This window comes from Triplophysa dalaica, chromosome 13 (genome assembly GCF_015846415.1).
Source record: "Triplophysa dalaica isolate WHDGS20190420 chromosome 13, ASM1584641v1, whole genome shotgun sequence".
NCBI lineage: Eukaryota > Metazoa > Chordata > Actinopteri > Cypriniformes > Nemacheilidae > Triplophysa > Triplophysa dalaica.
The window spans coordinates 6,204,272-6,276,360 of NC_079554.1; the positions used below are offsets into that span (position 1 = coordinate 6,204,272).

Consider the following 72,089-nt stretch of genomic DNA (forward strand, 5'->3'; position numbering starts at 1 on the left):
TTTATCTGGAGTAAAATAAAGTATTTTGACTTCTAATTCATACAATATTCATACAACACTACACGTATATCCTGCCTAATGAACCATTTCTTTCACAATTCACAAAGGCCAAATACACAAATCCTTGCACATCCTTAATGAAATGTTCTGCCTTAATATAAAGACAATATAAACAAAGTCAATCTGTGTGGGGTTTAAATTAGTAAAAAAAGTAAGTTATGTCATCCAGAAGACATCCTTTTTATCAGATGAATCCTGTGAGGTTTTTATTAACTGAGATTAAAAAGTAGAATTTCAGTGTCTTGTTGCCAGAGGTTGACACTTTACACTTTACAATAATTCTTTTATTACCTCTCAGAAGTCTAATTTTAAATTAGTGGTGGGCATAGATTAATTTTTTTAATCTAGATTAATTCCAAAATTAATCTAGATTAATCTAGATTAAAATGGCTCATTTGAATTCTGCCGAAGGCATTCAGAATATGTGTGCTACCCAAATAATGACTAAAAGTAAGTCTTTGAGAACGGGTTTCTCAAGCCAGGTGGCGCATTAGACCAGGGGCTCATCTCCTGTTTCCAAAATGCATCACAAACTGCTTGAGAAAGCTGTTCTACTATGATAATTGGTGATGAAAATTAAATTATGTTCAATAAGATGAACTTGTGTTTACTTCCGCATTAGCTAAGGGATGATTTGCGTTTAGGTGGTACTTGAGACTGGAAGAGCTCCTACAGAACATTTACATTTAGTCATTTAGCAGACGCTTTTATCCAAAGCGACTTACAAAGAGTTAGGGAGCAACAAGCGATATGTCATACAGGAGCCATAATACATTAGATCTCAATACAAAGTTACTGGTTTCAACTAAAGCTAGATCACTACCTGTTGAGAGAAAGTGTTTTTTTTTAAACCAATTCCGCATTGCACAAGGTGCAAACAACCTTAGTCTTGTCGATGTTTCTATTGGGAAGCTTCTTAAAAATTAATATTCCCTGAAGCAAACCCGGCGGCTTCATAGCTGCATCCATGTTAGCACGTCACGTTTGATGCGGTAATTTCACAGTAACGTTATGTTGTGTTCAGACCAAACGCGAATGGCGTGTCAAGCGCGAGTGATTTATATGTTAATGCAAAGAGCCAATAGACCTACTTGCTGCGCGAATCGCGCGAATGAAGCCCTGGTTATGAGATGATGAGGCGGCGCTAAGGACGCGAATGAAGCCCTGGTTATGAGATGATGAGGCTGCGCGAATCGCGCGAATGAAGCCCTGGTTATGAGATGATGAGGCGGCTTCTGCTTCCGCGAATCACGCGAGTTGAAAAATCTCGTTCTCGCCCCGTACAGTGCAGTTAAGCTGGTATACATCCGCGCTAAAATATCAAGGTGAAAGTCATCATAGCTTGCGTAGTATAGACCCAGCTCCCAACCCAACTTTGAGAATAGATTAACGGCGACATTTTTTTTATCGCGCGATAAGAGTCTCACTGCGTTATCGTCGGTGACTTTAATATCCATGTAGACAATGATACAGATGCCTTGGGACTGGCTTTCAAAGACACTCTTAACTCCATGGGCGTTAGTCGACATGTGTCAGGACCCACTCACCTTCGTAATCATACTTTAGATTTAATACTTTCTTATGGTATAAATGTGGACGATGTTAAAATCGTTCAGCCGAGTGAAGACATTTCGGATCATTATCTGATATTATGTTTGCTTCAATGGCCTACGGCTGCAAATCAAACTCCTTGTTACAAATATGGTAGAACGATTACTTCAACTACCAAAGATGCGTTTCTCGATAATCTGCCTGAATTGTCTAAAATATCTAGCATGAGTAAAAACGTTGACGATTTTGACACTACTATTGAAAATTTTAACACTACTTTCTCGGAAATATTAGACACAGTTGCTCCTCTGCGTTTAAAGAAAATTAAAAATAGCAGCCCAACACCGTGGTATAATGAACACACTCAGACTCTAAAAAAAGCGTCCCGGAAAATGGAGCGCAACTTTAAGAAAACTAATTTAGAGGTATTTCGTATAGCATGGAAGGATAGTACTCGAAACTACAGGAATGCCATAAAAACGTCTAGATCCGCCTACTTTTCAACACTAATAGAGGAAAACCATCACAACCCTAGGTTTTTATTTAACTCCGTGGCTAAATTAACAAAAAATAAGTCGTCATCGACGTCAGATTCTGATTATCAGCATAACAGTGATGAATTTATGAACTACTTCACGAGTAAAATCCAAGATATAAGAGAAAAAATTATAACAATGCAACCTGTAGGGAAATTCGCTGAACAAACTAACTACAGCACCCCTAAGGAGAAATTGCAATTATTTTCTACAGTAGATCACGATGAACTGTCTAAAATCATTAGATCATCCAAATGAACAACATGCATGCTAGACCCTATACCTACAAAACTACTGAAAGAAATGCTCCCAGAAATTATAGATCCTCTTCTCAGTATTATTAACTCATCTCTGACATTAGGACATGTGCCTAAAGCATTCAAGGTGGCTGTTATAAGGCCTCTTTTAAAAAAAAAAAAAGTCGACCCTAAAGAACTAGGGAATTACCGGCCTATATCGAATTTACCTTTTATATCTAAAGTTCTGGAAAAAGTAGTTTCAACTCAATTATGCTCCTTCCTCCAAAGGAATGACATTAATGATGAATTCCAGTCTGGATTTCGAGCATGTCACAGTACAGAGACTGCTTTGATAAGAGTTACAAATGATCTGCTTTTAGCATCTGACCGTGGCTGTATTTCGTTATTGGTGCTGCTAGACCTCAGTGCTGCATTTGACACCATTGACCACAGCATACTTCTACATAGACTCGAAAATTACGTCGGCATTAACGGAATAGCATTGAAATGGTTTTAGTCTTATTTATCCAACCGTTTTCAATTTGTAGCAATAAACAATGAGGCGTCCCGCAAATCACAAGTCCAGTACGGTGTACCACAGGGCTCAGTCTTGGGGCCTCTGCTCTTCGCATTATACATGCTATATAGATATAATAAAGCGACACGGAATTAGCTTTCACTGTTATGCTGATGATACTCAACTTTATATTTCCTCGAAGCCTCACGAAACCCAGCAGTTTCATCGAATAAAGGATTGCATAGTTTACTTAAAAATGTGGATGAGTAACAATTTTTTACTACTAAACTCGGACAAAACAGAAGTGTTACATACTGGACCGAAAACTGCTATGCGTAACAACCAAGAATACTGCTTAACGATTGACGGATGCTCCATAAAATCCTCGTCATCAGCTAAGAATCTTGGCGTTGTATTCGATAGTACTCTGTCATTTGAAAGCCATGTCGCCAACACATGTAAAATTGCATTTTTCCATTTTAAGAATATATCTAAATTACGTCATATGCTGTCACTGTCAGATGCAGAGAAATTAATTCATGCATTCATGACATCAAGACTAGATTATTGTAATGCACTTCTAGGTGGTTGCCCTGCGGGCCTATTACAAAAACTGCAACTGGTTCAAAACGCGGCAGCTCGAGTTCTTACACATACAAAAAAGTATGAGCATATAACCCCGGTTCTGTCAACCTTGCACTGGTTACCTATAAAGCATCGCATTAACTTTAAGATCTTGCTTATTACCTATAAAGCCCTACATGGTCTAGCGCCGCAGTATTTGAATAAACTTCTATTGTATTACAGACCTCCGCGTACATTACACTCTCAGGCGTCCTGTCAGTTGGTAATACCTAGAATTTCAAAATCAAGTGCAGGTGGTAGATCCTTTTCTTATCTAGCGCCTAAACTTTGGAATATTCTTCCCTGCACGGTCCGGGAGGCAGACACACTCTGTCAGTTTAAATCTAGACTAAAGACTCATCTTTTTAATCTTGCATACACTACACCTCCATAATATTAATCCTCAGAGGATTTAGGCTGCATTATTTAGATCAACCGGAACCAGGAACACATCCAACAACAAATGATGTACCTGTTGCATCAAAGAGTGCAGAACAGTACTCTACTCTCAGCCAGTCTTGTCTCTTTGTTCCAAGGTTACCGCAGGATGCAGTTCATGCCCAGACCTGATGGCAGAGCTGAGAATGGAAAGCGGTGACCTGACAAGAGCTAAGAGGATAAAGCTGGATAAAGGACGCGACAACTTTGTTTTTCCTACAACATTTCAAATGCTATTAGATTGTTAATGATAATCTTAAATCCTTAATTTTTATATTTTTATTAAGCCTTGTTATGCAAGCACTGTTGAGCTTGTGCAGAGGCAGCAGCTTTTGCCAGAGGGGAACTGGAATCCCCTGGTTGGGCCTGGGTTCCCCTGAGGTTTTTTTTCTCGATGGGAGTTTTGGGTTCCTCACCACCGTTTGCATATTGTTTTGCACTATCTGCCTGGCCGGGGGGGCTGCTTTAGAATTCATACTTGTATTAAATGTGTCTCATGTACAGCTGCTTTGTAACAATGAAAATTGTAAAAAGCGCTATATAAATAAAATTGAGTTGAGTTGAGACAATGAAAACATTCTGATATAAAGTTGATTTTTGCATGGGAATATATTATTCTCGAACCTTAAGTGCAGTTCCTAACAATGACCATGTGGAGGCAGTAGAAACTTACCAAAGAAACATTCTAGGTTTCTACATGTTCTTGTTGCCTTTGATTGTACATAATGTCAAGTTGTCCCTGTGTGGACATCTTACTACTACATCACAGCAGTTTTAGTTAAGTGTAATATTCCAAAAGATATCTCTTCTGTAAAGCAAGTTATTGTTTTTATTATATTTTTTTGTAAACTTTGTAACACTAGAGTTTGATGGTCGATCTTTATAGGTCCAAAACATTCTCTTCTCTCAGCAGGTGACCAGTGGTGGTACTCACAATGAATTCAGAAAAACCTGACACTCTATTACAGGGGCCTGAGCTAATAAGCTGGAGCTAAAGACAAACTGCCTGTTTGAACCAAGCATTCTTTTGCCCGCAAATGACAGTGAAGTGCAGAGAAACATTTTCTTCCTCAGACGTTCATCCTTCATAGCCCACATAAATGGTTTTCAGTTCACATTTCATTTAGATCAGCTCGGTCTAAATGTATTTCTTTTTTGTAAAATAGAATACTGAGAATATTGCCGAGTAAAAGTAAGAGAAAATTTACAGAAGTCTTAAATTTATCTCCATTTAATATAATTTTTCTCTGCCACAAATAATTAAGATATTGGTAACCCAGAGATCTCAAACCCTGGTCATGGAGTGCTAACTTCCTGCAGGTTTAGTGCTGCTTTCACGTGCTCATTGAAATTCTGTAATTCCCACTTCGACCCAGAAGTAACGTCTTGATTTTTTCAACATTAAGTGTTATTAATGATTTGGTTTTGCATTAGAACATTACAAGTATCTGCTAACAAGAGCACCGTTCCATAAATTATTTCCGGGTTGAAGTAGAAATGAACGAATTACCGAGAGCAAGTGGAGGCAGCATAGCTCCAACACAGCTGTCCGTCATTTTCAAGGAGCCCTGAACAACTTGAATAGATTCCTGAGGTCTGGTCACTAGCTTTCCAGGAACAGGGTTGGAGTTTTTTGTTGGTTTTACAAAGATAACTTATCACTACTAAATAGAATCTGTAAAATATGTTAAAAATCAAAAAAAATTACATGGAGTAAAGGCTCCTCATGGAGGCAGACATCACATGACCAGCCAAATTCTTCTCGGTTCACCTTCCTGAAGGTAAGACTTACCTACCTCAAACCTGTACAGTGGCATGACAAAATTCATTTGAACACACATTTAAATAATATAACTACAATTATTTAACCTTATAACGAAAATACTTAAAAAGCTTTTAGGTTATTTATAGTGTAGTTTTATGGCAATTATCCAATCCAGTATGACTCAAATTTTGTTTGCTTCCTGAGTCGAGCGTCTCACACAAATGAGCCAGGCGTTTTCTCAGTGAGTTCACTGAGGTATGTAAAGTAACACCTGTCCAAGCACTTGATATCCACGACTCAAAACTGCCCATGCAGGCATGTGGAGGTAGTGACGATGTTATGCTACGTGGAAATTAATATGGAAATTATATTGAAATCATCAACGGGCGCTGCCAACCTTTGAAAGTTTTGGGACTGGACTGGAGCTCATAGATGTCCCTTAATTGTCTTCCTTCCAGAATCTTTTCTCACATTCATGTTTTTTTAGGCAACCAAAGTTCAAATTCATAGTTCTTTCATTTTGTTTCCTTCAAGCTTGATAAAAATGTTACTTAATGAGACATCTTGTGTACACAAGTTTGATTTACATATACGCATTTGACAGATGCTTTTTAAGCGACTTGCACTGAATTATATTATACTTATATATACTTATATTATATTATACTAATATTATATCTGTTTCTGAGTATGTGCAATACCTGGGAATAAGCAGTGTTACAGTTTGATGATTCAGGTTATGGTTGGATCATTTTTTTGCTATAAAAATGCCATTGGTCATTTTGTCGTTTTTGCTAACGTTTTTGAAATTCACGTTGCTAATTCTGCATTCGTATTATTAACTAGGAATGTGTTGGTGTCCAAACTTGTCTCACAACTTCAAGGGCAAATGCAAAGCTAGCAAGGGAAAATGTAAGGGAAATGTAAAACTATTATCCCTTTTTCTAACCTCCTGGATTGTCCACAGAAAAAAGGTAACAGACAAAGAAAAGCTTACCTTCATGTTGCTGGAACCCTTTATTTTTTACTGTAAAATGTTGAAGATGTTAAGGAAAATGTCCAAGCTTGTGTTTTTTATATAATGGAAAAGTCCAGACTAGACTAGTTTATGAAAGATAAGATCTGAAGGGTCTTGCTCTATACGCATTTTTTAAGTTAAATAGCAATAGAAACAAACTTTAATTGAACTGAATTAAACTTTAAAATATTGCTACTACATACAGATTTTAAAACTCAGTGGTTTGCCATGTAGTAAGAAAGTGTTGTAAATTGTGTAATTTTTTTACATTTATTTTACTTGTGAACCTTAAGTGTGACTTCATATCCAGTTGCTCATTTTGCTGGGTTCTAATTTGCAAGTTCAGAACCTATGTAAACCAAACACACAAAATAATAAAGGTCTTCATATTACATTCACTCAGAAATATCGAAGGGTTTTCTAGAACTAAATATAGAAAACGTTCACAAGGTTTTCATATGCCAAAACCCGTTTATTATATTTGAAAGGGTAATATTAAACTTATATTATTGTTTGTTTTAGATGTAATGCAATTTGTATACACTATTTAAGGTTAAAAATGCTTTATCTTCCACATACCGTGCATGTTTGTATCTTCTGTTTGCCCTGCCTCTCTGAAACGCGCTGATATAGCTCATCGCTCTGAAAAGCGAGGTGTGGTATGATTGGCAAGTGTCCAGTGTCAAGGTATTGGTCAAATATTGAAAGCGTGTGATCGAAATGTAACGCCTATTACCATATTCGGAACATCATGTTCCCAAGCAATTGTACTAACAGGTGATAAAATGTCAATTCGAGCCCAAATATAATCCGGAAAATGAAGATGATCAAGAAGATACATCAACTTTGCCAGCACGACTTGAGCAGAATGTAAAAGGATTGGTAAGGTTTTAAAAAATATACTATGTTAAATAGTTAAAAACTATAGCTAACTATTTTACCTTTATATACAACGTTATAAAGATTTGCAGTTTGTGATCAACCAGTGCTATGCCATGTCTCGTCGCGACTCAACAAAGACACGTTATAAACACGACATTTACTGCCTCTTGGAACATAATTACTGATTATTAGGACTTATTGTCAGATAGTATGACTTCGACCGTAAAAGTGTAATGGAGAATGGAGACAACCACAAACAAACTGAGAGGTATAGGTATTTATTTGCTTCCGGTTTTCAGAAAGTACGGTTTAAACAAATAATAAAATAACAAAGCAAATGTTCAACAAACAAATCTTAATTGAACAATGAAAGGAAAAAAAAACTGCTAAAACTTTAACGTTACCTTTGAGTGCAGATGATGAATCTTTCTTCGCACTTCAGTCAGAACTGGAAGCATTGGAGAAGCAGATCCACGATCTACTCGAGAGACAAACACGTCTGCGAGAACGAAAAATGGCGCTGGAAACATCCCGGGCTGACGCTCGCAAAGCTGCGATAAGTGTTCGACGTGATTGTAATACTCCTATCACTTCTACTCCGTGTGTTTCTATGCACAGATCCCAGGCTTCAAGAGCATGACGAGCCGAAATGAACTTCACTCCTGCACCTGCACACGCACGGCGAGAGGCGAAATCCAGGATGACCTCTCCCCCACCGCCGCCACCGGTCTTCGAGATTTCGAGAAATCGCTATGCCGCCCTCTGCGAGACGAAATCCAACGCTGTGGTCATCGGAGACTCAATCATCTGGAACGTACGCGCCTCCTTCAATGAAGGTAAGGGCGCACTCACTGTTTTCCTGGCGCCCGTGTTCTCGATGTCTCTGCGCAGGTAACTGCGATTCTGAAGGAGGATGCAAGAGTGGGAGCCGTAGTTCTGCATGCGGGGGTGAATGATGTGAGAATGCGGCAGTCGGAGATCCTGAAGAGGGATTTCAGGAGTCTGGTCGATACTGTTCGCAACGCATCGCCCACGGCGAGGATCATCGTATCAGGGCCGCTTCCTACTTACCGACGAGGGAATGAAAAGTTCAGTAGACTATTTACGCTTAATAATTGGTTAAAGTCATGGTGTATTGAACAGAAGCTGCTCTTTGTAAATAATTTTGATCTGTTCTGGGAGCGACCAAGGCTCTTCCGCCCCGACGGGCTGCACCCCAGCAGCATTGGAGCGGAAATTCTGTCTGACAACATCTCAAAGACGCTACGCACCATTTGACTAGTACTCAACTCAACTTTATTTATATAGCGCTTTTTACAATTTTCATTGTTACAAAGCAGCTGTACATGAGACACATTTAATACAAGTATGAATTCTAAAGCAGCCCCCCCGGCCAGGCAGATAGTGCAAAACAATATGCAAACGGTGGTGAGGAACCCAAAACTCCCATCGAGAAAAAAAACCTCAGGGGAACCCAGGCCCAACCAGGGGATTCCAGTTCCCCTCTGGCAAAAGCTGCTGCCTCTGCACAAGCTCAACAGTGCTTGCACAACAAGGCTTAATAAAAATATAAAAATTAAGGATTTAAGATTATCATTAACAATCTAATAGCATTTGAAATGTTGTAGGAAAAACAAAGTTGTCGCGTCCTTTATCCAGTTCTATCCTCTTAGCTCTTGTCAGGTCACCGCTTCCCATTCTCAGCTCTGCCATCAGGTCTGGGCATGAACTGCATCCTGCGGTAACCTTGGAACAAAGAGACAAGACTGGCTGAGAGTAGAGTACTGTTCTGCACTCTTTGATGCAACAAGTACATCATTTGTTGTTGGATGTGTTCCTGGTTCCGGTTGATCTAAATAATGCAGCCTAAATCCTCTGAGGATTAATATTATGGAGGTGTAGTGTATGCAAGATTAAAAAGATGAGTCTTTAGTCTAGATTTAAACTGACCGAGTGTGTCTGCCTCCCGGACCGTGCAGGGAAGAATATTCCAAAGTTTAAGTGCTAGATAAGAAAAGGATCTACCACCTGCACTTGATTTTGAAATTCTAGGTATTACCAACTGACAGGACCCCTTAGAGTGTAATGTACGCGGAGGTCTGTAATACAATAGAAGTTCATTCAAATACTGCGGCGCTAGACCATGTAGGGCTTTATAGGTAATAAGCAAGATCTTAAAGTTAATGCGATGCTTTATAGGTAACCAGTGCAAGGTTGACAGAACCGGGGTTATATGCTCATACTTTTTTGTACGTGTAAGAACTCGAGCTGCCGCGTTTTGAACCAGTTGCAGTTTTTGTAATAGGCCCGCAGTGTCTTGATGTCATGAATGCATGAATTAATTTCTCTGCATCTGACAGTGACAGCATATGACGTAATTTAGATATATTCTTAAAATGGAAAAATGCAATTTTACAGGTGTTGGCGACATGGCTTTCAAATGACAGAGTACTGTCGAATACAACGCCAAGATTCTTAGCTGATGACGAGGATTTTATGGAGCATCCGTCAATCGTTAAGCAGTATTCTTGGTTGTTACGCATAGCAGTTTTCGGTCCAGTAAGTAACACTTCTGTTTTGTCCGAGTTTAGTAGTAAAAAATTGTTACTCATCCACATTTTTAAGTCAACTATGCAATCCTTTATTCGATGAAACTGCTGGGTTTCATGAGGCATCGAGGAAATATAAAGTTGAGTATCATCAGCATAACAGTGAAAGCTAATTCCGTGTCGCTTTATTATATCTCTTTATAGGTAGCATGTATAATGCGAAGAGCAGGGGTCCCAAGACTGAGCCCTGTGGTACACCGTACTGGACTTGTGATTTGCGGGACACCTCATTGTTTATTGCTACAAATTGAAAACGGTCGGATAAATAAGACTTAAACCATTTCAATGCTATTCCGTTAATGCCGACGTAATTTTCGAGTCTATGTAGAAGTATGCTGTGGTCAATGGTGTCAAATGCAGCACTGAGGTCTAGCAGCACCAATAACGAAATACAGCCACGGTCAGACGCTAAAAGCAGATCATTTGTAACTCTGATCAAAGCAGTCTCTGTACTGTGACATGCTCGAAATCCAGACTGGAATTCATCATTAATGTCATTCCTTTGGAGGAAGGAGCATAATTGAGTTGAAACTACTTTTTCCAGAACTTTAGATATAAAAGGTAAATTCGATATAGGCCTGTAATTCCCTAGTTCTTTAGGGTCAAGTTTTTTTTTTTTTAAAAGAGGCCTTATAACAGCCACCTTAAATGCTTTAGGCACATGTCCTAATGTCAGAGATGAGTTAATAATACTGAGAAGAGGATCTATAATTTCTGGGAGCATTTCTTTCAGTAGTTTTGTAGGTATAGGGTCTAGCATGCATGTTGTTGATTTAGATGATCTAATGATTTTAGACAGTTCATCGTGATCTACTGTAGAAAATAATTGCAATTTCTCCTTAGGGGTGCTGTAGTTAGTTTGTTCAGCGGATTTCACTACAGGTTGCATTGTTATAATTTTTTCTCTTATATCATGGATTTTACTCGTGAAGTAGTTCATAAATTCATCACTGTTATGCTGATAATCAGAATCTTAAATCGATGACGACTTATTTTTTGTTAATTTAGCCACGGTGTTAAATAAGAACCTAGGGTTGTGATGGTTTTCCTCTATTAGTGTTGAAAAGTAGGCGGATCTAGACGTTTTTATGGCATTCCTGTACTTTCGATTACTACCCTTCCATGCTATACGAAATACCTCTAAATTCGTTTTCTTAAAGTTGCGCTCCATTTTACGGGATGCTTTTTTAGAGTCTGAGTGTGTTCATTATACCACGGTGTTGGGCTGCTATTTTTAATTTTCTTTAAACGCAGAGGAGCAACTGTGTCTAATATTTCCGAGAAAGTAGAGTTAAAATTTTCAATAGTAGTGTCAAAATCGTCAACGTTATTACTCATGCTAGATATTTTAGACAATTCAGGCAGATTATCGAGAAACGCATCTTTGGTAGTTGAAGTAATCGTTCTACCATATTTGTAACAAGGAGTTTGATTTGCAGCCGTAGGCCATTGAAGCAAACATAATATCAGATAATGATCCGAAATATCTTCACTCTGCTGAACGATTTTAACATCGTCCACATTTATACCATAAGAAAGTATTAAATCTAAAGTATGATTACGAAGGTGAGTGGGTCCTGACTAGTGGTGGGCCGTTAACGGCGTTAACGCAGTGAGACTCTTATCGCGCGATAAAAAAAATGTCGCCGTTAATCTATTCTCAAAGTTGGGTTGGGAGCTGGGTTTGTACTACGCAAACCATGATGACTTTTACCTTAATATTTTAGCGCGGCTGTATACCAGCTTAACTGCACTGTACGGGGCGAGAACGAGATTTTTCAACTCGCGGGATTCGCGTCATTCGCGGAAGCAGAAGCCGCCTCATCATCTCATAACCCGGGCTTCATTCGCGTCCTTAGCGCCGGCTCATCATCTCATAAACAGGGCTTCATTCGCGCGATTCGCGCAGCAAGTAGGTCTATTGGCTCTTTGCATTAACATATAAATCACTCGCGCTTGACGCGCCATTCGCGTTTGGTCTGAACACAACATAACGTTACTGTGAAATTACCGCATCAAACGTGACGTGCTAACATGGATGCAGCTATGAAGCCGCCGGGTTTGCTTCAGGGAATGTTAATTTTTAAGAAGCTTCCCAATAGAAACATCGACAAGACTAAGGTTGTTTGCACCTTGTGCAATGCGGAATTGATTTAAAAAAAACACTTTCTCTCAACAGGTAGTGGTCTAGCTTTAGTTGAAACCAGTAACTTTGTATTGAGATCTAATGTATTATGGCTCCTGTATGACATATCGCTTGTTGCTCCCTCACTCTTTGTAAGTCGCTTTGGATAAAAGCGTCTGCTAAATGTCTAAATGTAAATGTACTGTAGGAGCTCTTCCAGTCTCAAGTACCACCTAAACGCAAAGCATCCCTTAGCTAATGCAGAAGTAAACACAAATTCATCTTATTGAACATAATTTAATATTCATCACCAATTATCATAGTAGAACAGCTTTCTCAAGGTGTTTGTGATGCATTTTGGAAACAGGAGATGAGCCCCTGGTCTAATGCGCCACCTGGCTTGAGAAACCCGTTCTCAAAGACTTACTTTTAGTCATTATTTGGGTAGCACACATATTCTGAATGCCTTCGGCAGAATTCAAATGAGCCATTTTAATCTAGATTAATCTAGATTAATCTTGGAATTAATCTAGATTAATCTAGATTAAAAAAATTAATCTATGCCCACCACTAGTCCTGACACATGTTGACTAACGCCCATGGAGTTAAGAGTGTCTTTGAAAGCCAGTCCCAAGGCATCTGTATCATTGTCTACATGGATATTAAAGTCACCGACGACAAGGACTCTATCTGCGGCCAGTACTAGTTCTGATAAGAACCCACCAAAATCTTTAATAAAATCTGTGTGGTGCCCTGGTGGCCTATATACAATAGCTAGAATAAATTTTAAAAATGTTTTGTCCTTAGTATTAGGTGTCGATACGTGAAGTACCATGACTTCAAAGAATTGTATTTAAAATTAGACTTCTGAGAGGTAATAAAAGAATTCTTGTAAAGTGCAGCGACACCTCCCCCTCTACCTTTTAGATGAGGCTCGTGTTTATAGTAATAATCATGGAGAACGGATTCATTTAGAGTAATATAATCATCTGGCTTTAGCCATGTTTCTGTCAAACAAAGCATGTCTATTTTATGATCGGTTATCAAATCGTTAACAAAAAGTGCTTTATTTGAGAGAGATCTAATATTAAGCAATCCGAGTCGTAACAGCTGATTATCTGTATTTTGTTCATGTTTGATTTGTTTAACGTTTATTAAATTACTTTCAAGAGGTTTACGCAATATCTTATGTTTGCTAATCCGGGGGACAGACACAGTCTCTATTTTATGTTGTTTGTAAGAAGGGATTATTACATGTTGTATATTTTGTGTATTCTGTAACGCGAGACGGCAAGCAGACAGTTGGTTAAGCCATTCTGTCTCCTTCCTGACCTGGGCCCTAGGTAGTCAGACTTTAGCATTATTAAGACTGTGTGCCAAATTTCTAGAGAGGTGGGAAACCCCATCCCTTACAATGTTTACATTACAAATGACCTCCTTATTGCTTCAGATAAAGGTAACATCTCACTCTTAGTCCTGCTTGACCTTAGTGCTGCTTTCGATACTGTAGACCATAAAATACTACTAGATCACTTACACTGTTATATTGGTATTCAGGGACAGGCACTGCAATGGTTCAGATCTTACTTAACAGACCGATATCAATACGTCCATTTAAATGGGAAATCATCAAATTTTATGCAAGTAAATTACGGATTACCTCAGGGATCGGTTTTAGGACCCTTGCTTTTCTCCATATACATGCTGCCCCTCGGCAACATTATTAGAAAACATGGAATTAGCTTCCACTGTTATGCAGATGATATTCAGCTATATATCTCATCAAGACCAGATGATTCCTTTAAGCTATCCAAACTGGCAGAGTGCATCGAGGACATAAAACATTGGATGACTAGTAATTTCCTCCTTTTAAACTCTAGCAAAACAGAAATATTACTTATAGCACCAAAATCTAGTAAACAGAATATCTCCGACTACAGCCTGCAAATTGAAAGCTGCACTGTTTCTCCAACAAATACAGTTAAAGACCTAGGCGTTATATTAGACGGCAACCTGTCATTTAAAAATCACATTTTTCTTTTTTTTATTTCTTTGCAATTCCTCATTAAAAAAAGTCACTTTTAAACAAAGCAACATGCAGCATAACTTCAGTACTTCCTTGTCTGACCTTGACTTAAACACAGAGTTCACTCTTCAGCATAGTGGTGAGGTGACCCATAAAACATTTAATGTCACAAAATAAAAATTCTGAAGTTTTTACTGAAATATTCTGGCAGCTGTGGTTGCCAGTAAACTATCGTAAAAATACGAGAACATCCTGTTTTTATTCGTCCAATCAGTTCACAGCGGAAAATATGAGCCACACCATCACAACATTCATCTTGAAAATATTTCAAAATACTGAAGACGATCACCACTTCTGCTTCACAGGGTCTGCACCATAACATCCATGACTTGATGTTTTATTGTTGTTTAAAATCACCATTATTTTAATCAGTGTCTGCTTTAGTTGGGCTCTTTTATCCTTTTTTGCTAAAAAGCAATTGTCTTTTGGCAGTTATGACACTGTTTTGTATGAAACATAGTCTTTTTTAGTAAATAATATCAAAAGAAAATGCAGCAAGATACTTTTTCAGAATTTTTTTCAGATATTAATTTCTTATTAAGTTTTTAATAATACAGACAATTTTAATGTGTTTTTTTACGGACAATTTCTGACAACAGGTTTTTTTCGTGAAAACTACAGAAGTTCAATGTTAATTTCACGGGCATTCTTTACATTGTAATATATATTTATTCTAACCATTTACTGTTACCTTATAGCTAAAACTTACAAACTGCATGGGGTTTTGACTGCTGACCATTATTTATATACTGTGTACAGTAGCTGTTGCAGAGCGTGTCCCATACGGCCCAGTGTAGCCTCAGGCATCGGACTCTTACTTAATCCTGACAGAAAAGAGAGAAGATAAAAGAAACAGCATCCCTTGCTCTTTCCTTCTTCACCTGCTTGATTGAGTGTTGCCAGTCCTACAGGGTAAGGGGAAACCAGAAACCTATGTTGTTAGGCATACATATAAAGAAATGCTTGATCTGAGCTTTGTGGTTCCTCAACGCTGCAGCTGAATAGATCAACATCTCTATATGTGTTTTTTATGGAAAATGCTTAGAAAGAGTGAAACTGTGAATGGAGTAATGCAAATGGTTTCCATTCTAGATTATGTTAGCCTTACAAGAAGACACATTGTGATGTCAAGGCATATCACTAAATTAAATAGTGAAGTCTTTTTTTTATTTCTGGTTTGTGTATAGACATTTTCACCACCAAACTTTCTAATTGAGTCCTGTATGTTACTAGTTTCATGCTATATACTACATTTTTATTACATGCTATATATTATATACCTTTATTATATATCATATATTCTTGTCACATTAAAAGTAAACGTTTCATAGTATGAACAAATAATTCATTTATAAATATTCAAATAATATATTAATTTAATAATATAATTAATAATATAGTAAAATAATAATTATGGCATTTCAAATTAACATATATTAACAATATTTCTAATAAAAAAACATTTATCATGGTTAAAAATGTTTTATAAATGTTGTTTATTGTTAGCTGATTCCTAATGCATTAACAAATGTAATGTTAATGTATAGCCATATGTTTTTTTCCTTAACACATACCTATAAATAGTTATTTTTGAAATGGTCTCTTTATTTTTTCCGTGGCTGGATACAATGCTTAATGTTTAGTCCTCTCAAACTCAAAATTTTCTATTGATTTGTTGAATCTAAATGTCTCCGTAGGCTCAGTCAAGGTTTGTAAATTTTACAAGATGTTGAAAAGACCCTTGCCGCAAATGATAAACCTCACAGCTGAGCCAACTGAAAAAAAAACTGTCAAAATATGTTTTAAACTGTAAATTTTTGTACAATGATTTACAAAATCACTGTACACTGTAAAAAACATAATCTGATATAATTGTACTATTTTTTGTTTTATATAGAAAAATACGTATAATGTCCCAAAAATTTATATTTTTTTACAGATTTTTCAAAGATTTTTTTAATATGGTCAAAACAATCAAATGACAGAAAAGACTGCAAATTTGCGAGAATTTTTTTTTTTACAAGAAAAACTGTTATATTTCTGGAACCCCAGCTGCCTGAAAAAAAACTTTTCTTTTACAATCTACTTTTGAAATACAATAAAAAAGAGAAACTGCTCTTTTACAAGAAAAAGGGTGGAAATTGTAATTTTACAGGAATAAAAATATTTTATGGAATATTTCTTGACCCCCAGCTGCTGTTAAATTTTAGTTTTTTACAAGTTTTTTTACAGTGTAAGCTGTAACGCATTGTGATGCTGACAATGTATCTTAACTACGACTGAATCCAGAAAATTATTTTATTTGTCCTAATCTTACATTAATGAAGAGATTGCATCAACTAGTAACCTTTAAACTCTTATCGTTTCGGATCCAGTGACTCATTAGTTGATTAAACCATTCAGTTATTACCAGCAACAACAGGCTAGCACCGAAGAGTGACAACTTATCTATCTGTAGCTCGTCAATTCTGGAAGAATAATGGCTAAAGAAAATCTGACTAGCGCACTATAGCGGAAATTTTCGACTGAGTTGTACATGTCAGTCTTCTAGCTCGGGTTTTCCTTTGGATGCTTGCCCCACTGTTACGTTGAGTTCCTATTTGATCTTTTATTTATAAGCCAGAGAGCATGATTCTTCTGAGAGCAATTGCAATTCAAAGCTGCTGAAATAAGTGGCTGAGCCCAAAAGGATTTGTCTGAATGCCCATTGTTTTTTCTACAAATTATCAGGATTAGTTCATGGGAGTTTGCCCAACCAATCCACATGTGTTTTGTGGATTTGGAGAAGGCATTCGACTGTGTCCCTCGCGGCATCATGTGGAGGGTGCTCTGGGACTATGGGATTCGGAACACTTTGCTAAGGGCTATCCGGTCCCTGTACGACCGGAGCAGGAGCTTGGTTCGCATTGCCGGCAGTAAGTCAGACTTGTTCCCGGTGCATGTTGGACTCCTGCAGGGCTGCCCTTTGTCACCGGTTCCATTCACAATTTTTATGGACAGAATTTCTAGGCGCAGCCAGGGGCCCAGGATAAGCGGAAGAAAATGGATGGATGGATGGATAGTCTCAGCCTCAGACGTTACACCCACGATCCGTTGGCTGCACCTCTGATTCATATGGCACACTTTTCTGGAAACACTTCAGCACTTTCTTAATCGTCATCTGATTGGTTGAATTTCACAGGATTTCCGAGAGACGGTCCGCATGGAAACAACAAAGCCTTATGATCTAAGAAGTAAGCTGTCGTGTTTACAACGGTTGCTATAAGAATTCATCACGATCGACTAAATCCTCAATTCTAAAAATTATGGGAAGTTCATGGCATAAACTTATAATCATTGTTGTTTCTGTTAACTTTTGACACGTTCGTGAATGTACATCAGTCTGTTACTGCGGGGACATTTCCACGCCTCTAAACATGACGCGTCACAAAACGAAACATGATTGGTTGCTTTTCCTGTCAGTCATATGGACTGACATATGGACTTGGCCTTCTAAAGAAAGCGGCGATAAGTTCCAGACCTTCAGTGTGAAATAGAACCTATTTAATAGTACAATGTTGTAAATTAGTCTTTATTAAATGTTTGGATCCATCTCATATGTATTCAAATGGGCTTTCTGAGTTCTTAAGCCATGAGAGCTCTTCCCTTAGGTGGGCCTGACTATAATACCCATCATGCTTATGCTTTGTTTCATTCAGTACGAGGAATTCAGTGATCCTTACACGTATTCTTCAATAAATAGATACTATTAAAAACACACAAATTGTTCTTAACCATGCACAGTCATATATCTCAAGCACACCATTTTTAAATAGAAAATCAGTAGCTACATAAGAACTAAATATGTTTGACTGATTTGTCAACCATATAAACATAAAAGCACACAATTAAAAAAAACCCACATTATTATGTTTTGTTATACAATCTGCTCAAGCACACTGTTAAAAAATACCTAAAATGGTAACATTCGGCCAGAAAAAGTAAGATCATTTTTTATAAGGTATGATTACTTGTTATTTTGCATGCAACTTTTAAGTTTGCAGTCTGCTTTTTTTAATTTTACATTTTAAACTCTATTTTAAAATTGTAAAAGTGTTTTGCTAGCCCATTTGTAATTTCTAATTTGCAATACATTTGAAAAGAATCTCAAAAGAGTGATTTATTTGCAAATAGAGCATCACTAGTTGGGCGTGACAATGTGGTCAACAGTAATGTGGTCAACGTGATAGCTTGTCTGGAAAAATATTCACAATCTGCAGGCAACTCTGACATGAAGATATCTTTCCAGCCTTTGGCACTGCAGGTAATCCTCCAAGACTTCTTTCCATCAAAAAGCAGTGTCAGCTCTTGTCTCCAAAGCAGGCATCATCAATACTAAAGAAAATGGGTTAAAGGTACAGTTTGTAAAAATACTTTGCAGAAAAATATCCAAAAATCACTAAGCCAGTGTTACTTTTTTTCAGTTGAGTACTTACAATATCTAAAATGTTTTCAACTACTTGTAAATCATGAGAAAATCGCTATTTGAAATAGTGACAGGGGGCCTGGGAGTCGCCTCTCAATGGCGTCATATCCACATTACCCTTTGTAACTGCCTTTCCTGATATAGAAACATGATTAATGATTTCTCGTTCCCTTCTGATTGATGACCATCAGTGGTAGAGTTGATGACAACAGATCCCTTCATTTCTCAGCGTCATCAAGACGTCACCATTGTCAATGTTTTGAATGTGCGCCCTCTAGCGGCTTTACAAACTGTGGCTTTAAGCACACCCTAAAATCACACTGTATAACAGCCCTCTTTAAGATTCACGCAGCTTGAATACACTGCGAGACATTAGCAAAATGTCTTTACCTGTCTCCTTATCTTATACGTCTTTTCCATTCAGCTCACGATCACTGCTGCTGAATTGTTATGTTAACGTTTTATTACCACTGCAAAGCATCTGCCATACTGGCTGTCCTCTCCCCTCCCAACACTGACCAGGGACTCGTTCTGCAGTCCCAGCAAACCCTGCTTTAGGTGGCATAAATCCAAGATTAGAGTGAACAGTGAGGGGTGGTAGTATATCAGTGTGAGGAAATCCCTGGCAGGAGGATCCCAGCTCAGCATTTTCTCTCAAGCATGCCACCATGATGTTTATTACCATCTGCTTTGCTGACACTGCTGCAGTCCATCACTACATTGGTCAATGCAGCATGTGTGTGTGTGCGAGAGAAGTATTCTGACTTGTGAGCTGACCAAGGTCAGACATGAAGCTGAGCTTGGCCTTATGATGATGTGGTTGAATAGTTCACGATTGTGTCAGCAGGGTTTTTTTTTCGCCTTGTGTACTTTTTGGCACTCTCAGCAGTGGGCGTAGCTGTCCTCTCACACTTCAGCTTTGAGAAGTGACGGCTGTGTTATGTTCAGAGCAGGTAATTCCCTTGCAATAACAGTAAACTGAGATCTTAGGCTAACCTATGCCCTCGACCTATGAATGGGATGTCTGTGGCATCAAGTGGTATTAGAAGCAAAAAAATCGTTAAAAATGGAAACGACCTCAGAGGAACACCAGCATTAATTCAAGTTTATTTCTATAGCGTGTTTGACAATTTAGCATAGTTACACATCAACTGTACAAAAAACATTGTTTATCAAACGGTCAAAAATTATATAAAATATATTTATATACAGTCTTATTTATGGAAAGGAAAGAAGAAATCCAAATTACATTTCGGTGAGAGCTCAAACTGCTATGCGTGTCTGGCATGGACTGTGGTTGATTTACAGACAATGTTACACCACTGAAATGCTGCATTGCGAACTGTGAGATGAACCAATCAGAAGAGGCCAAGAGTCTTGACAGAGTGAATTCAGTAATGTTCTGTTGACAGCTCTGACACATTAACAGCTGCACAATAAAATAAAAATAAACTCTTATTCCCACAGTCACTATGTACAATTATGTTTGAAAAAGTGAAACAAACATACAAAGCAAAAGAATAAAAGCAAAACCTATAGGCTCTGAGGATTTCCCCTTGATGTGGAAAAGCCTGAGAACCCTCTGCAAACCGTCACAGACCCCTCCTGTCTGCAATACGCTCATTTTTTTATTCCCCCCTCTCTGTTGAGCTAGCAGTTACCCACCCACTACCCCTGTGGTTTTCCCGATGATGCTTTCCTGAACTTGTGCTCTGTCATCAATGATCGACAGGGACGTTCTCCAGAGCACACCCATATGGGTAATTATATGGTGTACTGTACTAGACACACAATAACACAAAATTATTCTAAATGAGCTGACACATTTTTAAAGGGATAGTTCGCCCAAAAATAAAAATTATTTAATTAATTTACTCACCCATGATTTCAAACCAGTAGGGTATGATTTTCTTTTTCTGCTGAACACAAAATAATTGAACAATGATCAAACAACGATATATTGGGCCCCACTGACTTCCATTGTATATCTCGGATCTTAAATTGTTGTTTACCGCTTGAGCGTTGGTTCAGTTCAGTGTCATCTGAGATTAAGGAAACTCCACCTCTGTTCACCCTTGCTGGGCTGATGCAACTCTTTCATGATGCAACACATTACAAAATCCGTCTGGATGGGTTTTGTTACATGGATTACATGGGCGTGTGTGTGCGTTTTCATGTTGCACTTTTCCATGCTGTATGCAAATATACACACAGACATGCTCACAGACACAGCAACACACCGTGCAATCAGCAGTGTTATGTAAAAAGTAACGCTTATGCGTGCTGATGTAAGTTTTAGTGGGTTTGTGGGTTTCTTTTTCAATATGTCTGTCTGATATGTTCTACATGCTGCCTGTCCAGAAACAATGTAGTGCTTCAAAATTCAGGGTAAACAGATAATGTGTACGAGGTCTTTGATGAATATTATGTATGATAAAGCACAACAGATCGCTAAGCATATGGGGCAGAAAAGGAATTACAAGAAATCAAGAAGTTTTGCAATAAAAACATTACGAAAAACAATTCTGATCTGAAATCAGACATAACAGGGAATCAATTAACACAGGAACAGATAATAAACTGTCAAATGCTAATCTTATCTGATGTTGCACATACGATGCAAAAATAAACATTTATTTTTTACTTTAATCTACTACATTAATCTACTATCTAGAGCATTTTGCAAGATGTCAACAATAAGCAATTCCTAGAACCTGATTTGGTTCAAACTTTGTTGTCTGAAAATTAAAAAAAAAACTATCACCTTTAAAGAATTTCTTGTTACCATTTAGGTACAGATATGTATGGATAATATGCAGTGAAAATTGTGTGAAATCTTATGTTTGAGAAAATATAAGGATCACTAAATATGTTAACGGTTTCACTTTTTTGAACATTTTTCCTGACAGTATAACATATAAAACGTTTAAAATGAAAACAGGAAGTGCTTCTGGACCAGTGTTTTTTATTTCTTGCATAAAGGTCTAGAGTACCCAGAACAACATTCTCTTGGTTTCATTAAGGTGGGCCAAATGATGAAGTATAGGATTCGTGTTTACCACTAATCTAACAGTGTTTAGCTTAACTTTTACAAACAGAAAACGAAAGGGACTTCATGCCAAATGGTCAAACAGGTATTAATATAGATCATTTACATCCACCATTTGCTTCCACTGTTCTCTAAAATACAGTATAGTATGAGTATGATGATTTATAGCACATCATGAACTCTATATTGTTACAATGGTTATAATGCTTTGTAAGTGTTACGGCACTCAATAATATATTCTTCATATTAACATCCAAAAGGCTTTATAATGTGGTCATAATATTTATACAGTTGAATGAAAAAGTATGTGAACCCTTTGTGCTTACTTGGATTTCTTCATAAATTGGTCATAAAATGTGTTCTGATCTTCATCTAAGTCACAACAATAGAGAAACACAGTCTGCTTAAACTAATACAGCACAAACATTATACGTTTTCATGTTTTTATTGAACACAACATGTAAACACTCATAGTGCAGGGTGGAAAAAGTATGTAAACCTTTGGGTTTAATAACTGGTTGACCCTCCTTTGGCAGCAATAACCTCAACCAAACGTTTCCTATAGTTGCAGATCAGACCTGCACAACGGTCAGGAGAAATTTTGGACCATTCCTCTTTACAAAAGTGTTTCAGTTCAGCAATATTCTTGGGATGTCTGGTGTGAATCGCTCTCTTGAGGTCATGCCACAGCATCTCAATCGGGTTGAGGTCAGGACTCTGACTGGGCCACTGCAGAAGGCGTATTTTCTTCTGTTGAAGCCATTCTGTTGTTGATTTACTTCTATGCTTTGGGTCGTTGTCCTGTTGCATCGTCCATCCTCTGTTAACCTTCAGTTGGCGGACAGATGGTCTTAAGTTTTCCTGCAAAATGTCTTGATAAACTTTGGAATTCATTTTTCCATCGATGACAGTAATCCATCCAGGGCCTAAGGCAGCAAAGCAGCCCCAAACCATGATGCCCCCTCCACCATATTTCACAGTTGGGATGAGGTTTTGATGGTGTGCTGTGCCTTTTGTTCTCCACACATAGCGTTGTGTGTTCTTTCCAAACAACTCAATTTTGGTTTCATCTGTCCACAGAATGTTTTGCCAGTAGTGCTGTGGAACATCCAGGTGCTCTTTTGCAAACTTCAAACGTGCTGCAATGTTTTTTTTGGACAGCAGTGGCTTCCTCCGTGGTCTCCTCCCATGAAGTCCATTCTTGTTTAATGTTTTCCTTATTGTAGATTTGTCAACAAAAATGTAAGCATGTGCCAGAGATTTCTGTTAGTGTTTAGCTGACACTCTAGGATTCTTCTTCACCTCATTGAGCATTCTGCGCTGTGCTCTTGCAGTCATCTTTACAGGACGACCACGCCTAGGGAGTGTAGCAACAGTGCTGAACTTTCTCCATTTGTAGACAATCTGTCTTACCGTGGACACATGGACATCAAGGCTTTTAGATATACTTTTGTAGCCCTTTCCAGCTTTATGTAAGTCAACAATTCTTGATTGTAGGTCTTCTGAGAGCTCTTTTGTGCGAGGCATGGTTCACATCAGACAACGCTTCTTCAGAACAGCAAACTCAAAACTGGTGTGTGTTTTTTATTGGACAGGCCAGCTTTAATCAACACATCCAATCTCATCACATTGATTGGATCCCAGGTTGGCTGACTCCTGGCTCCAATTAGCTCGGAGAAGTCATTAGCCTAGGGTTTCACATACTTTTTCCACCCTGCACTATGAATGTTTACATGTTGTGTTCAATAAAAACATGAAAACGTATAATGTTCGTTAATAATGTGCGGTATTAGTGGGAGTGTTTTTTGTTATATGATAAGGTTCTGGTCTCTTTTTTCAGAGTAGGAACAGGGGAGACGGGTAAATCCTCCTCTCTGCTTACTGGCACATCAATGTCCTGGTTCATTTTCACGTGAAATATTGATATGCTTAATTTAATCCCAGGGGCAGCTCACATATCAAAATGAGTGGGTCTGGCGAGTGAGACTCTCTCCTGCATTTTGGTCTGGGTGTCCAGCCCTGGGTGGGCGGCAGTTACGATTAGAAGTGTTGCATTATGCAGACATTTCTAATAAAGTGTTTGTAAAGCGACTATGGAATGGCTTTGCATAATGCATGCATAAGAGAACTGAGGTTTAAAATGACCCTTGAGAAACGAAAAACAAAACTTGGATGATGATTGGCCATTAAATGTTTGATGGCTTCTTTGTTTCAATAGGAAGCTGTAATTGAGCTGGAACACAAGTAGTCTAGTACTCTGCCATTGATCTACAGGATGGATATCACAAAGACAGTTAGGAACACAAAACAAACAGAGGAGCGGAAGTCGTTAAGTACATGGTCACTTTATTTGAAGAAAATATTAAAACAGTAGCATGTACAACTTGGAATGAATGCAAACAGAATTATGGAGTGCAGACTCCCGCAGCAGATGCAACGCAGGGGAGAATTCACCAATCAGAAGTAAAGAAACCAGAGTGGAAAGTGAAGGCTCAGCCACACTCCTCCAAACATCTAGAACATTTCTCCATCATCTCCATCATGGTGCAGCAGACCACTGAGGAGACGGCCGTCCAGTCACCAAAACAAAATAAACAATGAACAAAAATATAAATCTGAAACAATAAGTCATGTCAAACATTTTCGACTTTGGGTAATTTTTGTATTTTTTTCTTGTTTTTGATTTTTAGTTTTTATCCCCCACAATACATGAAAGCCCGTTCCACTTGAAACTTGAATATACAAGCTTTTCCTCTACTCATGTTTCCGCTTTAATTACAAAACCCCACAATACAACACTTCAGTGGACTCAGCGCGCTCCAATTGGCTGGAGAATGAGCTCCGGGCTCAAGCTGCATGCATGAAGAACAGAAAAAAACAAGAAAACAAAAGGAGAATGGCCAGCCCAAACATTTTCAAGAGCAGATGGAACTTAAAGAGTTCACCAAATGCCGTGATCCTTCAGTTTGAAGGTAGTTAAAGTTAATTTTTTCTTGAATAAATGATGCTAGACTGATCTTTGGGAACAGGATCACTAACCATTTCATGCAGATATTTGACGTTTTTCCATTATTTTCTGTCTGGACAGAAAGATACTTTATTTTAACATTCAATTATTTTTAAAAAGAAACATTATGAATAAATGAACATTTTCCCAAGAGGTAATTAAAACATTTGACAGATTTTTTTCACTTCTAAGAGGGCACAGCAGAAGGAGGAGGCTTCACTTTGCGGTCATCATCTGTACAAACTCTGAGAGGAGAGATGGAGAGGAAATGAGATTAGGTGGTTGCTTCTGGCCAATGGCTGCAAAGTGCAGCCAGCTGCTTACTTGTTAAATGGTTTATTATTATTTTTTATACAGAGGTCAAGGGAGATTTAACATGGTAATTAACATCCAATTTGATTTCAAATCAAGAGTCTCTGCTTTTAGCAAAACAAAGTGTCACTTTTTCATGTTTTTAAGATCCTGGTTCAATGGGCCATTTAAATGCAGATAATGCAAATACATAGAAAATGTAATTGTCCAGGTTTACTTAAAGATGCAATCTGTAACTTTTTTGGTGAAGAAAGAGTCGATAAATAAAATTTTCAAAATAGTCTTCACTTCACAATAGTAATAGTTACAGCTTCATGTAGCTTTAAAAATATCTGGGAATTTACCTTAACACTGTTTCTTTCTTTAAATTAACAGAAAAAAATAAGAGATATTATATCATTCCTAAATAGAAATGTGTACATAGAAATGCAAAAGGAAAAGCTGTGGGCATTAAGATCAACAGGATAACAGAACTTACCTTCATAGTTCACCTGACCATCACCATCTATGTCGGCTTCTCTGATCATCTCATCCACCTCTTCGTCTGTCAGCTTCTCACCAAGGTTTGTCATAACATGACGTAACTCTGCAGCACTGATGTAGCCATTACCATCCTGAAGATGGTATGGGAAACCAGGATGAGAAAACCTCACCCAACCTTACTGGCACTACTTTGAGATTAAGGTCAATTCTGTTTGTAGTAAACAGACAAAGGCAAAAAAACGTACCTTGTCAAATACCCGGAAGGCCTCACGAATCTCTTCCTCACTGTCGGTGTCTTTCATTTTCCTGGCCATCATCGTCAGAAACTCTGGGAAGTCTATGGTTCCATTGCCTTGAAGAAACATTAAATATACAGTTTTTACTGCCAAAACATAACTTTTACTAAGAATCAACCCTAGTTCAGTAGTTTAGGAAACTCTACATGCTTTTATAACACAAACTGCAGCAGTGCCTGGAAAACATGATGGTCACTCACAGTTAACCAAAGGTCAAGCGTGCGGTAATAAAGACCAGGGTGGATTACTGACTGAATGTGTAAAACCACCAGTCTAGGATGAGCTAGTCTAAAAGGGACAATGAGTTCGGAGTTGTGGTTTCAGGGTTGGAACAGGTGGTGATTTAATGGTCGGTTGTATAATATAGAAAGAAAGACCAGAAGACTCACAAGTTTAACAAAGATGTCAACAATAGGACATACAGTGGGTACGGAAAGTATTCAGACCCCCTTAAATTTTTCACTCTTCGTTATATTGCAGCCATTTTGCTAAATTCATTTAAGTTAATTTTTTTCCTCATTAATGTACCAACACCACCCCATATTGACAGAAAAACACCAAATTGTTGACATTTTGCAGATTTTTTCAAAACGAAAAACTGAAATATCACATGGCCCTAATTATTCAGACCCTTTGCTCAGTATTTAGTAGAAGCACCCATTTGATTTAATACAGCCATGAGTCTTTTTGTTAAAGATGCAACAAGTTTTTCACACCTGGATTTGGAGATCCTCTGCCATTCATCCTTGCAGATCCTCTCCAGTTCTGTCAGGTTGGATGGTAAACGTTGGTGGACAGCCAATTTAGGTCTCTCCAGAGATGCTCAATTGGGTTTAAGTCAGGGTTCTGGCTGGGCCATTCAAGAACAGTCATAGAGTTGTTGTGAAGCCACTCCTTCATTATTTTAGCTGTGTGCTTAGGGTCATTGTCTTATTGGAAGGTAAACCTTCGGCCCAGTCTGAGGTCCTGAGCACTCTGGAGAAGGTTTTTGTCCAGGATATCAATGCACTTGGCCGCATTCATCTTTCCCTCGATTGCAACCAGTCTTCCTGTCCCTGCAGCTGAAAAACACCCCCACAGTATGATGCTGCCACCACCATGCTTCACTGTTGGGACTGTTTTGTACAGGTGATGTGCAGTGCCTGGTCTTCTCCACACATACCACTTAGAATTAAGGCCAAAACGTTCTATCTTGGTCTCATCAGACCAGAGAATCTTATTTGAAAAACAAATAATCACATCCATTTTTCCTATTATGTTTTGATTTGGACCTTTAGTTGTTTATGTTTGGTTGAACTGATGTCATTTGAACTTGCTACTTACGTTTACATGCTGACATACATTTACACTGATCACTTGACATTTCATATTTCTTACTCAAGTTAAATAAATCTCATTATTTATGCAGTGGTTGTGTGGCGTCTTCCTTACTTTGTTGTGATCTAAGAATTAGATCGTAACAGTCACAATCTTGGAATCCTTCAGGTGTTTTTTAGCAAACTCCAAGCAGGATTTCATGTGTCTTGCACTGAGAAAAGGCTTCCAACGGGCCACTCTGCCATAAAGCCCCGACTGGTGGAGGGCTGCAGTGATGGTTGACTTTCTACAACTTTCTCCCATCTCCCGAATGCATCTCTGGACCTCAGCCACAGTGATCTTTGGGTTCTTCTTTACCTCTCTCACCAAGGCTCTTCTCCCCCAATAGCTTAGTTTGGCCGGACCGCCAGCTCTAGGAAGGGTTCTGGTCGTCCCAAACGTCTTCCATTTAAGGATTATGGAGGCCACTGTGCTCTTAAGAAACTTAAGTGCAGCAGAATTTTTTGTAACCTTGGCCAGATCTGTGCCTTGTCACAATTCTGTCTCTGAGCTCTTCAGGCAGTTCCTTTGACCTCATGATTCTCATTTGCTCTGACATGCACTGTGAGCTGTTAGGTCTTATATAGACAGGTACGTGGCTTTCCAAATCAAGTCCAATCAGTATAATCAAACACAGCTGGACTCAAATGAAGATGTAGGACCATCTCAAGGATGATCAGAAGAAATGGACACCACCTGAGTTAAATTTATAAGTGTCACAGCAAAGGGTCTGAATACTTAGGACCATGTAATATTTCAGTTTTTATTTTTTAATAAATCTGCAAACATGTCAACAATTCTGTCAATATGGGGTGCTGTGTTTACATTAATGAGGAAAAAAATTAACTTAAATGATTTTAGCAAATTGCTGCAGTATAACAAAGAGTGAAAATTTAAGGGGGTCTGAATACTTTCCGTACCCACTGTATCCTTTGAACGGTAGACATGTTTACAAGTCTTGGAGGTCCAAGTCCAAGTCAAGACTCAAGTCTCTCAGGTCGAGTCAAAGTCAAGTCTCATGTTTTAGCAATAGTTATCTCAGATAGTTATTGTAATTCACAGTGTATGAAGCTAAATCAGTTTTGAAATATAAAAGGTGTCATGACTTGGCCTTGTTTTTTGTTTTATACTGTTGTATGAGTTCTACTTATGATGTTTGCATGTTTTTTTTATTAAAAAAGGTCTAAATCAATAAGGCATAGGCTATATTCTACCCAGGCTTTGAGGCCGGCTCGACAAACGCTCAGTTTTAATGGGCATGCCGCATTGCAGACTCAGAGCCTTTGGTAAGGCTTTGCGTGTAGTTTGTTTAGCCTATTGTTGTATGGTGTTTAACGATATGATCATACCTGTCAGCATTTGAGACCCGTGATCGCGAACCGGACAGAAGACCACCACAATCGTGGGTCTCAAATGTAACCAGAGTTTCTGGTTTCATGATAAATAAACAAACACCAAACGGCCAAAACGACAGTGTTGGTAGGTATGGATATGGCAAGCACCCAAAATAATATCAAAACACTTCAAAACTGCCTTTATTATTCGCAAATGGTAGATAAAACCTTGAAAAATGATATATGAGCCCGCCAAATAACAGACATGACCGATTCGCATAGGATTAAGATCACAGCCTCTTACAGTTGTGTTCAAAATTATTCAACCCCCACTGAAATTGATTTTTTTGGTCGGTTTGACATTGATTATGATCATTCAGTCATCCTGCTTACAATTAAATCAAAGAGGCACGTGAAGGTCAGACAAATATAACATAACATTTATAATGAAATAACCACAAATGTCTTTTCTGAGCTCACATCATTATCAGTTTTATTCAACCCCCAAGTGACATTCAATCTTAGCACTTAGTACAACATCCTTTTACAGTTATAACAGCTTTTAAACATGAAGCATAGCTTGACACAAGTGTCTTGCAGCGATCTACGGGTATCTTCGCCCATTCATCATGGGCAAAAGCCTCCAGTTCAGTCACATTCTTAGGCTTGCGCACTGCAACTGCTTTCTTTAAGTCCCACCAGAGGTTCTCAATCGGATTTAACTCTGGTGACTGCGATGGCCACTTCAAAATGTTCCAGCCTTTAATCTGCAACCATGCTCTAGTGGACTTGGAGGTATGCTTGGGATCATTGTCCTGTTGAAAGGTCCAACGTCTTCCAAGCCTCAGGTTTGTGACGGACTGCATCACATTGTCATCCAATATCTCCTGGTACTGAAGAGAATTCATGGTACCTTGCACACTCTGAAGCTTCCCAGTACCTGCAGAAGCAAAACAGCCCCAAAGCATGATTGACCCCCCGCCATGCTTCACAGTAGGCAAGGTGTTCTTTTCTTCATAGGCCTTGTTCTTCCTCCTCCAAACATAGTGTTGATCCATGGGCCCAAACAGTTCTAATTTTGTTTCATCAGTCCACAGAACACTATCCCAAAACTTCTGTGGTTTGTCCACATGACTTTTGGCATAATGCAGTCGACTCTTCTTATTCTTTGGGGACAGCAAGGGGGTGCGCCTGGGAGTTCTGGCCGTCATTATGCAGGGTGCGCCGTATTGTCGGAGCAGAAACTTCAGAACCCACATCTGACAAATCTTTTCTCAGTTCCTCAGCAGTCACACGGGGACTTTTCTCCACTCTACGCTTCAGGTAGCGCACAGCAGTCGAAGTCAGCATCTTCTTTCTGCCACGACCAGGTAGCATTTCAACAGTGCCCTTTGCCTTGAATTTGCGAATGATGCTTCCTATGGTGTCTCTTGGTATGTTTAACATCTTTGCAATCTTCTTATAGCCATTGCCCTTCCTGTGAAGAGTAATCACCTGTTCTCTTGTCTTCCTGGACCATTCTCTTGACCTCACCATGTTTGTAACCACACCAGTAAATGTCTAGAAGGAGCCGAGTATAACAGTCATTTTAAAGCTGCCTAATTGGTGCTTATTAGGCTTTATTGCTGCTCCCTGATATCCACAGGTGTTTTTAATACCTGATTGAAAACACTTCATTGAACCTCTGTTCTTCAGGGTGGTAGTCTATAAGGGGTTGAATAATTATGTCAATGAAGAATTCACAAAAGAAACATTTACTACTGTATTACAAAACTAATTGATGTCATTTTAGTTTGGTTCTTTAAGAAGTCCTTGTAGGATTTCATTCTGAATACAATTACAAATGTACACTAAATTCCCTAAAACCATTTACAGCATTGGGGGTTGAATAATTTTGAACACAACTGTATTATAAATGACTAGAGGTCCACAGGAAATACTTATCCCGTGCGAATAGGGCTATCAGAGCAAGCGATCTCTGACAAAGCAAGTGACGCATAGTACATATATGTTTTTCTCGCATATGATTGCTGCACTATTCCTATCGGATCCAAAATTGACGGCACTGCAATGCTTTTTAATCTTGAAATGAAGCAAACAAACGCTAAATGTTTTACCAACGTGAGCTGGAACATCTTTAGCAATGCTTGGTTTAAGTTTATTTTAAACGTCGGAATCCGATGGAAGGTTATGCAGCGACTGTGGTTCGATCATTAACGGCATGTTTCTTGCTTGCTCGCTCTATCTCATTCCAGGACCTGGCCTTCGCTGGAACTGGTGTCAATAAATATTGTAATTTCAGTAACAAGGTCGTTATCAGTTCTCACACTTAAAGGATGTTCGCTTGAATAGATGTTGTTCGCTCTCATACAACAAAATCTCGGGTTAAAATGATGTCTTAATTCACGACTCTTCTAAAACTAAGGAACTCTACAGAATGTCTTTGATACTTTATACAGTTTCGAACCATTGCTGATGCTGTTGCGATAGCCTGTCTTTTTACGAGGTCTTTGTGTCACATTTACCGGTGGAAAATAAAAATAAATGTTATTTGCAATAATGACGTACTAATATGAACCATTTTGCTGTAATCTAGGACAAATTAAGTAATGTAATGAATTGCATTGCGAGTGTCATGAGTCACAAGTCCAAGTCAAGTCTCAAGTCAGCCGCTCACGAGTCCAAGTCAAGTAGCAAGTCTCTGTTTTTGAGATTAAAGTTTCCATCTCTGTAGCACAGCACATACAAATTTTAAACCTTTGTCAAAGCACAAAAATGATATTTTTTTGTCACAGAGAAGAGTGGATGAGATTAGATGCTTTCACAGACGAGCTGTTCTTTTCAAAGACAGCTACATGAAAAACACATCCTTAAGAAATTTTTAATAGGATGATACCCTTACACTCGGTCACATTTGCGCTTTGTTTGAGTTAGATATTGTATAATATATTTGTTTTCCTCGAAAACATGTAGTTGGAAGTAAAGTTAAATTATTTTTACTTTACAAATCCACTTACCATCAGCATCCACCTCATTGATCATGTCCTGCAGCTCCGCCTCTGTGGGGTTCTGACCCAGCGACCTCATCACTGTGCCCAGCTCTTTGGTTGTGATGGTGCCATCGCCGTCCTTGTCAAATAAGGAGAACGCCTCCTTGAACTCTTAGGGGAGTAGAGAGTGGCATATGCATTCAGCACATGCTCTAAAACACGCAAATAAGACATTTCAGTTTACATGCATTAACGCTTACCTGCAATCTGCTCCTCTGTTAACTGGTCAGCCTAAAAACAACAGAAAAAAATAGATGTTAGTAGATATAGAACACATTAGGAAGTATTTGCAACAATACAGTAACACAACAATTGTAAATATTTGTAACATTTCTAATGTACTTTATCAAAACTTGATACTACAATGCCAGGGTATTATGGTCAGTTGAGAATGCATTTCTATGCAGTCACTAGGTGCCGGTTGCACCAGCTGGACATAAAAAAGTTGGGTGTAAGATATATCCAGACTTGTGATAAATATTTACACCTGTTGCACCATCTCAAACTACGGCAAGGTGCAGCTACGCTACGCTTAGACGATGCGCATCTCCGTGGCCACATTCTACTGCATTGAAAGTGATATTCTTAATGCCTCCAATTAGTGAAATGTTAAAGAGGGAAAATAATTTAAAAGAAAAATTACTGAAAAAGCAGTGCTCTATTCCTGTCCGTTTCATGTATAACTGCGTGATAATTTGCATTTTTAACTCCACAAATTCAGAGCTGCTAAAATGAAACCTTCCTGTAAGTTATTGGCAGGGTGGACTGATTATAATGTGTTAAATAGGACAGCGAGTGTTTAAACCGAAAACATTACAAATAAATTCTAAAACATCACTTTAAGGTGTACATTATGAAATTAGATATTTTATGTAAAGAGATATTATAGTTAGTTTCTTTTACTAGAAAATAGAGTTTTAACTCGTCTGGTAGAAAAAACTTTAAATGCATCTTATTCTCCATTATTTACTCCGTTACTTATTTCCAATCTATTATATTGTACCCTAAATAACGCCCCTTAAAATGATGTCTGTCTTTATAAAATGCTGTTGACAACAGATTCGGTTCTGTTCATGTAATGTAAAGTAAAGATTTGGGTTGTCCTTGACTTGATTTACATAGTCGAATAAGAATTGTCACGTCTTGCCTATAGTCGAAATGGTCAAGTTGCACATGTGTGTGCATATACAGTTGAAAGAAAAAGTATGTGAACCCTTTGGGCTTACTTGGATTTCTTCATAAATTGGTCATAAAATGTGTTCTGATCTTCATCTAAGTCACAACAATAGAGAAACACAGTCTGCTTAAACTAATACCGCACAAACATTATACGTTTTCATGTTTTTATTGAAAACAACATGTAAACATTCATAGTGCAGGGTGGAAAAAGTATGTGAAACCCTAGGCTAATGACTTCTCCAAGAGCTAATTGGAGCCAGGAGTCAGCCAATCTGGGGTCCAATCAATGTGATGAGATTGGATGTGTTGATTAAAGCTGGCCTGTCCAATAAAAAAAACACACACCAGTTTTGAGTTTGCTGTTCTGAAGAAGCGTTGTCTGATGTGAACCATGCCTCGTACAAAAGAGCTCTCAGAAGACCTACGATCAAGAATTGTTGACTTACATAAAGCTGGAAAGGGCTACAAAAGTATATCTAAAAGCCTTGATGTCCATGTGTCAACGGTAAGACAGATTGTCTACAAAAGGAGAAAGTTCAGCACTGTTGCTACACTCCCTAGGCGTGGTCGTCCTGTAAAGATGACTGCAAGAGCACAGCGCAGAATGCTCAATGAGGTGAAGAAGAATCCTAGAGTGTCAGCTAAACACTTACAGAAATCTTTGGCACATGCTAACATTTTTGTTGACAAATCTACAATAAGGAAAACATTAAACAAGAATGGACTTCATGGGAGAACACCACGGAGGAAGCCACTGTCCAAAAAAACCATTGCAGCACGTTTGAAGTTTGCAAAAGAGCACCTGGATGTTTCACAGCACTACTGGCAAAACATTCTGTGGACAGATGAAACCAAAATTGAGTTGTTTGGAAAGAACACACAACGCTATGTGTGGAGAACAAAAGGCACAGCACACCAACATCAAAACCTCATCCCAACTGTGAAATATGGTGGAGGGGGCATCATGGTTTGGGGCTGCTTTGCTGCCTCAGGCCCTGGACGGATTACTGTCATCGATGGAAAAATGAATTCCAAAGTTTATCAAGACATTTTGCAGGAAAACTTAAGACCATCTGTCCGCCAAATGAAGCTTAACAGAAGATGGACGATGCAACAGGACAACGACCCAAAGCATAGAAGTAAATCAACAACAGAATGGCTTCAACAGAAGAAAATATGCCTTCTGGAGTGGCCCAGTCAGAGTCCTGACCTCAACCCGATTGAGATGCTGTGGCATGACCTCAAGAGAGCGATTCACACCAGACATCCCAAGAATATTGCTGAACTGAAACACTTTTGTAAAGAGGAATTTCTCCTGACCGTTGTGCAGGTCTGATCTGCAACTATAGGAAACGTTTGGTTGAGGTTATTGCTGCCAAAGGAGGGTCAACCAGTTATTAAACCCAAAGGTTCACATACTTTTTCCACCCTGTACTATGAATGTTTACATGTTGTGTTCAATAAAAACATGAAAACGTATAATGTTTGTGCGGTATTAGTTTAAGCAGACTGTGTTTCTCTTTTGTTGTGACTTAGATGAAGATCAGAACACATTTTGTCCAGTTCTCTACTAAGCTACCTGCTATAGCTCAATAAACTCCCCACTGGAAAGGCTACAGGACAAGCACGGCGGATACAACTCGAGTCACTTTATGAGCTTTTATTGTGAACACACATACACAATAATCATCCACAAATTAGGTAGCATGAATGCTACTGCTACGCTAGCCTATCAGCTAGATATAGTGACGTTAAGCACGTTAGTTAGGTTGTAAACCTGCAATGAAACCACAAACACGAACACCAGAATTAACTAATGAAATTACACAATCAAATGATATTAATTTTTGATCTGAATTACTAGCAATGCCAGTTTATAGACACTCACCGGCAAGGCGTACCAGTCCTGACCATCAGTTAAATGAAAATGAAACCTCAAGGCGAGACGCCGGCGCACTGTGACTATTTAAACATATAGACACACAGTAATAAAACAAACCTGTAACCTGATAATTATATGAAATAAAACATAAATATGGATATGGCCTGCATATGGAATAAGGCGGAAAATATACACTTATTTCCTCAAACACCCCAGAACATAATATATGTATATATACATGTATGTATATATACATACAAAACAACAGATACACCTGGTGGAAAGTTCTACACCTCCCACTTGGTCTACTGATTCTAGAAACCAAGTAGGCCACCATAACCAAACAGTTAAACATCTAGATATGAAATTCTCCCCATGAACACGCAAATAACATTGCATACTTGGATATAAAAGTACTATTTCACAACATGAATAAGTATATCTTCTGGTTGCTTTAATGTCCACTAACAAAACACACATTGTCCTTAATGACACTTTGACCTCCTTCACCGAAACACACCATGGTGGGGATCCTTTACCGTCCTTTAACCAACCGAAACACACCATGGTGGGGAAGTCTTTTACTGCTCCTCCACTGGAAGCAAAACAACCAACCTCCTAACATCCCTGTGGAGGATGGTGGAGGGATAGTTCTCCACGCCTTGGTTCTTCTTGGGCTGACTGCCGAAAACTGGACAGCCTCGACATGTTCTTACTCTCACATCCTGTACTACGCCCTTCCCATCAGGACACACCTCCAAGACTCGACCCAGCCTGAACTGGCCCCTCAGTGCATTCTGGTCAGCCAACCACACCAGGTCCCCCGCTGCAACGTTTCTAGCAGGCGCATGCCACTTCTGACAGATGTAGAGGCCCGGACCTGCCAGTTGGCTCCAACGCTTCCAAAACTTGTCAACCTCGATCTGGATTGCTCTCAGACTCACAACGGGATAAGTTGGGTACTCAAACCCTCGGGAATCCCCATTGGGTCCTGCGCGACCGAGCAGAAGAGAGTTGGGAGTGATGACTTCCACGGTCTCATCCTGTACCTGGGCTCTGGCACCGATTGGTACAGGAGGGTCTGGAACTCCAGCGCTGTCAGATTACCTTCTTTACCAACACTGCTTAACGCTCTCTTGAGCACACGGACTGCTGCCTCAGCTGCCCCATTTCGGTGGGGAGAGTCCGCCGGGTGAAACACCCACATCCAGTCGGTTCCTACAGCTACCGCCTTATTCTAGACCTGATCCTTGTTGATGCTGCTTAGGAACTCATAAAGCTCCTGTAATACTTGCCTGGCGCCCACAAAATTGGTCCCTTGATCAGACCAGAGCTTTCTTGGGTGACCCCTTAGAGCTGTGAAGCGCTGGTATGCATTCAGGAATCCTTCCGTCGACAGATCTTCCACAATATCAGCATGCACTGCTCTCGAAGCCATACAGCTGAACACCACACCCCAGATTTTCATCTTTGTTCTTCATCTTATAGTATCCTTCACAACATAGGGATCAAAAAGGTCCAATGACGTAAACTCGAAGGGTGCGGCAGGTTCAGTTCGTTCAAGGGGAAGCTCACTCTTCACCTGTTTGCACATTCTCACTTTGGTCTTTCGACAGTGCATACAGGAGTCAATGACATTTCTGGCAATCCTTGGTCCCATCACCACCCATGCTTTAGACCTCACACGGAGGAGTGTGCCAGCAACACCTTCGTGATTAGCTTTATGGGCCTCTCGTGTGAGAAGGGTGCTGATCCACGCATTGTAGGGGACCAGGGGCACACCGGTCTCTCCCTGGGTAATGGTCTGGACTCGACCATGGAATCTCAGAAGCCCTGAAGCCCCATCCCTGCTGACAACGAGTCTGTTCAGCGTCGTCACAGGAAATATAACTCCTTTCTGGGCAGCCAAGCACAGGTCTTGGAATGCAGCTTCGCGTTCCTTTACTGACAATACTTCCTCCCACTTTGCTGGCATGGAGGCCCTGCCTACACAGGCCAACCACTTCTTTACAGCTCTGTGGACATAACCGACTATTCCACAAAGCTTAGTAAGAGAACTGCACCTTGTTGGATTCACTTGGTCTATGAGCGTGGCTCCCCACAGTGTCTCTGATTCCTTGGTCTCAGTTATGGTCAATTTCATTTCATTTTCTGAGGACGCTGGAGCCCCACTAACTCCATCTGAGACTTTTAGATCTTCACCACCAGAACTATCCGGGTTCAACAACTTCTTGGTTTGCTCTCTGGTGAGGACTACTGAAAAGGCCTTTCTTTGGAGTCTACTCACCACCTCTTTAGCCTCAGCCGCCACTTCCGAAGCGGACTTTATGGGCCAACCCTCAACTGGACTAGACAGGAACTCGGGACCTTTCTGCCACACAGAGTTCTCACCCAGCAGTTCAAGAGAGCACCCCCTCGTGACTAGATCAGCAATATTGACCTCGCCTGGTATCCACCACCAGTCAGTTACGGGTCCAGCCTTCTGAATCTCTCCGACTCGATTCGCAAAGAATGTCTGGAATCCGTAACTCTCTCTCTGGATGGCTCCCAGCACCGTCTGACTGTCAATGAAGTGGTACCACTTCTCCAGGTCCAATCGTCCATGCTTCAAAACGTATCCCTTTAGGCGTGTGGCAAAGACAGCCCCGCATACCTCAGCCTTGACTGCGTCACCTTTCTGGTTGAGGGGGGTTAACTTGGCCTTTGACTCTACCAGCCGGGTGACCACACCACCTGACGTCTCCCATCGCAAATGCAGTAGAGCGCCATATGAATCACAGCTCCCGTCAGAAAACGTGATTCCCCAGGGTTTACCCTTCCAGTCAGAGGGCGTGAGGCTCCTGTTGAACTTGATGCTACTCAGATGAGCGTATTCCTTAAACAGTTCAATTGCCTTTCCCCTGAGCTCATCGGACAGAGGTTCATCCCAGGTGTCTTTAGTAAGCTTACCAGCTTCCTGGAAGGCTCTTCTCACTAGGATGACTCCTCTCTGTTTCACAGGGGTCACTAGACCGATCGGGTCATACAACCCGGCAATCTGGCTCAGTAGAACACGACGAGTCAGTGGGTTTGGTGTCTTTACTTCCACTTCTTCTTCAGTGAGGTCAATCTCAGTTCTCATCTTCTTCTTTCTCCTGGAGAAGTTGATGGAGACCATCACAAATAGTTTGTCCTCTTGCACGAGGTAACCAACCCCCAGAGCTTTGTTATCTTCCTGCCTTAGCTGGTTGGGCAATGTCAGAGTCACTGGCTTGGACTCTGTCCCTTCCCGCCTCCCACTTTGACCGGACCGGACCCAAGGTTTGAGGTGGAAGCCTCCTGCTTTCAGCATCTTCTCCACTCCCTCTTGGATCTTGTTCAGACAGTGTGGGTCATTGTGAGACGTGAGGAGGTCATCAACGTAGGAGTCTTCCTCGATGACCCTTCTTTCTTCCTTCATATCAGAGAACCGGGGCAACTTCGCGGTCTCACGCATGGCAACTTGTGCAATGCACCCTGCTGGCTTGTCCCCCATGTTCACCCTCACGACGGCATAATCCTCAATCTCACTCTTCGGTGAGTCTCTCCATAGGAACCGATGCATATGGACCTCTTGTTCCTCCAGCCAAACCGAATTGTGCATTTTAGTGATGTCTCCGATGGCTGCATGTACTCCTTCACGGAATCTGAGGAGCACCGCTCTGATGGGATTTAGGACGTCTGGGCCTTTGAGCAAAATGCTATTCATGCTCACCCCTCTGAACTCCTGGCTGCTATTCCAGACTAGGCGCACTGGCGTAGTCACTGAGTGGGGATTTGGAGCGGTTAGGTGGCTCACCCACCACACAGCAGCACTCCAGCTGTCCATCACATCCTTAGTAAGCTTAACAGCAGCTCCCCTCCCCACCATCTCGTGGACTTGCTTCATGTAAACCTCTTTCCACAGGGGGTCTTTCACGAGCCGCTTCCCAGCCCTCAGGAACGTTGCTTCCACAGCTTTTCGGTTGTTGGCAAGAGAAGCTGGGTTTTCCTTCCAGGGGTACTTCGCATCCCAGTGTGGCTGGTCGCTGTGGGCGTCCATCTCTTTGAAGGTTAGCCCTGCCCTTATTATCTCCAGCTCTTTCTCATCAGCAAGGGTCATCTCCTTTCCACCCGGTGGGCACTTTCCACAGCGACACCCTCCACAGGTAGGGTCACAGGCAGCACCGATGCTATCCCATTTTAGCCACTCAAGGACCTCTTTATTGCACGCTGCTGTCGTTCAAACTCTTATACTGCTTTCTTGCTCAAAATGGCTTCCTGGCTTTCCCACGGTATGTTCTTCAACTTTGACGGCTACCGTCGTCATTGAGTGAGGGAAGTGCGATTCCGACTGCCATGTGGTCACCTCCACTTCTTCAAAGAGGTCTGGATGCACACCACTCACTATCTTGCCCAGAGGGCCATCCCACAAAACCAGGTCGCCGACCCTTTGCAGTCTTTGCGGAGCTAATCGGCCTTCTCGAGTACTGATCAATAGATCGATCCTCTCTGGGCGGGCCAGTTCTCCAGGCTTAGCTTCAGGGAAAAACTGCTTTAGCCGCTCCGGTTTCACCACTCGATCCACTTTGGCGATGTCTTCCATCCCGTAGCAGATCATCTCGTGGAACTTTTATTGTCACAAGATACCTTCTTGTGTCAACTCTCACCTTCATCGTGCCGACACCATACACGACAAGGGAGATCGGTTCCCCGGTCAGTCCTAGCTTTTCTGCTGCCTGGTGTGTAATGTAATTCGTGTCAGAAGCGAGATCGACCAAAGCTCCAAGGCTGTCTCCTCTCTTTGTTGTGACAGGCACGAGCATCATGAGGACTGGATGTTCCTTCAAGCCACTCTGTTCTATCAGACCCTTGCCCGAACACACTGTCGACGTTGCCTTGTTAGTACAAGCTCTGCGGACAGCCTCCAACTGGTGGGGAGTCAGTCCCAACTCTGCGAACATAGCCTCTTGCTCCTCTGTTGGACCACGACGCCTCTCTTCTCCTCTTTGTTTTCCCTCTTAGCAGCTTCCTTCTTTGTTGATACCTTAGGGCAGAGGAAATAGTGGTGGTCTGCTTGAGTGTCGCCTTTCTTACACTCCTCTTTACGACAGAGGAACCTTGGAGTGCAGCCACTATCGACCCCGTGAACATCCAGGCACTTTGTACAGGCTTTTACCTTTTTCACCTGAGCTTTTTTCTCCGACAGACTGGCCTTCCTGAAAGTTTTACAACGAAACAGTTTACCTCCATGTTCTTCATCACCACACACAGCACATGGTAAGTGCTTGGAGTCTCGTTTGACTTCACTAGCTGTAGTCTTAGTGAATGACTTCTTCTCTCTCCATCTGTCACCTGGTTTCTCCCGGTAGCTTGGTCTCTCAGGAGCATTAACTGGCCATGGCTTGCTGGGCAGCAACTGCTCCAACCTCACGAGCAACGACTTTTCATCTTCCAGGAACAGCAAGAGTCTGTCGAAACGGTTTCCTGGGACGACGTTGTTGACAGGGTTTCTCAAACACATGAGCCACTCTCTTTTCATAACATCAGGGAGTTTACTCTCCAAAGACAGAATCACCAGCTGATTCTGTACAGCGTCTGAGCACCCCAGGTCTGTGAGATCCAATGCTGCCCTCTCCACTGCTAAGATCAACTCCAACGCTTCTCGTGGTGTTATCCCCACCGGCGTACAAACCAGGGTTGCTTTGTGGCAAACCACTACCTTGTCCCATGCTGAGCTCGACGGGAGGAGCGGCGCGAACACTCAACCGTTGTGGCGTGCCAGCAAGGGTTGGAGGCAGGACGAAACTGACACCAAGTCCACCATCAGACTGTCTTGACTGCAGGGTTGGCTGTAACGTCTGTTGGGGGGAACTATTTGTGTTAGCCGCTACATACTTGCCCTGAGGTTGACTAGTAACAGTAGCACCTTGAGCAGCACAGGTAGAGATGCTAGCTCTGTCTTTGGACATGAGTGAAGGAGAGCTCGTCACATATACAGTTCTATGCTCATCGATGGGCGGATTGACAACAGCAAACCGGGTGTTAACAGGTGGTGCAGCAATAGCAAGGGTTACGGGTTGGTTAAAGGTGATGTTCTGTGCTCTGTAAAGCTGTCGATGGCTGTTGTGACACACCCAACGACGGCGTCATCGCCTCCCACATCTTCATCCTCTTCCTCCTCAACTCTGTCACCATCGCCATCGTCTTTTAGTTCTGGGCTGTTCCTCTTGATGACCTCATTATCACGTTGGAATGTCCACCCATCCATCAGTTGCTCCTTGTCCTCTCTCAATGATAAAAGGAGCATCCATTTGTCTTTTCCATGTGGCCGATAGTCTCTCCAAGTATACACAGCCTCCCTGAGTTCATGGAGTTTCCTGTCCAATTTACCACCTTCGAATGTTTGCTGCGTCCATGGCACGACTTTACTTTTCCCGAGCGTCTCAGCCTGATCAAAAGCAGACTTGAACTGTGTTACAAGAGTGTCTATGTCCGGTGCTGCATACTTAGACCACATCATTTCCATGATCTTGCTCTCAGTTTTAAGAAACCTTTGCTCACTGGCATCTCTCCTTGCCAGAGCGTCCCGTGACTCACTGTCGTCACCCGTAGGGTCTATCTGGTTCTGTGCGTCAATATATTCATTACTGACATCGAGAAGTTTGTCATAATCATTCTTCAATCTCGCTAACTCCTCTGACAACTCAATTTCCCGTAAACGGCCAGCACTAACATCAAGGCGGTTTATTCCCGTTGTAAAGTTTCATTGCGCATTTGAGCGTTTCCGCTTTAAACTCTCTAGATCTGGTTTGTCATCTGCCATTTTGTCTTCTTTTTGGTGAATAAAATCATTAAAATCACCTTTTTGCAAAAGGACTCGTTCAAAAGAATAGTTCAAAGTAAACGACTCGTCCGCGAACAACACATACGTATATGCCAGCTGTTATGGTTGATAGCGGCGTTGTTCACAAAGACACTATATTGGCCACGCAGCTGTTATTATTATCCACACAATCTTACTCACTGTTGTGGAAGTTATCCAGCTAGCTCTTGGCTTCGGCTTCTCCGTCGTAGTGGTGTTGTCGACGGACACTTTCTTCACAGAATCCGGGTGCTCAATCCCGGCGTCAGTAATTAACGATGGCTCTCCTCCGGTCGGGGTCCGTGCACTCTTTAGCACTGCTCCGACCGCGGTTTACAACTGTCCAGTTCTCTACTAAGCTACCTGCTATAGCTCAATAAACTCCCCACTGGAAAGGCTACAGGACAAGCACGGCGGATACAACTCGAGTCACTTTATGAGCTTTTATTGTGCACACACATACACAATAATTATCCACAAATTAGGTAGCGTGAATGCTACTGCTACGCTAGCCTATCAGCTAGATATAGTGACGTTAAGCACGTTAGTTAGGTTGTAAACCTGCAATGAAACCACAAACACGAACACCAGAATTAACTAATGAAATTACACAATCAAATGATATTAATTTTTGATCTGAATTACTAGCAATGCCAGTTTATAGACACTCACCGGCAAGGCGTACCAGTCCTGACCATCAGTTAAATGAAAATGAAACCTCAAGGCGAGACGCCGGCGCACTGTGACTATTTAAACATACAGACACACAGTAGGGGTGTGCGATATGACGATATTAGATCGCGAACGATTAAAATGACTGCACGATCCACTTTTCGGGAAAATTGTTAAATCGTCCTATATAGTAGTGTTCTAAAGAATTCGTCAACATACTTGCGATAGATTGCGCCATGTTAACAAGCTCGTATACGTTGCTTGTGAATTCAGTAAGATTAAGTGACGCGGTCAGTGATGGAGGGAAACACAGAGGACTTGGTCCCTAAAAAAAATTCTACATCAGTAATATTGAAGTGGTTTGGGTTTTCCCCAACTGACACGGCCCAAACAACAGTTATTTGCAAATGTGGCAATGATAAGATTCGAGCGTCGTAAGGCAACACAACGAACCTTTTTAACCACCTCAAAATAAAAGGAACTGAAAAAGTATGCCGACAGTCAAACTATAAAGGGATCCCACGCGAGTAAATCAGGTACAACCAAGCATACGGAAACTAAAAGGCTTAAACAACGACTTTAGCGAAAGAACCATTTGAGAAAGGAACACCGTATCCGTATGACAGAATGAACAAGCGCTGGAAAGATGTCACTGACGCGGTCGCATTTTACCTGGACAAAGACATGATTCCCATAAAGACTGTGGAAAATGAGGGCTTTAAAAAACTGCTCAAAGTCGTAGATCCACGTTACAAAATACCCAGCCAAAATTATTTATCCTCCACGCCCATTCCACAGATTTACTCCGAGTGCCGCAACAAGATGAAAAACAAAATTCAAAATGTAAAGTTTTTTGCTAACAGCTGATTTATGGTCTTGCACTTGCATTAAATATTAACTTGATTAAAATATTCTTCAAAATATAAATGGTAAAGAGTATATTTTTATATGGGGACTTAGTTTGGCTGTATTGAAGCCCCTTTAATTTGCAATATAGTCTTAAAACCAACTTGAAGAAGAACCGCGATAAAATCGTGAATCGTGATCTATCTGGAAAAAATCGTGATTTGAATTTTTTTTCTAGATCGCCCACCCCTAACACACAGTAATAAAACAAACCTGTAACCTGATAATTATATGAAATAAAACATAAATATGGATATGGCCTGCATATGGAATAAGGCGGAAAATATACACACTTATCTCCTCAAACACCCCAGAACATAATATATATATATACATACAAAACAACAGATACACCTGGTGGAAAGTTCTACACATTTTATGACCAACTTATGAAGAAATCCAAGTGAGCACAAAGGGTTCACATACTTTTTCTTTCAACTGTAAATGGGAGCGACTCTACTACAAGGGTAGAGTGCAAAGTGAAACGCAACATTGATGCACCAAAAAACTATCAAACATTAATTTAGAGGACTTCCATAATATATCTTTATAATAAATAAAAATTTAAAACGAAATAAGCCAAATTCAAGTCACAATGTGCAAAAAAAAAACATGTTTAAGCGAAATGTCTGAAATGCAGGTAACAAATTTTCAAAACATCAGCCACAAATAGCAAAATGAAGGGACATTTTCCTTAAACATCACGTAACAATGCTGTACCACTTACTAGAACAGATTTCGCCTCAAAACTACTTTAAAAACTACTCAATAATAATGAATTATTTTTTACAAACAAGAACACCGAACCACCACGTTCATTACCAATAAACTATAAATTAAGTTAATTTATTTACTCTATGTAACGGAGGAATGCAATAAAGCATCTTACCATTCAAACAGTCAAAAAGTCCCTTTTTTCCTGCGCACTCTTTCTAAATCCTTCTGACATGCAAGCTTGCTTTCAGTGCAGAGAATAATAAGTTCCTTGCTATATGCGGTGATTTTAGTTATATTATGTTTGGTAACATTTATTTTTTGTATCATGCAGCATAAGGTTCAGTCTAAGAAAGAACTACGTGCAAATACAGACAACGTGTTAATTCATATTTATATGCGCAGACATTCAGTAAGTGACAGATGTTTGAAAACAGTGTTCAAATGCGAGTCATCTGCGGGTGCATGCGGTGCTGTTTCTCTTTACCGGTTTCACAACACAAAAGATGCAGAGAGACGCGATCCTACGCTGGATCCCCACACTCATGCGCCGGGGGTTTCGGTAAGAACCCCATTTCTTTACATCATAAATAATATTTAGTCTGCGTGCCCGTCTGTTACGCCACTGCCCATTAAACCAAAATGGCTCAACCAAAATTGACAGTAGTGGTTTCAGATCGATAGAAACATCTAAGCCACACGTTGAAACAAGTGTTCTGGGATTGAACAATTCCAAAAACATACACTTGCAATAACTTGCTGTTTTGCCTTGTAGCTCATAAATCGACTATACAGAAAACAGGCTAGTAGGAATTACTAGTTTATGTTAATATCAAAATAATCTTTAAAAGAGCTAAACTGTTTATTAGTGGCAGGCAAATATATCAGACAGTCAATATTTAGACATTTTGAAATCAGCATACCAATTATTCAAAATCCATGACCACAGAACAATTATGAAAACCAACCCACAAGAAGGTCCAATCTTCTATCATGCAAAAGGCGCATGAATGACTAAACAATAGTCCGATATAAACGTAATGACTGAATTCTTTTGGTTGAACATTGTGCACTATCACACCAATGTTACCTGTCTAGGGTGAAATGAGTTTGTATAAATGTTGTTCTGCCCTTCATTAAAACATTTCCAGGAAAAACAATGTAGGTCAGTACACCGCACAATCATCACGAGTCCTACATAAACCAGGAGTTTGAGGGACAATTACATCACAACTTCAGTAAGCACAGGTGTATCCTATCCCAGATGTTATATGAACATATGTAACGAGGCAAGCTAGTGAAGTGCTGTCCAGTATGTAAACCTCACTCCCCGGCATCAAGGAGGCTCTAGCGACAGACGCTAGAGACTGTGGTCTTTAGCCTCCACGCTAGAGCGCCCGACTCCCATGCCGGACCGACCAATGTAACGAAGGCAAGCTAGTAAAGTGCTGTGCAGTATGTAAACCTCAAGGACGCTCTAGAGACTGCGGTCTTTAGCCTCCTCGCTAGAGCGCCCTCTACTCCCATGCCGGACTGACCCGGTTCGAGTCCCGCTTAAAGCAGTGTGGAGCGTTCCGGTTACACATATACTGGCCCAATATATCCAGTAGATGCCCTGAAGGTCATACCACCTTAAAAAAAACAAGCTGATATATATTCTTGGACATTTCAAGTGATACACATGCAAAGTCCAAGTAAAACCCGAAGCAGAGTTTGAGCTACAGCTAAATAAGTTTAGCAATTTTGCTTTCACACCTTGAAAATTTTAGCATACTCTGTTCCATTTATGCAATTTCTTCTGAAACTCTGAAGGGGACATGATAGTCTTCATCTCATGATATATATAAATCTGAGAAGAGTCTCCATTTGATTTCTATTTAATCTCACTGATTTCTGGTTAAAACACTATTTAATTGTTTCAAATTAAATATTTATGTTTTATATGAGCAAGCACAGCTGAAAATATAAAACACCGTGTTCTGGTTTACTATATAATATACCACAATTACATCATTTACGAATTGCCAAACACCACCCCTCAGGTCCAACAGCCAAAAAAGGCCCGGTGATAGATATTTCACCATGACACACCTTTTATTTGCATAAGCTACAATGACTACAGAGAAAATACAGGAAACTCAGTGGCCATTAACATAAGCCAATACACCCTTCAATGCATCCAACATTGTGGTGTGGTTAAAATACAACTGCATGTTGGTGTAAAGGTCTTTAAAGTTCTGTAAAGTGGTTTGTAATGGGAATACCAGCCCTGCCTTAGAAATTTATCCTTTGCAGGAAGGGAGATGATGCAACAGACGGCGGCGAAGGTACATCATTATCTGAGACATCACCTATCATCATCTTTATCTTCTTCATGTCCCATCCATCAAATATAAAAACAGCCGCATACACATTCTTTGCTTCCCAACCCACTGACCATGTACCCTTGAACCCTGGTACAACCAGCCCAATAAATCTAATCTAATCATACAGGTTTTTTACCAATACGCCGTCATGTGGATCTAAATAAAAATGAACATCTCGTTATATTGGACATAGCATAAATAATAAAATAATATTAATACCAATTCTAATGTATTAGGGAAAATACAATAATTTTCTTCAGCATTTGAAGTGTGTAACCCGTATGTATGATAAAGGATGTAAGAATTGCGCAGTTTTGGATTCAGGCTCCATTGTGGCTGTTGCACCGCTAAACTTCACTACAAATAAAACCCCAGAAAATGTGAATAACGTTAATGAAAACTATTTGAAACACGTTTCTTTCTATATCAGACCTTTGAAAGTTACATATTTTATCTAACGATTTTTTATTACGAGTCCATTTCTAAGTAAACGTGGCTCATCTGGGGAAACGGACATAACCAAGTCAACATGTCTAATAGCGTCAAATACAAATAAAGCGGTATATGACATGAAAGGTTACGTACCATATTTGTAGGAAATAGAGGTCGGTAATCTCCAGACTAGATTTAACGCTGGTCTCTCCAGGATGCGCGCTCACTTGTGCAGCTCTGGCTCTGTACTCGGCGAAATCTGCACTTCAATTCATCAGCCACTTACTTCCTGAATCGGTTTCTAGCGGAACGGCCCTGTCTTTCCCTGTCAGCCAATGACACGGGCCGTTAGAGCGCACTTAGACCGAAGCGCCCACTACTTCTACACGGATGCAGTAAATATTGTTGATGTTCTGCTGAAATACTTGAGCATCAAAATAATGATTATTACAACTCCGTGCCAAACAAGTCATTTACGTACAAATAAGCACTACTCTGCTGAAATATTGGTTAAGACTGTTTCAAAGTTTCCTCTGGTAATTATTGAATTAGCGCATTTTCTAATTTTCTGTGAAATATAACGTTAACTTAAATCAATTGTCCAATGGAAGTCAGTAAACCAAGAACATGTAAGCATTTTGATAATTGTTTTATTTGTCTACATTTTACATTTGTGTTACATGTAATAGAAAATAAAACTGTGGTTTAGGACATATATTAAACCCTGTATAAAGCTATTAATTTTTGTCCAATTCATTTTAATAAATGTTTTAGAGAAAGTCTACATAACTTTCATTTATGGGATGGGTCACTTTTATATATATTTGTGTAAAATGTGAAATGTAATAAAATATAATGTTCTATACTTAGGGACAATCGTTTCAAACTCATTGCAACCATTCTAGCCATACATTACTAAATACATTAAAAGAAGCTCTGTCAAAAGATTGTGTGGCGCTAGTTTCTCACGGCGGAGTAGTCCACGTGGATTTCCCTCCGCTTCAGCGTTTGCGGTGTTGTTTTGCTACAGAGCACCTGATTGGTTAACACAGACCTGCAATATTATACACAATGTAAAGGGGGGCATTATTGGCCGCCCTAGACCTGCAATGCGCCAGGGTTTATTTTAGTATTTATTATCTTTATTTTTCACGTTGGAACCAGTATTTGGTTACATTTGCTAAAGTTATCCTAAACTGCAGTACGGTAAATAATCAGGTTTATGTTCTGCACTTTTTATTGGCTAATGCACAACACATGACGTCTGTAGACTATACCACTCAACAAATGCCGAATAATCTGTTTTTTTCATTGATGAAAGAGTCAATTTTGCAATGCATTTAGGTATTTCGTTTTTGTCTCCAGGCAAGGATTACATGTATTACTCAACATTGGAATCTGTGGCATTTACACATATGCTGGTTTGATTAAATAATTTTTTTGAACTTTATTGGAATGCATGTTTTAAAATAGCTTAAAATCACAAAAGCCCACACTAGCCCATTTACTAGAACCATTTTTGCCTCATGTTAAGTTACATGCGCCTTCAGACAATCTCCTTAATAATCAGAATCAGAAAGAGCTTTATTGCCAAGTATGTTTCCACATACAAGGAAGTTGTTTTTTGTGACAGGAGCATCCAGTACACAGAATCAGCAACAAATAACTGTTATAAGTCGTTCAAATAAACTAAAAACTAATTTGAATGATTGTGTCCCAAAAGACCGTAACTATCACATCTTGCCAAGAAACCACTCAGTCTATAAAACCAGAATGGTTGTGCATGACATCCTGGTGTCCCAGGGTGGAAGATCACATAGCCTAGACTGGATTTCACATTTTGTTCTTCATTGTGGGTTTCTTTGATAACCTGTGTAATTTAATTATTTAAAACGTGAGATAAATGGTCTCCCATAAATATCTAGAGAAGTTTAGCATTTCTAACACCGCCAGGGGTCTTCGCAGAGCTTTGGCTTTAAGTGTGCTGGTCTCTGCTGAAAGTCTCTTGATGTGAAGGCAGTGAGTGCATGGTCCAACTGATTTAAGGAGAGTGATTGTGCGAAAAGCCGCAGACTGGCTGCTTTCTGCTGACTAGAGAATTTCGATTGATACTCCTGTACATCAGGGATGCATTTTTATTAAAGAGGAGGAAGAGACAGACAGTATGACACTCATCCTTTAGCATTTAGTAGATCCTCTCTTGAAGGAAAATTAATCATTGTTTTCCCTCTTAAAGTATGTTGTCTCTGCAGGCAGTGTCTGTTGCTGTCACTTTTTGATGACTTAATAAATACAATTCCTAGAAATGCAGGAAAATGCTTTATAGTCAATTTCCCTGAAAATAATATCAGGATGTTATAAGTTTGTTAACACAAACTAAACACATGTCCGGGCCGGGTCCTCTCTCCTCAGCAGTCCCCTCGCTCGTCCTCTTATTCTCCCGATTTCCTCCGTGAGATATACGGGACCGGGGTGCGCACAGCTGATTCCAACTATCACTCACGGCACCGGCCCCGCCACACGGCTCCCGTTCCGCCTTTCTCACCACAATGAGTTATGTAAAAAACAATAAATCACAAAAAAATAGCAGGGTTTTCACAGGCAGGGTCAAATATATACAGTATATAGGTATGTGTGTGTAAAATTGAAATACACACAGAAAGTCACAAATGCTTATCAATGTATTCTGACTACAATGTAATGGGACTACATCAGCTAACAATATTCTTAGAAAAAAAATCTTATTGACGTAACTTTATATGGTTTAAATAATTTTGATTAATAGGGCGTAGAGCCAAGATCTAATAATTCAATTCTTAAATTGTTGTTGGGTAAACCTACTTTAGTTCACAAAAATATATTGCCCTGAAAAAGAACAAATTTTGCCAATCATTCACTCAGAGGGGGACATAAGCACAAAGAAATGAGAAGTGGAGAAAGATCAGAGGTATAGCCCTTCTGGGGTACCCTCCTGCTTCTTATACAAAACATTTTCTTTCGACTTCTTAAAGTCCTCGTTTGTAACTTTCATACGCCGTTCTCTAAGGGCCATGAGCCCTGCTTCTGTACAGATAGCCTGAAGAGAGAAAATCAAAAAGGGACACATTTAACACTTTTACTGTATTACAGTCCATTCTAAAAAGAAACTTATTAATACAACACAAGAGGGCAGTAGAGCTTGTGATGTCAGCATTGTTCAATCCAATTCAATTTTATTTATACAGCCTCTTTCACAACTTTGAATTGTTGCAAGTTAGCTTTACATACTGTACATTTAGGCACTACTTAGACATAATAATAAAGACACAGAATACATGGTATTATTACAATTTCAGAATGCTGTATATCGATGAAACTGTTTGTAATCACACATTTTCAGAACGAAAATGTATTACAAACAGTATATAATACAGAAACTATTAAACATTAAGCAAATTAGCATGTGGTTAGTTAATCAAATAACATTACTAGACCAATTTTACCTTTTCGTTTTATTTTATAAAAAAATGTTGGGATTGTCAACTAGAAGCTGTCGCACTTTGTTGTATTGTATACTCAAATATCACAAAAACTGCCTTCTTCCACCTTAGAAATGTTGCCAAATTACGAAATAGTTTATCTGTTGCAGACGCAGAAAAGCTTATTCATGCGTTTGTGACCTCACGGCTTGACTATTGTAATGCTCTACTTAGTGGTTGTCCTGTATCATCGATAAACAAACTACAGTTAGTTCAGAATGCAGCTGCCAGAGTTCTTACTAGGTCAAGAAAATACGATCACATAACCCCAGTTTTATCATCGCTTCACTGGCTACCCATTAAGTATCGTATTGATTTTAAAATTCTTTTAATTACTTACAAAGCCCTGAACCGTTTAGCACCTACTTACTTAACCGAGCTTTTATCACGTTACAACCCATCACGCTCTCTAAGATCTCAAAATGTAGGACTTTTGACAACACCTAGAATAACAAAATCCACCAAAGGGGGACGAGCTTTCTCATACGTAGCACCTAAACTCTGGAATAGCCCTCCTGATACTATTCGAGGGTCAGACAAACTCTCCCAATTTAAATCTAGATTAAAGACACATCTTTTCAGCCAAGCTTTCACTTAATGCATAGTTAATGAACAGCAGCTACGCTAATTATTCTCTTTATTCTCTTTCCGCCTCTGCCTCGGGAGGCACATCCCGAGGTAGGAAGAAGTTCCACCATGTCCAGACGACCGACAGATGCCCATCCCCAATTTGAGATTACGCCAGCTACAGCTGCAGACTGACTGACCATCCCAGCTCCACCTAAGGCAATTCCACCACCAGCCAAGAGAAATATGACCATCGGACCATCCCAGCTCGGACCACTACATCCCCAACCAAGAGCAAAGACGGACTATTTGTCTTATTAATGCTGAAGTTACAATATTTGGTATTAAATGCTAAACTAAAATCACATGTCACCAGAGTGCAGCTATGACACGTCAGAGGGGATCTGGCCCTCCCGGTTGAGCCTGGTTTCTTCCGAGGTTTTTTTCTCCATTAATCAATCATTGGAGTTTGGGTTCCTCGCCACAGCAGGGCAGTGTTGGCCTGCTTACGGGGAGACTGCATTCATTCATTTATTTATTTAATTAGAAATTAGATATTATTTATTAGAATGATCTTACTCGTTGTATAAATACCATGCACTGTGCTGTGTTTTAACTTTTCTGTTTTTCCTGTTTGCCCCTGTAAAGCTGCTTTGAAACAATATACATTGTGAAAAGCGCTATATAAATAAACTTGAATTGTATTGTGTATTCAATAAGTTAATTTCCATTAAATGTATCTATGGGCCTCTAAATATTTTATTTCATAAAAAAATATTTAATAAAAACATACATATCAACATACCTTAATATCAGCTCCAGAAAGGTCTTCCTTTGCCAGGATGAGATCATCCAAGTTCATGTCTTTTGAAACAGTCATTCTGCTGGTGTGGATCTGCAAGATCCTTCTCTTTGTTTTCTCGTCCGGTAATGGGAACTCAATTTTACGGTCGATACGACCTAAACGTCACAAGACAAAGCAGAGAGCTGAACAATAGCCTGCCAGCACATCTTAAATAAACTATACGCCTTTTGGAACTTTGAAACTGGGTAGAAAGTGAAGTATCCGCTAATGGAAAATGTTTATTAAAAGTTTACTTTTTGTGCGATTAGCAAAAATAAAATGTTGCGTCTCAAGGATATCTAATTATAATGACATACAAGATGATGTCTAATGTGCTTTATCTGACACAGACTGTATTTCATAATGCCCAACACCCATCACATTTGTAGTTAGATGGTGAAAACTTTAAGGATCTTACCAGGTCTAATAAGTGCAGGATCAAGGGTTTCTATTCTGTTGGTAGCCATAACGACCTTTACATCTCCACGTGAATCAAAGCCATCCAGCTGGTTGAGGAGTTCCAACATGGTTCTCTGAATTTCACGCTCACCTCCAGAATTTGATTCATATCTGCATGAGGGAGTACACCATGACCAGAAACATCAGACAGGGTTTGGAATAAAAAAATAAGTAAAAACCTCAAATGAAGTCCTCGAAATTGCTTTACCTTTTAGTTCCAATAGCGTCAATCTCATCAATGAAGACGATAGAAGGTGCGTGTTCCTCAGCCACCCTGAACAGCTCACGTACTAGTTTAGGACCATCACCGAGATACTTCTGTATAAGCTCTGACCCAACAACCCGCAAAAATGTTGCTGATGTCTGATTAGCCACGGCCTTGGCAAGAAGGGTTTTACCTATTGTCCAGAGCAAACAAACAATGAATTATTTTTGTGACATCACCACAGCTCTTACGACTTACTATTACTATATAACACCTTCCACAGATATAGTACACAATTGATGTTTCACACATAGGTAACTTTAAAAGAAACATATTAAGACATTCACCACAAATCTTTTTTTTCAAACTAGTTAGTCCCTTCCTTAGTGCCACTTTAATTTCGTCAAAATATTAATTTAATGTAAGCCATTCAAGCCAACTATGTTTTAGCAAATTGTGTGGTTTATTTAACATGTATTCCCAGAAAGTTTCAAAATCATACTAAATACATTTTCTAAATACATTTTCAGGCCCTATGTTGTACATTCTTTTTATGGAAAGTGCAATGAAGTATTATTTTAAAAAAGCACAGAAAATAATAATTTATATCTCAATATATGTCAAATAATCACAAAAAAGAACTATGGTAATGATGAGATTGACCTGTTCCAGGGGGGCCGTAGAGAATGACTCCTTTGGGAGGCTTGATGCCCATTTCCTCATAATACTCTGGATGGGTCAAAGGCAGCTCCACTGACTCCTACAGGGTAAGATAACAGCCACCTTTATAGTTTACACAATACCCTTGCAAAGTTCCCTCTAAAACAATAAACTATGACATTGCTGCTTATTTAAAAGTGTCACGAACAAGCCTTATAAAATCTGCAACTGACCATTTATTAAGACCTAAGTGCCGAGGTTTTTTGATCCAAGACCAAACAACAAGCATAATAGTGCTAATTAATAACGAACAAAGGAACACTGCAAAAAAGTGTGTATCAGTGATTTAGTTTAAAGTTTAAACTGACAGACAAAACAAACCTTTAGCCGCAAAAAATATCTCGCTATGGTTAGCAGTTTGTCAATCATCACAAATGCGGGTGTGTGTTCTATGTCTACATGGCTTAAGGTACATTCCCGGACCTGGCGTCCATTGTGCCTGGTGTCAATACAAGGTGTCATTTCAGTAACAAGACTTCAGTTCATACATATAACATAAACTCAGGTTAAAATTGATTTCTTAATTCATGACATCTTTAAATACTAGGTAGCCTCAGGCCTCTTTACATATGATTTGATCCAGCAAAGGTTTGTCTTTTATTTACTTTAATTTCTTGGATCTGACCGTCCAGTCCACCGATGTCTGCATAAGTCTCTTGTGGAGCCTTCTCCACCTTCATTACTGTAACGAGAGGGTCTGTGTCGTCCATCAGCACCCCAATGACAGCATGGACCTTCAAACAAGAACAACAGGTTTCAGTCCACCCAAATTCAAAAGATAGCTTAGGCCTTGTGGGTGATTTACCTTGTGGTTAAGTAAGACGGAGCAGCCGGGCTCCAGCAGATCTTTGTCGACAAATGAGAGAATGCTGACATAGTGCTCTGAGCCCACAGACGTGGAGACTATGGCATGATTGTCATCAATGATCTCCTCCAGAGTTCCAACAGACATAGGGGTACCCCTGAGGTCATCGACCTTTGACCTCTCCTCCTAGGATAAAAAATAGAAAAATATGATTTAAGAAAACAAAGAAATAGGGAGAGAGAGATACCATATCTGCATTTAAAAATGATCATGATGTTATCTGGTTTTCCATGACATTAGAAACCCTGACATAAATAAAAATGGATGAAACACCTCCTGTTTTTCTTCCAAAGGTTTCATCTGCTCTTGGTTTCTGATGAACTCCTCTTCCATTAGAAGATAATCTTTAATTCTCTCCTGTTTTAGGAGCTTCAGTCTGCACTGTGTGTGAGGAGTGACTACACACAAAGAACAAAAACATGACAAAACAATATTCACCTGAACCCAAAACCCTGCAAAACGAGATATGCATCACGACAGACTACAGGTCTTAAAGGAACAGTTCACCCAAAAATATAAATTCTGTCATAATTCAATAAATCAATAAAATCTGTTTGGCTACTGACATTTAATTGTAATTTGTATGTACCTAAAGGCAGTTTGCTAGCAGCATCAGGTCCCTTGGACTTTCTCTTTTTTTTGCCCACTCTAGTTGGAATTGGCGGCTCATATTTCTTCTTCTTGTCCTGCTCAAATGACAGATTAAAACATTAAATAAGGCCACCAGGATAAGAAAAAAAAGCACAGTTTTAAAAAATCCATCACCTTATCATCTTTCTTTACACCTCCTGGTCCATGTCCTCCACTTTGGCTCTGGCCCTGAGATTAAAAAGAGAAATGATTCAATTTATAGAGAGCCCAGATGTAAGAGTCTAATGGGTACTGAAGGACTGAAGCAATATTTCAGAAATTTGGGGTTGACTCCCAAGATTAGGGTTAACAGTAAAATGTCCATTTATTGGAATTAACATTATGCCCAACTAATAATTAAGATTATGAAAAAAAGTAGTGTGACAGTAGTCAAAGACATCAAAAGACATTAAACAAATTACAATTTGTAAGGGTTTGGAGAAATGTACTGAACTAGGAATAGGCTACACTACCCATTTAAGAGCGGAAAATAGTATTTTTTTTAATTAATTTTGATACTTTTTTATTTCATTTTTTAATACCATTGAAAATACAGTATAAAAAATGTTAACAGTGAGAAATATTTTTTATTTATAAAATATTTTACTATATATAGAAAAACGAATATACAATAGTTTTTATTAGTGATTCTCTTTTTTTGGCGAAATGTGTCACGGTTAATATACATAGTTTGACACAACCGGAACCATAACAACCATACCGGAAATATGTTTTTAATAAACTCTTTATTGAAAATTGCATTTAACATCAAAATACATTAAAAAAATTTCAATAAAGACTTTATAAAAAAAATATTTCCGTTATGGAACGAGTTGTGTAAAACTACTTTACTTTTTTTTTAAACTGCCGTAAATTGATTCGGCCGGAACTAGACGCCCTTTCGCGGAACAAATCGTGTTTCCGGGACGGATCGGGTAGTGACACTTTCCATTGAAAAGAGTTGACAACACTGGTGATACACGGTGTTTAACCCGCCTACCGATTACTTGCCCATCGCAGCACCGTTGTTTTATAGCAAGAAGCACTTAATTCAGTAAGTGGCTGAGTACAATAACGCGCCATAAAATCTTCTCAATTTAGCTTAAGCAAAACAGATGTCGCAATAAAGATCAGCAGCACGTGTCACATTTCATTTATGGATTTCGGATTTCACGTTAGGAGAGTAAGTCGAGTTAACGGACAAAACGATGGCGGAAGATTTGGTTTTAAAGCGAAATGCAAAAGCGCCTATTTGGAAATATTTTGGATTTAAACCCAATGCCAAAAGGGAACATGAAAACGTCAATGAGACAACATGTAAACTTTGCCCGATGAAGGTGGTAGAATCTGGAGGTTACACTGAATTTACAAAATGAGGCAGCCAAAATGGGTCCCGTAGCTAAACAAATCAACCGTTTTTTATTTGTTTGAGCAATGATTATTCGTCTTGTTGATAAAGGAACCTTATTTAACCTGAATGTTTAAAAAATTGTTCTTAACTTTATGTGTGCAGTGATTATTCGTCTTGTGTGTATTTTTATTAAGAAAAGTAATGGACCAATCAAGAATTTAAGCAAATGCCGTTGAATTGCCGTTTATTAAAGTGAAAGTAAATAGAGACGTGTGCACGACCACATTTTCGGCCGCACCGTAATCCCCGACAAGCAACCCGGTGAGACCGGTACCAACGGTGTTTTTACAGGTCGATTAACCGGTGGGAAAATACCGTCACCGCACATCCCTAACAAACACGTACACTATGTGAATGTTATCTAAAATGATAAACTGACTGGCCAATATAACCGAGTGAAACAATACGTTTATTTTAGACCGATTAATCAAACTAATTTCATTGTCATCATCATACAGTACGGTGTAGTACGTTAGTCCGGTATTTTCATTTATGACTAGAATGAAAATAAATCAAGCAACAACAACATAAACTACATCTTGAAATCGCGTGACTTTAAAATTGATTAAAAAAAAGTTTAGGAGAACTTTATGAGTAATTCGTAGTTTACTGTAAATTCATTGTACGGTAACTAAATTTCATGTTTTAAATGAGGGAATGTTTGTTTTGAAAAAAATATTCCCCCAGTTTTAGGCCTTTATCGTTTTCACTTATTTCCACAAGATGTTTCCACATTACATTTTTATATCGCAGCGTTAATGTAGAAATAAACGATCATGTAAAATAATAAATAGATGTCGATAAACAAATTGCTGGCTCACTCACCATTTTAACCCGGCTGGTCTCGCACAATAAACGTCACTACGGATCCCTCAAGGGTCAAATTCCCACGCATCGGCCACTGAATCGTACGTCAACGTCGTCACCATTAAAGTCCTGTCAAAACTCACCTACAAACGAATACGAGTGAGTGGTGGAGCTATTGTTTTTATGGATAAAAACACAATAAAGTTTACAATTTGTCAATTGATTTAAATTCTTTACGATTTATGTTTAAAGAAACGTTTCGGCTCCAGTAAGCAATAGTTAGAGTTGAAAAAACGAATTGAAACAGTTGTAAAGGAATTGTAACTCACCCCTATTCAGCATTCATTTGGCGTTTGTGCATAATTGTGCAGACATTAATAAAGTTGTCCATAACCAACATCAACTTTTAGCCATCATTTTTAGTGTTTATCTTTGCCTTCATTATAACCATCCTACATTTATGTTTTATTTGGTGTAACGTTGCACTTAATACGTTTGGTTAATATATGATTGTTATCTTTTTACTCCGTTTTTTTGTCCTTGACTCCCCTTAACATAAGAAAAGTCTATTGGAACAAAATGGTGATTGCACTGGCATATAAATATAATCATGTTTTAGGCTACAATTGCATAAATACTGTTGTGAAATTAATGTTTTAAATAGGATATAAAGTTATGGAAATAGTATACGAAATGTTGAAAAAATGCAATAAAATGTTTACCAAGCATAAAACCATGCACCAGGCAGCAGATGGCAGTTTTTATATACGTCAGTCAGTCATTCAACCTTTTCTTTCAAAACTAGATACTAAAACTACTGAGCAGCAGAGGAGCAAGTGAAGGGAGACTGCATTCATTCATTTATTTATTTAATTAGAAATTAGATATTATTTATTAGAATGATCTTACTCGTCGTATAAATACCATGCACTGTGCTGTGTTTTAACTTTTCTGTTTTTCCTGTTTGCCCCTGAAAAGCTGCTTTGAAACAATACACATTGTGAAAAGCGCTATATAAATAAACTTGAATTGAACTGAATGTGTAAACTGTAAATATACATGCGTTACAAAAAAATTTGTAATGTGGATTCAATGATGTCATAGAAATGTCTCTGGCAATTATACTGCGCTGTGTTTGTGCATTTTATAGCCATAAATGCACGGTAAAAGAATAAAGCACTGCCGAGAAACACCGTGTGTCAGGTAGTAAAGAGTTGGGTTTTAGAAGCATTAGGATTAACACTTGTGGGATTTAACTGAAGGGGGGTTGGGCCTTATTTATTTGACATTTTCTTGTGATAAGACACCCTAGTGCATAATGTTAGACATAAAGCTACAAGATACAAGAGATAAAGATACTATAAATTAACATACTTGATGAGAAAAACAACTTTATTTAGAAAACAAAACTTCAGAAATTAAACATCTTGATTAAGAATTTTATATCCAAACAGAATAACAATGACAAAAATACCAAGTTCTTTTTTTTGCAGTTTGAGACTGACAGACCCAGCTTCTGTGTCTTGCTGGAATAAAGATGTAAGAATGATTTTTTTTTGTTTTTCATTAAAATAACTATAAATGATGGAATGTAATCACTATAATAAAACTAATTACACAATCTCGGTGAAAATTATTTTACAGAAGTTGTATATATCTACAGTTGAGTAATGGCAGATGAGGTAGACTAAGCACTTAGAAGTAAGGCACTGATAAATAAATGGAATTGTTATTGCGTATCAGGATGATGGCGGAGATGAGGGATTTCAGACAAAGGATCAGCAAGAGAGGTTAGTATGTCACAGGATAAGTAGCATGTCTTTATACTCTAGAAAAGGGTGCTATGCACTAAAAGTGGTTCTTGGCTCGAACCACTTTAATATAAAAACATATTTTGGTGCTTTCAGTGGTTCTTCAGTGGTTCTTCAGAACTTCTTCAGGGCTTAATAGGTTCTTTATATGGAAGTAGTGCTAAATAGCACCTCAGTCATCCCAAAGAACCTCTGAAGAACTACTGAAGAACCCAAAATATGGTTATATAACACTTAAAGTGGTTCCGCCATGATGAAGAGCCAATTACCACTGTAGTGCTACAGTATACAGCACCATTTTTTAGAAAGCATAGCTCTGGTAGTAAGAGACGAAACAATGACAGAGTACACAATCCTTCACAGGCACAGTGCTGAGCCTGACTGACACTGATCATAGCAATTGTTCTCCTTTCTACTTTGCTGTTGCACACAATGTTAAACACACCCAGGACACGACCCAAAGTAATAGATTGGGACCTGACCTGGCTGACCAATTCAAATATAGACCCGAACACGTACAGGTCCCGGGACAGGTCCTTTGTGAAGAGAGGCCTCTAGTTGTCTAATATATAGTCCTTTTCCGAGACAAGACCAGATAATGTGTGGGTTAAACTTCCCAGTTTATCAAATTAACCACCTATAAAATATACAAAAGTAAAAAACACAGTAATGACATGAGACGGTTTACTGCATTACATACATTTATTTAACTGAAGATTTGTGTGTTTATTTAATATTAAGCCTTTACAGGATACCGTAGGCTGTGGATGATTCATTCTATCAGCCTGGCAAAGGAGGCATTTTGAGGCTACATTTGAAGGAGCCTTCGAATTGGTACATTCTTACCAGCCTTCAGTCGCTCTTCTGTGACGTAATCAGACTTGAAATGGAGCCTCAGCCAGACTGACACTGATCACAGCAATTGTCAGTCCGAGGACACAGTACTAATTGAATTATTGAAACACGTAAGTTTGATATATTTTTCCACAGTATCCTCTGATTGTCTCGTTGAGATGTTTTGCAGGGGGCCCTCTTAGTACCAATGCTGGAGAGCCAGAAACACAGACGAGACTGCTCACACAATGCTCACCTGCAAAGTACCCAATGCATCCAAACAAAAGAAATCACCACATTTTCTTTAAATAAAGGCTTATTTTGTGTCGCCGGAGTCAGGTGGATATACTTATATCCTCTTTGCACATTAAGAGTTACAGTTTCCATGGCAACTATCACGATTACATTTTGTTAAGCTTTCCTGTTTGTGTTGGAGCACAATAGTTCAAAAAATTTGACATATCTTCACAATACATATGACTTATAAAATCTATAAGAGGATTTCGTCATAATAATCCTATAGACACACTCGTTAAATAACAAAAAGGCTAATTTAGATCAAGACTGCGAGTTAAGATTAGTTTATTAAAGTGTAACAAATTGTAAGGATTTCATTCACAAATGGTGTCCATTAACTTATAATTTAATGGATTTACGTATAGTTATAAAGTACGAACTTCCACTGAAAATCTTTCTGTGAGGCAATGAGCGTATGTATGTGTATATGGGACAGTTATTATGATAAAGCTCTTCTTCTATGTACCCAAATGTTCTAGAGTTGACTGAAGAAAACACAGAGCTGAAAATTATGGCATTATCAATGCTAAGTAGATACAGTATGCTGCTTGGACTGTTAATGAAATGCAAGTTCCCATTAAGGCCAGAGGTATATGAATTTAGAACATGCTGATTATTAAATAAATTAATATACATTTGTTTGATTGTACATTAAGACACTACAGCCCGGTTTCACAGACAAGGCTTAAGGTCATTCCAAGACTTAAATTAACGTTTGAGCCGTCTCAACTGAAAATAACTAGCCCTAATATTTTGTAAAAGATTTCAGTGCTATTGTTTTGTCTTAAGATACACACCGGTAATGTTTATAAAATAATAACACTGATATATTGTTTGTCTCTTTTTTTAAGTGAGCACATTGTTTTTTATTGAGGTCCTATAGTTATCGTAGAATGACTGTACAGGTGGCAGACTGATTCGGAATATCAGATTTTTACAACAAAAACATGGGTTATTTTCTACCCATAGCTGGGTCTAAAAGAGACGATCCCCTGCAGTATCTTCAGTTAAATTGACCCAGAAAACCAAGAATTAAAACACCCAGCATTTTGAGTTAAAAGGTCAGCTGAGCTTATCCCTTTTTAATCCAACCATGGATGTAAATCAGCCAGAGCAAAATATAAATGCACAGAGTGCTCCATTAATGAAGATAAATGGTAGCCTTATCTATCTACACTTGTCTCAGCCAACCTGTTGTTCATTATTCCCAGCGCACCAACACCTCCTGAGAACTCATTCCGTGAGCTGGACCCTGACTGGCGAGGATGCCCGTTGGCCATCTCTGACAACTGCTTCTGCATGATTGCCAGGTTAACTTTGTTCGCAGCCAGAAAGTCCTTCATGGAGATCATCTCTCCAGACATTCGACGTCCATCGATCTCACTATCATTAACTGTATCTGTCTCAATGGAGTTGTCACGCCGTTTTCTTGTGTGCCCAGGCACTACCGCATTTCTCCGTAGATGGCGGTTCCCTGTGCCAGGGCAGAGGCAAGGAGACTCCAGCCTTTGCAGAAGCCAGTTGAGAAATTGCTTGATAACGATGGAAATTACATTGAACAGAGAGTAGATGCAACACACCCCTGTTAGTATGAATAGGAAGTTTCCAACCCTGTAGGCGGCCTGAGCCTTATACATCTCACGTTGGTTACTCACCATGTCACCGAAGCCAATCGTGCTAAAAGCCACAAAACAGAAATAGAGGGAATCCAGATACCCCCAGCCCTCAGCTGAGGAATACATTGCAGATGCGCAGCAAGAAACTAAGATGGCGGCAACTCCCAAGATGAGCATTACGCAATATACTGAAGGTTTCCAGCCAGCCAAGCTGTCTGTTTGCCGTTCTCTACTGCTGATGGAGAGACGTCGGCAGTTTTGAGGTGGCCCTGCTTTTCGCTGTTCTCTGCATTCATGGCAGAATTTCAGGACGAATGCAATCACGGTGATGACACGTTCCAGGAATAGGTTAAAGAACAGAATGGTCGCGGCGCAACCAATGAGGCCATAAAAGATCAGGAATATCTTCCCTGCGATAGTGACAGGTGTTGTCATACCAAAACCTGAACCATCAACAAAGAAACAAAAAAACACAGATTACCAGAAACACAATATAAATTACAGGTAAATTAAAAGACAACTGCTTAAAAAATATCATTTCTTTCCTCTGAGGAGTTTAAAACAAAAAAATGGCTGAATTATGTTTTGTTAAATATTTCATTGTAATCACAGTGAAAGGATAAACCTGTACGGTCTTTTCTAATATTTTTGCTTGTTAGTCAGTTTTTTTTTCTAAACGGTTACACTTATCTAATATAGCCATCAAAACACATATTGAAATATGCACCCCAATTTATAAAAACAATTCAACGATCATTCGTAGAATTGATCACAGCCGCTGCGTAATGTTGCTGTAGGTTGCCTGATTCAGGCTAATTAAAAACGGAGCTTTAATTGTTCCTTAAAGAGCTACATGTGCTCAAATCCCGCATGAATCCCTAGCGCCAATCATTTCCACCATTTCACTATTCGTGAATTTCACCCTCTTAAACCTCTAGAAATATGTAAATATGTATTTATTTATATTTTCACCCAATTACATCCCTCATAATCCTTTAGCCACAAGAGCAGCACGACTTGGGGCTTTGCAGACATTTTCAGCAATGTTTTTTAGAAGGAATTCAGTTTTCAACTCTTTTATTATTTCTCAGTATCGACAGCTTGTATTTTACCAGCAGCTGTTATGAAAATTAATTTATAGACCTGCTTTTCTTAGATGAAACATATAGACAATGCAATACATTTCGTAATCAGAAAACTGTATAAGACAAAACGTTAATGTAAGGTTTAACTAATAGATATTCAATCAGTGTTTTATCTTATTAAAACATAAAGAAAATTATGAAAGAGAATGTGTATAATATTAAGAGCCTAAGCAGTTATTATAATTGTGATAGTTTTATTGGTTAAGAAGAAATGATGTTGTAATGTTAAAATAGTTTCGCTTTCTGAGATAACAACAGCTTTTTCGTGCTTTTTTTCTATTTTGTCTAAACAAGTATTATCTTGCCGACATTTGGTTCGCGCATCTTACCTATGGTTGACACCACTGTCCCGACAAAATAGAAAGCCCCGGTAAAATCCCATCGAGGTCTGGTTGAGTCCACACGAATACCGGCCACGTTGGCCTCCTCATAGTTCCTCAAGAAGTTCTTCAGGTCGTCTTGGCTAAGGTTGTACTTCTGGGTGAACTGGTCGATCCTCTGAGTCCATCTATCTTTGGCAAGCGTCTCTTTCGGATGCTCCAAGGCAGAAAACACCGCCGCTCCACATAGCAGGTAGATGATGATCAGCAAAGCAAGCAGGAGAAATCTTGCATTGTCTTCATTTAAGGGACCGATGCTGTTGCAGCAGCATCCACCCCGGCAAGTCATCATTTCACAGGAATGTTAAAGGACCAAATGCACGTAAAACACCAACACATTGTCTCCAGTTCATGATGGATCATTTATATTTTCTGTTAAGTCGTGAAACCTCTGCGTCCGGACATTCGTACCATCCTTACTAAAATTGAGGAGAATTTTTCGACTTGAAACATCTTAATTGATGATCTTTCTTTCCAATAATGTGGTGGGCTGTCCGACCCCAACCTTTCCAAGAGGGTGCGTAAATCTGCTCAGTGCGTAACTTGGCGTCAGAAGTCTTCAATCCGCACAGAAAGTGTTCTAGACTGTCATGTTGGCATGAACATTAGGAATGTTTACAATATTTGATCCAATTACACGCTCTGGGAATACATTTTTTTGCGATCAATAGCGCATGACCTTTTAGATCTGCTTGGGAAATTTTCAGCATTTACTCTGGGATGTCCAGAAGCACCTTCTGCAAATGTCACAGTTTGGACGGGGAAACGAAAATGCATTATGCATTTAGGACAGACGGACAGACAAGGCACCGCGTATTTATCCGGTCCTAACTGTTCGGTCGATTAGTTTCACATAGCTGTGATGTCTGATTCATCGAGTTATTAGAAGTTCTAAATGTGCCCTTAGAAACTTTTCGGGACCTTAGGGACAGTGGATATATCATTTGTTTTAATAGGTGAGCAGTCATTGGACAAATTAATTAAAATGCACAACACCCAACTCTTTTTCTATGATATATTTAAAGCTCTTTATTTGTGCACCCTTGACGCATTAGTTCTACAATGAGGGTGGCAGCAATGCACACATCTAAGTTCAGTATTTTTAACCTTCCAACCGGTAAACTGCATGCTGGAGAAAATTGGAGATGTGAAAAGCATAAATCTGTTGTCGTTCTTATTTGCTTTAAATTTAAAATGTGAAGTAAAACTAAAGGGAAACAACATTGAAAGACATGGGGTTTATGTTGGATCCGGACTTGTAATGCTTTGAGTACACTGCCCACCAGGTCATGGCTCTAACAACTGCATAGTTATTAGGCCAAGTGCAATTGTATATTAGTATAATTCAAATAAATAGTTCATAATAAATGACAACAATATCTGTTCATACATGAGTATGATTGTAGTATATGGAACAACACAGATGACAAAATATACTGCAAATAATCAGAGATAACTGTGCTGCATGTAGCCTACTGACAAACTGTCTGTAACCAACATTATTTGCTCAGCTTCCTCTTCAGAAGCTGAAATTGCACAAAATTTGGCAAACTGTGTAAATGTCCCAGGCTTTGAAATCTGGTGTCCATGGTAACAAGAACAGGAAAATAGCAAAACTTTGTAATCCGATGTAAAGAAAATGGTGACAAATTAAAAGAAAATACATTGAACCTAAACCCCTTCTATTTGCTTTCTGTAAATGCATGCATTTCAGCCAGAGCAAGAACACGTGAAAGTCTTTATATTCAGTACTTGAAAAACAAAATTATAGCACCACCCAGGAGGATACCTCATCATATTGTGCCAATTATAAATAGAGAACAGTACATATCATTCTAAAATGACACATTTGTTGGTGTTGCCTTTGTTTCAATATAAAAAGAAAGGAAATGTTTTTTTGCTTTTACTCGATTCAATAAAGTTTCACTCCCAGGTGGGCGACGACTTGGTAGGACAGACATCAAACTGACTGTGTATGGGATGAGGCAGGGCCTAAAAACATATATTCTACACAGATTCAACATAAAGGAAACAGCTATTTGGAGTTGTATGCAACTGGTTGAGCTACAACCCAAACATGTTCTTATGGTAAAAATTACTTGTTTGGTTCAAAATGCATGGGATCAGATTTTTTTCATTATTCGGAATAAATAAAATACAATTCGCAAATAAATATAGAGAATTTCAAAAACATTTTTTAAATCCACATATGCACAAAAAGCGAACCATAAATACACGTTAGATGTTCCACAAAAATAAATGGAATTCACAAATAAATACAATGAGATTTGCAAATAAAATTTATTTACAACTGTATTTTAATGATATTTATATGTAGATCGCTTTCTTCACATTTGTGGATCGCTTTCTGCACATTTGTGGATCGCTGCACGCATTTGTGGATCCGTGCACAAATTTGTGGATCAGCGCACACATTTGTGGATAGCTGTCTGTGCAGCCAATCACGTTTTGCTCTGCACTAAGACTCAGGGAGCTAACATGGCGACTAGTGGTGGTCTAAAATGTGTGTTATACTAGAAAAAGATAAGGGCCTCTTCTTTATACTATGTAATGATTGCTTGTGTTTATATTCATTGTCCGTATTGTTACATATATGCTTCATTTAAACGTTTATGAGTTGATTACAGCGTGCACGGACTGGAGTGGAAAATCCCGGTGATAGGGAGTCCGGATTTATTTGGTAGTCCAGCCAGCCGTTTTATTGTGTTTATGTACCAAAGGGCTAACCTCCGATTTTTTGCAGCTGTCGGTGTACTACCAGTATAACATCATCAGGAAATCATCAGCATTGTGAATTTCTATGTCATACATAATTCAAACGTAAACGTAATTTCATCAGTCATCTCGGTTCATCCCATTCATGATATCTGCTGCTTTGGCTGAACTGTTCTGTTTATTGTCTAACTCTTTGCCATGACAAAACTATATGTTATATACATTAACAATAGTAAGCGTAGTCTTTAGTGGCAGCAGCGTAAGTAGGTTTTATTGCAAGATGATCATGTGGGACGAGTCTGTCCACAATTCCTCACATAGAAATCCTGTAGTAGTATAATACATTTACTAAACAGCTCAAATAAAGTGACAAGACACAGGTAACAAAATAATCAAAATATATACATTTAATAGACAATACATAAATGAAAAAAACCAATATATGTCAAAAGAGAACCGGATGCTATATTTTACGCATTTGCCATATAAACATGTTATAAGGTGCTTAAAAAATTGTGTAAGGTAATGGGATAGCTACAGTTGTGTTCAAAATTATTCAACCCCCAATGCTGTAAATGGTTTTAGGGAATTTAGTGTACATTTGTTATTTTATTCAGAATGAAATCCTACAAGGACTCCTTAAAGAACTATATGCAACTAAAATGACATCAATTAGTTTTGTAATACAGTAGTAAATGTTTCTTTTGTGAATTCTTCATTGACATAATTATTCAACCCCTTAAAGACTACCACTCTGAAGAACAGAGGTTCAATGAAGTGTTTTCAATCAGGTATTGAAAACACCTGTGGATATCAGGGAGCAGCAATAAAGCCTAATAAGCACAAATTAGGCAGCTTTAAAATGACTGTGATACTCAGCTCCTTCTAGACATTTACTGGTGTGGTTACAAACATGGTGAGGTCAAGAGAATGGTCCAGGAAGACAAGAGAACAGGTGATTACTCTTCACAGGAAGGGCAATGGCTATAAGAAGATTGCAAAGATGTTAAACATACCAAGAGACACCATAGGAAGCATCATTCGCAAATTCAAGGCAAAGGGCACTGTTGAAACGCTACCTGGTCGTGGCAGAAAGAAGATGCTGACTTCGACTGCTGTGCGCTACCTGAAGCGTAGAGTGGAGAAAAGTCCCCATGTGACTGCTGAGGAACTGAGAAAAGATTTGTCAGATGTGGGTACTGAAGTTTCTGCTCAGACAATACAGCGCACCCTGCGTAATGAAGGCCAGAACTCCCAGGCGAACCCCCTTGCTGTCCCCAAAGAATAAGAAGAGTCGACTGCAGTATGCCAAAAGTCATGTGGACAAACGTTTTGGGTTTAAAAAAAGTTTTGGGATAGTCTTCTGTGGACTGATGAAACAAAATTAGAACTGTTTGGGCCCATGGATCAACGCTATGTTTAGAGGAGGAAGAACATGGCGGGGGGTCAATCATGCTTTGGGGCTGTTTTGCTTCTGCAGGTGCTGGGAAGCTTCAGCGTGTGCAAGGTACCATGAATTCTCTTCAGTACCAGGAGATATTGGATGACAATGTGATGCAGTCCGTCACAAACCTGAGGCTTGGAAGACGTTGGACCTTTCAACAGGACAATGATCCCAAGCATACCTCCAAGTCCACTAGAGCATGGTTGCAGATTAAAGGCTGGAACATTTTGAAGTGGCCATCGCAGTCACCAGACTTAAATCCGATTAAGAACCTCTGGTGGGACTTAAAGAAAGCAGTTGCAGTGCGCAAGGCTAAGAATGTGACTGAACTGGAGGCTTTTGCCCATGATGAATGGGCGAAGATACCCGTAGATCGCTGCAAGACCCTTGTGTCAAGCTATGCTTCACGTTTAAAAGCTGTTATAACTGTAAAAGGATGTTGTACTAAGTACTAAGATTGAATGTCACTTGGGGGTTGAATAAAACTGATAATGATGTGAGCTCAGAAAAGACATTTGTGGTTATTTCATTATAAATGTTATGTTATATTTGTCTGACCTACACTTGCCTCTTTGATTTAATTGTAAGCAGGATGACTGAATGATCATAATCAATGTCAGTAGGGGTTGAATAATTTTGAACACAACTGTATATAATATATTAAATCAGTAACATATGTATAATAAATGAATATGAGTATAAGTGAGTAGTTTAGTATCGCACATATTTATTGATCAGTGGGGAGAACATTTAACTGTTCAACTGTCCTTGGCGTAGATGGCCTGAGGAAAGAAACTTGTCATATCTTTGGCTGTTTTGGTGCTCAGTGCTCTGTAGCGCTGACCAGACGGCAGCAGTTCAAAGAGATAGTGTGCTGGGTGTGAGAGGTCCAGCGAGATTTTCCGAGCCATTTTACTCGCTCACTCTGGATGAGTAAAGTTCTTGCAGTGATAACGGTAGTAGTCTACTAGTGATTTGCTCAGCAGTCCGAAATATCCGCTGTAGTACTCGGAGTTTGTATGTGTCCCGAGCATGTTTACTCAAATAGAGCACTTCAGTAAACTTGAACGTTTAGCAATCTTTAAAAGTACGTCTCTTGATGTAAACGACGCGGAAGAGCCATTTTTTTGTAAACAGACTGATTCGAGCCTGTCTGAGCATGACAAGTAAAACAAAATAATTGCCTTTTTTATTGCACGTCACTGGCATTGTAAACCAAAATTAACCGATCCCGTCATCCCGGGACCCACCTTCCCCATATTTTCCGGGATCTCTGTATGAAAAGGGCCTTTTGTGCATTTGTATGGAGAACTTATTCATTTGTACAATTAGCTTCAATTAATTTTTATTTGGCAATTTTATATTTTGCTTCATACTTTTTTCAGCTAAGAAAAAGTTGTGTAGCCTCCCTTGCGTTCTTAATGTAGTTTTTTTTATTTGCCATTAAATAATGGAAATAAACAGTATTTTAAAGCTGTCCTATATGTCATTTAAAAGGCAGCAATATATACATAATTATAACCCAACAATAATTATTTATTTAGCACCAGGTAAAATGGAGACGTTTATCGTATAACACGCTACTGAGAGCACTGCCACATCCATTATTATTAACCGCAGTAAATTGATTATCTGCAGTTGTAGCCTATACCAATATTTACTATGGTAAGGTTCGAAAACACAAATTGTATAGGCTTACATCATTTACTTTTGGGGTTGAATTTAAGAATATATTGTGTGCACAAGATCATAGTAAAAGAATCGACATCCTTTGTCATGGCAGAGAGTTAGACAGTACACAGAACAGTTCAGCCATAGCAGCAGAGATCATTCAGGAATGGGATAAACCGAGATGACTGATGAAATTAGGTTTAATTTTGAATTATGAATATAAACACAAGCAATCATTACATAGTATAAAGAAGAGGCCATTATCTTTTCCTAGTTAAACACACATTTTAGACCGCCACTAGTTGCCATGTTAGCTCCCTGAGTCTGAGTGCAGAGCAAAACGTGATGGGCTGAAGTTAGAACGTGGCCTATTGGACAACAAAAGCGGAAGTTAACCGATTGGCTTGCGTAGATGGTGGGCGGAGTCCACCTATGTGTGGATTGTGCGCACGATTTGACGTTAGAAATATTTCAAAATCCACAAATGCACAGAGAGCCATCCACAAATGTATGCACTGATCCACAAATGTGTGCACTGATTCAAAAATGCGTGCAGCGATTCACAAATGCACAGAAAGCGATCCATAAATGTGCAGAAAGCGATCCACAAATGTGAAGAAAGCGTTCTACAAATAAATATCATTAAAATACATATGTAAATAATTTCTTTTTGGAAATCTCATTGTATTTATTTGTGAATTCCATTTATTTTTGTGGAACGTCTAACATGTATTTATGGTTCGCTTTTTGTACATATGTGGATTTAAAAAATGTTTGTGAAATTCTCTATATTTATTTGCGAATCGTATTTTATTTATTCAGAATAATGAAACAAATCTGATCCCATAAAAATGTAACTTCCTCATTACAGGCTGAATACCAAATCGCTTACAAGGTGTTGTTAATATGTGCTCAAAAATCATAGGTGTTTCCCTTAGAAGTCTTACATCTTATTATGAGCAGCAAGTTATGAGGATGGCACATTAAATTATGTGATTGTACACATTCTTTGCATTATTAGTTGAGGAAATGCACCCTTGGGCGATGTTTAAGACAATTAGATTTTCCACAAATCGCTACAAATTATTTTTTTATTTCGATTTATTTAGTAAATTGAGTTATTTTTTTCCCTTTGGATGCATGTGTATTGTATATGTAATACAACAATAGCTTGAATCTATTGCCTAAAGGAGATTGATAAAGCTCTAAACTTTGCATCATTAGTTCGACAACAAGATTTATCTTGTCAAACTCTGTTTTTGAATTATAAATGATTTACAGGATCCTTACTTTAAGTTAAACAATGTGATATGATTTAATGTAAATGACATTTTACATCCTAAATCAGTCAATAACTCTGCAGATCAAAATAAAACAGCTTTTCTCCACAGGGAGTAGAGAACATCAGGGTTTGCATTCGAAGCTTTGAAGTTTAGCCACGTTGAATCCTGAGGCCGTTCATAAGAATGATGTATTTGGATAAAAATAAAAATTGAAATGCACAACAAGGAAAAGCACTTTGGACTGTTTTTTGGATTAAAAATAGCTAAAGATAATGCATGGGGAAAAAGATTGAGACACAAATGCAGGAATTTGATTCTGTATTGTAGCATGAAGGAGTATTCCCAACACAAAATGTATATGCGTTTCATATAAATATTATATTGCCATGTTGTTTTCCACATGCTGTAATTTTTGAACATACCATTGGTTTCAATAAGATTCTGTTGAAAATATAGCATGTTGCCCCTACTCGATCCAGCTATATTTGGCTTTGTGTTTTTCTAGGAATAATACTTTCTATAATAAGATGGTAAATATTTAGTAGTTTCTCAAATGTGCGCCCTTAAAGCCTACTTTTAAATAACTACTAAAGAAATAACTATTTTGAGTGGGAGGAAGGTCATATAAAGGGAAAAACCTATTGTCTAATTTTTTCATTTTCAATAAAAAATTTAACTAAAGTGTCTTTGATCTTGTTAGATTATCCTCAGACCTCGGCATACTCAGATTTCAGATAAAATGCCATTGCGCCTCAAACAAAAAGGCATTAATTTTCAGCAAAACAGCGTAAGGACTAAGCTCTCGCATAATCAGCTATACTCAAGGTAATAGTGTTCTATAAAACATACAAGGAGCTGCGTTTTCCTGGATAAAAAGCCCAATAACATTTACATTTCTTTACAGATTATAATGTTTCACAATCTATGTGGAGACCAAAAGAGTTTTAGCTTCAGTTACTTGCAATCTCGATTGTTCGACCTGGAAATCAATTTCATAAGGAATTGTGAAATATCCATTAATTGTCCTCTTGTTCATCTCAAAAGCCTCTATGTGAATTTTTTTAAGTTATATTTTATGGATCTGTTGACATGAAGCAGATATGCTGAAATTTTATGAAGATGTTTTTTATTTAACCCATCGAACAAAATACATGAGATAATATTATTTAATGTACTGTACATGGTAAAGAAAAGATAAAATTTTGTCATCATTTGAGATTTCCTTGTCCTGCACGTTGATACAGCACAAGCTCCTTATTCCCACCAATTACCACATATTTATAGTAATAGCTTTCCTGTATCACAATGGTAAGAGAATGGCGCCAACAATGCCGAGATCGTTGGTTCGATTTCAGGGGATTTCACATATAGTTAGAATCAAATGTAGGCTATAGGATAATGCAATGTACAGGAAGTGGCTTTGGATAAAAGCTTCGGCCAAATGCATAAATGTGATGTAATAGTAATATAAAAATAATACATACATTCACCTAAAGGATTATCAGGAACACCTGTTCAATTTCTCATTAATGCAATTATGGTGGTGGTGTAATGGTGTGGGGGATGTTTTCTTGGCACACTTTAGGCCCCTTAGTGCCAATTGGGCATCGTTTAAATGACACGGCCTACCTGAGCATTGTTTCTGACCATGTCCATCCCTTTATGACCACCATGTACCCATCCTCTGATGACTGCTTCCAGCAGGATAATGCACCATGTCACAAAGCTCGAATCATTTCAAATTGGTTTCGTGAACATGACAATGAGTTCACTGTACTAAAATGGCCCCACAGTCACCAGATCTCAACCCAATAGAGCATCTTTGGCATGTGGTGGAACGGGAGCTTCGTGCATCCCACAAATCTCGATCAACTGGAAGATGCTATCCTCTCAATATGGGCCAACATTTCTACAGAATGCTTTCAGCACCTTGTTGAATCAATGCCACATAGAATTAAGGCAGTTCTGAAGGCGAAAGGGGGTCAAACACAGTATTAGTATGGTGTTCCTAATAATACTTAAGGTGAGTGA

General features: G+C 39.0%; 3 protein-coding genes across 3 annotated transcripts; all 3 read right to left on the reverse strand.

The window, feature by feature from the left end:
• Positions 1-24,293: 24,293 nt before the first annotated feature.
• Positions 24,294-47,117, reverse strand: calm1b (calmodulin 1b). Its single transcript, XM_056764617.1, has 6 exons — positions 46,969-47,117; positions 32,003-32,033; positions 31,770-31,913; positions 26,012-26,118; positions 25,762-25,897; positions 24,294-25,216 (listed from the first exon to the last, which is right to left on the reverse strand). The coding sequence occupies exons 1-6, from the start codon at positions 46,969-46,971 to the stop codon at positions 25,188-25,190; spliced, it is 450 nt and encodes a 149-aa protein (XP_056620595.1). The 5' UTR covers positions 46,972-47,117; the 3' UTR covers positions 24,294-25,187.
• A 1,815-nt stretch (positions 47,118-48,932) lies between these two features.
• On the reverse strand, positions 48,933-56,923 carry psmc1b (proteasome 26S subunit, ATPase 1b). Its single transcript, XM_056764675.1, has 11 exons — positions 56,860-56,923; positions 54,759-54,812; positions 54,583-54,679; positions 54,267-54,391; positions 53,934-54,119; positions 53,734-53,862; positions 53,072-53,168; positions 52,412-52,601; positions 52,163-52,314; positions 51,706-51,860; positions 48,933-49,891 (listed from the first exon to the last, which is right to left on the reverse strand). Exons 1-11 carry the CDS (start codon positions 56,860-56,862, stop codon positions 49,757-49,759), a joined length of 1,323 nt encoding a protein of 440 aa, XP_056620653.1. The 5' UTR covers positions 56,863-56,923; the 3' UTR covers positions 48,933-49,756.
• A 4,023-nt stretch (positions 56,924-60,946) lies between these two features.
• Positions 60,947-63,216, reverse strand: kcnk13b (potassium channel, subfamily K, member 13b). Its single transcript, XM_056765100.1, has 2 exons — positions 62,874-63,216; positions 60,947-61,842 (listed from the first exon to the last, which is right to left on the reverse strand). The coding sequence occupies exons 1-2, from the start codon at positions 63,214-63,216 to the stop codon at positions 60,947-60,949; spliced, it is 1,239 nt and encodes a 412-aa protein (XP_056621078.1).
• Positions 63,217-72,089: the final 8,873 nt, after the last annotated feature.

What these genes read in the sequence shown, in the direction of transcription:
- calm1b (XM_056764617.1), bottom strand. An exon ending in AACAGAGGAGCAGATTGCAG is followed by an intron (nt 31,914 to 32,002) that starts GTAAGCGTTAAT and finishes TACTCCCCTAAG; the next exon opens with AGTTCAAGGAGGCGTTCTCC. An exon ending in TGGTCAGGTGAACTATGAAG is followed by an intron (nt 25,217 to 25,761) that starts GTAAGTTCTGTT and finishes CTCTCCTCTCAG; the next exon opens with AGTTTGTACAGATGATGACC.
- kcnk13b (XM_056765100.1), bottom strand. Translation starts at nt 63,216, where the DNA reads ATGATGACTTGCCGGGGTGGATGCTGCTGCAACAGCATCGGTCCCTTA. An exon ending in GACAGTGGTGTCAACCATAG is followed by an intron (nt 61,843 to 62,873) that starts GTAAGATGCGCG and finishes TTGATGGTTCAG; the next exon opens with GTTTTGGTATGACAACACCT.
- psmc1b (XM_056764675.1), bottom strand. An exon ending in CCGTCTTACTTAACCACAAG is followed by an intron (nt 53,863 to 53,933) that starts GTAAATCACCCA and finishes TCTTGTTTGAAG; the next exon opens with GTCCATGCTGTCATTGGGGT. An exon ending in CTACGGCCCCCCTGGAACAG is followed by an intron (nt 52,602 to 53,071) that starts GTCAATCTCATC and finishes TCTGGACAATAG; the next exon opens with GTAAAACCCTTCTTGCCAAG.